Consider the following 72,089-nt stretch of genomic DNA (forward strand, 5'->3'; position numbering starts at 1 on the left):
CTGTATAGCCATAGCCAGAAAACAGAAAAACTTTGTTAATGAGAAAATGACACCAGAAGATAAGGAACAGGCACTCAATTTGCTTGTGAGTGTCTCATTTGTACTCAATTGTGTGTACTCAATTGAGTATATTCAGCTACTCAATTGTAACTGTGTGTGTCTTTGCCTCTGGTTCCTGTCAGGGGAGCATGGGGGTGCCTGTTCCTCCTAGGGCAGTGAGGGCAAGGAGACCATTGCAGTGCTCGCCAGGGCCCTTCCCTGGCAATCTGGCAGGAAAAGGAACCTCACACAATGACGTGGTAGAGAGAATGGGACAGACATCATTGAGGTGGGGAAGGATCAGGTAGGAGGACTCAGTGTAGCCCTCAAGCTCTTGGACTGGCCCTGACTGCTCAGCTCTGCTGGGACATCAGCCTGGGAATCTCCAGGCTCTCCTATCTCTATGGTACCCCCTGGTCTCTGTGTTAGGCCCTTATATGTGTCCTCCTTGACTCCAGCCTCTCAAGCACATGAGCCTGGATCTTCTCCAAGCCATTAGCATAGGGTCTTTCCATTGTCCAAATATTCATTTTTTTAATCCTAATATCCAAATCCTCCATGTCATACCTCCCCCAAACCCTGATTTCTCCTCTTTCCCTGGAACTCAAGGGGCCATTCTGTGACTCACATTCCAGGAAAGGAGGCAGCGTTCTGTGACCTCCTTAGGTCGGGGATGTCCCAAGATGATATTCAGAGTAAATCCTCTCTTGACTACCTTCATAGCTGATAGAGACAATCCCTTGCTTCATCTACAAGGGTCCAAGGGGGAAGAAGTAGGGATCAGACTGGGAACAATTCATTCCTGCTGGCTCCGCCCCCTTCCCTTGGTGCCCACGGACACATCAGGAGCACTGGCAAGGCCTCCTCAGCAGTCGAGTTCTGCTCTGTCCGACACTGCTCTTGACCCCAATCCCACCAGGATGACTCTCCTCCTCCTTTTACTCAACTGGAGGAAGCTTTTCAAGACAGCTTCTTAGGCACATCTTGGGATGTCTTGTAATGCATGATGGTGATGGTTAATTTTATGCATCAACTTGGTTAGCCCATGGTACCCATTTTTTTGTCAAACACCAGTCTAGATGTTGCTGTGAAGGTATTTTTTAGATGCACTTAATGTTTAAATCCATAGACTTTGAGTAAAGCAGATTATCCTCCATAATGTGGGTGGGCTTCATCCAATCAGTTGAAAGCCTTAAGAGAAAAGAGTAAGGTCCTCCAGAGCAGAGGAAATTCTACCTCCAGACTGCTCACAGACTTGAGACTGCAATATCAACTTTTCTCTGCGTCTCTAGTCTGCCGGCCCACCCTGCAGATTTCAGACTTGCCAGACCCAACAACTGCATGAGCCAATTCCTTAAAATCTCTCTCTCTATAATTATACACATACACACACATGCATATACATACACACACAAATGTGTACACACATCCTATTGGTTCTGTTTCTCTGGAGAACCATGACTGATACAGATTTTGGTACAGAGAGTGGTTCTAGAGGAACAGAATCTTAAGAATGAGTTTTATGAATTGGTTCTGGGGTTTCTGGAATTGGTTTTTAATCTGATTAGATTTAAAGGCACTAATGACTGTTTCTAGTAGCAAAAAAGTGCACTGATATCTCATGGTGTGATGTGGCAATAGAGATATATGAAACAGCACCATTGGATACCCCTAATAAAGTGCTTATTGGAGACAAGATTCTAGGTGACTATGTATTAGGTAATGTAGAACATTTTTGTCAAAGTAATGAGTATAATGACATTGGCTGCTTGGTCCTAAATGCACTGGACAAGGGGGGGAAGAAAGTGACGAGCTTAAAGATTCAAATTTTCAGCTCAAGAACCACATAAATGACCTAAAAGTTCCTGTGTCTGCTCTGAAAGAAATAAGTCTTCATCTTCTGTAGCTGCAGAGCTGAGATGCTGAAAATCAAACCCAGAGCCTCATCCTGCGAGTGGCCGGATCACAACACCAATTGAATTCCTGACCTCACAGGGTGTCTGGTGTTAAAATGAGGGTATTCATTGGGAAGGAATGGGATCCTAAAAGTTGGAATGAGGATGTATGAAAATATCCAGATGAAGCTGGGGACGCTGAATCCCTAAGTTTTGCTGAGAGTTTTTTGTCAACAGAAGCAGTCATTCTGCACCTGTGTGAGGAGATTAACTTTTATTTGCCTAAGGAAACTGTAATGACCTCCTCTGAAGTAGTTGCACTACAAGACACTGCTGATTCTCCTCAAGACCCATCCCTACCACCACTCTTTGCTTCTAGACCTATAACGAGACTCAAGTCCCAGCAGAACTTGAAAGGCAAGGTACAAACTGTGACACATGAAGAGATGTAATACACTCAAAAAGAACTACATGATTTTTCCAATTAATACGGACAGAAATCCAGGGCACATGTGCGGGAATGGATAATAAGGGCATGGGAAAATGATGGAAGGAAGATAAATTTGGATCAGGCCAAATTTATTGACATTGACTCACTAATCAGAGATTCTACATTTAATGGTGCAGCTCAGGGGGTTAGAAAGAGTTCTAACAGTGTGTCTGTTTGGCTGAAACATGCACCAAAAGGTGGTTTACACTACATGAAGTTGAAATGCCAGAATTGCTGTGGTATATTATAGTGGAAGGAATCCAAAGGATACGGAGATTGGAATGTTAGAGTGGATTTATTGTCTGAGAACTGCTCACCCTCTTGGGAGGGTCCAGATGACACATTTGTCACTACTACTGTGAGAAACAAACTAGTAAGGGGAGCCCCAGCATCTTTGAGAAGCTCTGTGATCACTCTTCTCTGTAGGTCAGAAATTACAGTAGGAATTGCTGTCATTGAATTGGAAAACCTAAATGCAATGGGGATAACTGGATCCTGGATTGGCAGGGGCCAAGTGGCAACACAGAATTGTCAAAAGCAAAGTGGGCATGGTTACCATAATGGACAGCAGAGTCAGAACAGCAATGAGAACAATATGACTCCTAGAGACCTATGGCATTGGCTAGTTAATCATGGTTTCTTTCGGATGAAATAGATGTGAAGTACATTAAATTCTTACTTGATCTGTATAAGCAGAAGAGATCTAGGCATGTGAACAAAAGTCTAACTTTAATCATACTCAGAGAGTTACAGTCCCTCCGTCAATTACTAGACATGAGCCAGTTCTGAGACACAGAATACCTTGAATGAAGGGAAGGCTGTGTCCTCTTGAGGAAGGACCCCCTACACTGCCAGAAATGTATACTATTGATATTTCTCCCTACCTTCCCCAAAGGCTTTTTACCAGGAGGACTGTGCACTGGGGAAAAGAAAATAATCATATTTCTCAGGGATTACTGGACATTGGCTCTGAATTTACAGGAATTCCAGGAGACCCAAATGTCACTGTGGTCCACCAGTAACAGTAGGGGCTTATGGAGGTCAAGAGATCCATAGAGTTTTACCTCAGATCCATCTCACAGTGGGTCCAGTGGGTCTCTGAAATCATCCTGTAGTTATTTCCCTAGTTCCAAAATGCATAATTGGAACAGACATACTCAGCAGCTGGCAGAATCTCCATATTGGTTCCTTGACCTGTGGAGTTAGGGATATTATGGTGGGAAAGGCCAAGTGGAAGCCACTAGAACTGCTTCTATCTAAGAAAACAGTCAACTGAAAGCAACACCACATTCCTGGAGGGATTGTAGAGATTAGTGTCAATATTAAGGACTTGAAGGATGCAGGGATGGAGATTCCCCCCACGACCCCATTCAACTTGCCTATTTGACCTGTGCAGAAGACAGATGGATCTTGGAGGATGACAGTGGATTGTAGTGAGTTTAACCAAAGGGTGATTCAAATTGCAGCTGCTGTTCCAGATGTAGTTTCATTGCTTGAGCAAGTTAACACATCTCCTGGTACCTGGTATATAGCTCTTGACCTGGCAAATGTTTTTCTCTACACCTGTCAGCAAGGACCACCGGAAATAGTTTGCTTTCAGCTGGCAAGTCCAGCAATACACCTTCACTGTCCTACCTCAGGGGTATATCAACTTTCCCTCAGGTATAATAATGTCTTAATTTAGTTTGCAGGGATCTTGATCATCTTTCCACTCCGCAAGCTATCACAGTAGTCCGTTACGTTGATGACATGCTTATTGGACCCAGTGAGCAAGAAGTATCAACTACTCTAGAATTGTTGGTAAGACATTTGATGTCAGAGAATGGGAAATAAATCTGACAAAAATGTAGGGCCTACTATCTTGGTGAAATCTCCATGGATCTAGTGATGTGGAGCATGCTGAGATCTCTCTTCTAAGGTAAAGAGTAAGTTGTTGCATTTGGCCCCTCCCACAACCTAAAGGAGGCACAATGCTCTGTGGAACTCTTTGGACTTTGGAGAAAACATATTCCTCATCAGGGTGTGCTACTCTTGTCCATTTACTGAGCAACCTGGAAAGTTGCTAGTTTTGAGTGGGGCCTAGAACAAGAGAAGACACTGCAACAGGTCCAGGCTACCATGCAAGCTGCTCTGCCGCTTGGGCCATGCCATCCAGCAGATCCAATGATCCCTCTAAAAGTGAATCATAGTGCATTCCTTAGCGTTTCGGAGAGAAGCTTTGCCATACTGATATCGACCCTGATATCAGTTTCCCCACATTAAACCCAGCATATATGGGATTAAAACCAAAACACTCATTCCCTGCTTACTCCCTGGCTTCCTGGCTCCAGAAGCCACTATCCTCCATGGAGACAGACATCGTCAAGGACAAGCACCTGGACTATGTCCTCCCCACAAAGAGATACAGGCTGGTGGGAAAGCTGCTGACCAGCAAGGTCATGAGCTCCCTCCTCTCTGCAAGTGTCTCAAGGCCAAAGACAGGCTTGTGGGAAAGCACCGACCAGCAAGGCCATATGCTCCCCCTCCCCTACCTAAAGCCCCAAATAAAAACCCTTCCTTTTAGCTTTTCAGGGAGTTTGGGATTTGAGCATTAGCTGCCCTCTCTCCTTGCTCAGCACTGTGCAAAAATAAAATTCCTACTTTCTTCCACCACACCTGGTGTCAGAGATTGGCTTGCTGCGCAATGGGTGAGCGAACTCACTTCAGGTTCAGTAACATGACAAGCAGCTGTGCATGTGTTCCTAGAGCTGCCTGCCTGCCAAGGTGGGAGCCAGGTGGTCAATAAAGACTCTGCCCTCCAAACACAGGGGAGCTGTGCTCTGTTCTTGGAGGTGCAGACACAGAGGCAGGCAGCCATTGTTGCAAGCCCCTCTCCCTCCAGCTGCTGAAACTTCCAGGAGATTTTAAAAGGCAGTGCCCTTTTGCTCCCTTTATTTTTCTGTTTTTGGAGCCAGACATTTAAAGACTAGCACATTCAAAGGCAGTCACATATGGGGGGGATTCAGAAAGTCACTGTGCATACACAGGAAAGGTGCAGGCTCAGAAAAAGCCTGAGGCCTAGTTTATACCACAGGCTGATCCCTGGTGCAGAGGCACCCCATAAAAATGAAATGAAATGGAATAAACAGCAAACCTTGGGGAAGGGGGAGACTTAGATCTCCATATTTACCATATTATGAGATTAAAATGTCCAGTTTTCAACAAAAAAGTCACAAATCATACAAAGAAATAGGAATTCACGGCCCTTACAAAAGAAAATAATTAAATCAACGGAAATTGTCCCTGAGAAAGATCAGATGGTGGAATGATCAAAGAACTTAAAACAACTCTCTTTAAGATGCTCAAAGACTGGAAGATGTGGGCAAAGTCAAGAAAATGATGTACGGATGAAATGGAAATATCAATAAAGAAACAGAAAACAAAAAAGAACCAAAAAGAAATTCTTGAGCTAAAAACTGCAATAACCAAAATGAAAAATTTACTAAAGGGATTCAAAATTGGATTCAAAAAGGCAGAATAAAGAATTAGCAAACTTAAAGTAGGACAATTGAAATTATTGAGTATGAGAAACAGAAAGAAAAGTGAGGGAAAGTGAACAGAGCCTGAGGGAGCTGTGGGAGACCCTCAGGAGGACCAACATATACACAGTGGGAATCCCAGAAGTTGAAGAAAGAGAGAAAGGGACAAAGAGATTATTTGAAGAAGTAATAACCAAAAACTTCCCAAATTTGATAAAAGACATGAATATAAACATCCGAGAAGCTACAGATTCAACGCAATCTGTATCAAAATTTCAACAGCATTTTTTTTCAAAAATAGAAACATCCATCCTAAAATTCATCTGAAAATGGCCCAAACAATCTTGAAAAAGAAAAACAAAGCTGGAGACTTCACCTTTCCTGTTTTCAAAACATTTTATAAAGTTATGGTAATCCAAACAGTGTGGTATTGGCATAAAGACAGATATGTAGATCAATGGAATAGAATAGATTGCCAAGAAATAAACTCTCACTTTTATGGTTAAATGATTTTTGACAAGGTGCCAAGACCATTCAATGGTGAAAGGCCAGCCTTTTCAGCGAAAATTCTGGTAAAATTGGGTATCCACATGCAAAATAATGAAGTTGGATACTTCCTTTATACCATATGTAAAAATTAACTCAAAATGACTCACAGAACTAAATATAAGAGCTACAACTATAAAACTCTTAGAAGAAAACACAGGGACATTCTTATGACATTGGATTTGGCAATAATTTATTGGATATGATGACAAAAGCATAGACGACAAAAGAAAAATAGGCAAATTTGACTTCATGAACATTTAAAAATTTTGTGCATTAAATGACACTATCAACAGAGTTAAAAGGCAACCCACAGAATGGGAGAAAATATTTGAAAATCACACGTTTGATAAGGGAGTAACACTCAGAATTCATAGAGAACACCTATGACTCAAAAACAACAAAATAAATAACTTGATTTTTTAAATGGTCAAAGAACTTGAATAGACATTTCCCCAAAGAAGACATACAAATGACCAAGAAGCACATGAGGAGATGTTTTACGTCGCTAATAATTAGGGAAACGCACATGAAAACTACAATGAAATACCACTTTACACCCATTGGGATGGCTATTACTCAAAAAAAAGAAAGTAACAAGTGTGGGAAAAGATGTAGAGAAATTGGAACTCTTGTACATGGTGGGAATGTAAAGTTGTGTGGTGACTATGGAAAACAGTAGGGCAGTTGCTCAAAAAAATTAAAAATAGAATTACCATTTAATCTAGCAATTCCACTCCTGTGTATACACTCAAAAGAATCGAAAGCAAAAGAATTGAAGACACGAGGAGATATTTGTACACCCATGTTCATAGCAGCGTTATTCGCAAAGCCAAAAGATGCAAGCAACACAAGCATCCATTGACAGATGAATGGATAAATAAAATGTGGTATATGCATAGAAAGAAATATTATTCAGTCTTAAAAAGGAAGGAAATTCTAACACATGTTACAACCTAGATGAACCTTGAAGACATTTTTCAAAGTGAAGTAAACCAGTCACAAAAGAACAAATACTGTATAATCCCACTCAAATGGGGTACTCAGAGTACTCAGATTTATGGAGACAGACGGTAGGATAGTGGTTGCCAGGGGCCAAGGGCAGGGGGAGTGGGAAGTTATTGTTTAATGAGTACAGAGTTTCAGTTTTTCAAGATGAAAAATGTTCTGTGGATGAGTTTCTGTAATGACTGCATAACAATGTGAATATAGTTAATTCCACCAAACTATCCACTTAAAAAGTGTTCAAATGGTAAACTTTATGTTATGTATATTTTACCACAATTTTAAAAACAAATAATTATTTTAAAAAGTGCAGGGAGCAATAAAGACTTTCTCAGAAAAACAGGAATTGAAGCAATTTGTTGCCAGTAGGTCTGCAATATGAGAAATGTTTAAAAAAGTTCTTCAGAATGAAAGACAATAATATAGGTCAGAACTTAGACCTATATAATGAAAAGAAGAGTGTTAGAGAAGGAATAAATGAAGATAAAATCAATATTTTCTTTTTGTGTGTGTGTGAGGAAGATTGGTCCTGAGCTAACATCTGTGCCAGTCTTCCTCTATTTTATGTGATTCGCCACCACAGCATGGCTTGATGAGCTGTGCTAGGTCTGCACCCGGGATCTGAACCTGCGAACTCCGGGCTGCCAAAGCAGAGTGCGTGAATTTAACCACCATATCACTGGGCCAGTCCCCTTTATTTTCTTATTTTTAATTGATAAAATTTGTTCATAATAATAATAGCAACAATATATTCAGTAATTATGGCTTATGGATAAATGAAATTAATGATGGTGATGGTAGAAGGGACAGGGAGAGGATTTGGGAATCCTCTGCTGTCAGGTACTTGCACTCCTTGTGGAGTAGTCTAGTGTCATTTGAAAGAGGACTTGATTAGTTGTAAATGTTTATGGCAAACTCAAGGGTAGACACTAAAAAAAGTTGAATAAAAAGAATTGAAATTGATATGCTAAAAGAGGAGAGAAAATGGAATGATATAAAATGTTCAGTGAAAACCAGAGAAGGCAGAAAGAAAGTGGAAGGGGAAAAAAAGGAAGAAATAAAACAGTCTTAGGTCACAGATGACATGATTATCCATATAGAAAATCCCAAAGAATCAACAGAAAAGATCCTGGAACTAATAAGTGATTAAGAGAGGTTGCAGGATACAATCTTTTTAATATACAAAAGTCAATGGCTTTCTTATATACTAGTAAGGAACAATTGGAATTCGAAGTTAAAAATAAAATACCATATACATTGGCACGTAAGTATAAATATAACAAAATATGTACAAGATTACTATGAGGGAAACTATAAAATTCTGATGAAAGAAATAAAAGAAGAACTAAGTAAAGAGAGAAATATTTTATGTACGTGTATGGGAAGACTAAATATTGTCAAGGTGTCTGCTATGGAAGGAATTGCGTCCCTCACAGGTCACATGCTGAAGCCCTAACCCCAATGTGATGGCATTTGGAGATGGCGCTTTGGCGGGTAACTAGGTTTGTATGAGGTCATGAGGGTGAGGACCTCATGATGGGGTTAGTGTCCTTATAAGAAGAGACACCAGAGATTTCTCTCTTTCTCTCTCTCTCCCAGCACATATTAAAGAAAAGCCATATGAGGACCCAAGCAAGAAGACAGCTGTCTGCAACCAAGGAGGGAGCTCTTACCAGACACTGACCCTGCTGGCACCTGATCTTGGACTTCCCGTCTCCAAAACTGTGAGAAACAAATTCCTGTTGTTTGAGCCATGCAGTCTACGGCATTTTGTTATGGCAGCCTAAGCTGACTGAGACAGAGGCAGCAGTTCACAACTTGGTCTGTAGAAGCACCGTGCTCATAATAAAAATCCCAGTGAGCCAATTTGTGGATATTGACAGGCTAATTGTAAAGTTTACACTAAAAGTCAAATGCCCAAATTATCTTTGATAAATAAAACTAGTTTGATATTGTTGGCTTAATAAAACTGGTATGCCTTCTGAGTTATCAGCATTAAGTATTATATAAGCATACAATTTTATTTCACTGGGGTTTACTAGTCAAATAAACTAATATTATATTTACTGGATGATTAAGATTATAAAAATTATAAATTCAATTTAAGAACAACTCTACAATAAAGATGCAGTAAAAGTAAATCTCTTGATACCCATTATGTTATGTATATCAAGCACAACAGTAAAAATTAAAAACCCCTGTATTTAACATTTTAGGTTTTGGCTTTTGTGATACTTACCTAACATGTACATGCTGTAAAAATAGTTAATGGGAAGTAGCTTGAAATGATGGTTAGCTGTGTTTAATGTTATAATATGTCTGCCTAAACATAGTCTCCAAAATCTTTTTGGCAACTTGAAACCCTAGAAATATGCAAAGTTAAATTTTAAAAAGTTGATTAATTTGTAGATGATTTCTAAGTTAGATAAAGTACCAAAATATTAATTACTAAGCAAAAGTTTATATACGTTTGACTTCTTATTTTTGTACAGTATAGAGAGACAAAATATATTTGTCTGTTAATAAACATGTTCTTTTTGTCACATGAAAAAACTATAAAGAAACTACGTTTCTAGAAATTGTGAGACGGCATATTCATAAAATTTGCTAGCCTGTTATAGAATCCTGGTATGTGACAGACAAGTCATAATTGTCTACTTCCTAGTTTTCTATGTAAAATAAAGAGTGCTGATGGTCAAAAATGATAATCAATATATGAAAATAAAACTACTAAAACTATTAAAGGAAACAACTTTGTATGAAAAGTATGCAAGGAAAGTAGGATGTGTTTTTGATAAGAAAAAGTATACAAGGTATGAAAGACGTGTTTTTGTTAAGGGAAAAAGAGAGTAATTTTGTTCAGAAGTTAGATGACTTATTGTTCTAGAATGAGAAAAAGGAAAAATACAGGACAAAACCTAAGTGTATATGGAAAGTTGTAGAAGGTTTTTGGAAAAGGAATCTTATATTATGTGTCAAAGCTAGCTAAGACTGAATGGATTTATTTATAGGTTTAAAAAAATGAACTCAATAGTGTGCTGATACAAAACTAGAGTTTAGTTTTCTCTCTGTTAAAACAACAAAGTTTTCTTGGATTATTGGTCTGCTCTTAATAAGAGATCGTAAAAGATTTTTCTTTACCTTTTAAATAATCCATCTAGGAAACAAAAAATTCGTGTCTTACCAGAATAATATCCTCTACTTAATTTTAACCTTTATCATGTCCTCAACTATTTAAGAGAACCAAGTCTTCTCACTTTTTAAAAGTGCTAGGGTTTTTTACACTTTTGACAATTTTGTCTTCTCAAAATCAAATCCTAAATGAAATCTTCTTGTTGTAGAACTGATCTTGAGATTTCCCAGAGGGCCCTGGAGAATCTCAAAGAATTTGTTCTTTCACCTTGTAAAAAGAGAGATGTTACAAAATAGTTACGTTTATTTAATATGCTAAATAGCACGGGAAGCATTGTCAAATGAGAAGTGAAACTTAAACTTCTTTAGGTTATACCAGTATGGGTAAATGCTATTATTATAAATACTTCAGAGATTGTATGAAGCTCATATATTTGTCAATACCCTTGCTGCCATGATATCTCTTGGTGTAATGTTATCAGTCATAAATCCAGTTATTATTTTAAAATGTCATATGTCAGAGGAATGACCAAATTTCCTTGTCAAGTGAACTTTTATCAGATCTTTAAACATGGCCTTTTGTCACCCATAGATAGTTTTTGTTTTACTCTGATTCTCTCCTGAAGGCATTTACAATCAGCTACCAGCCAAAATGATTTGTCTTCAAAAGAAAGGACTGTCTCAGAAACCCACAGGAAGAACTTTGACAGATACTCTGGAGTATAGGCTTTTAATGGCATTGCTTAAATAATTTTGAGACCATACCATTGGACTAAGTAAGAATTTCCAGAACACTAGCAGAGAAGCCGATGAATTCGTGAAACTGCTACCCCAAGATCAAGTGGAATGAGAATTCATTACATGGGATGAAATGAACTGATGAAGGATGATTTTTGTTTGGAACATTGCTAGTTCTTAATGTTCCATTCTGGATACAAGGAACCCTTTTCTTCTACTCTTAAGTTATCTATAACTCACAGCAATTTAGTAGATTCTACTTCTGTGAATAAGAATGAAACATTTATCTTTTCTCTCTGACTGATACCTCCAAAATTCAGAAACTCTTACTGAGTGTTCTTATTTTTATGGCAATATAGTTATCTGCAGAAGTTCAATGAGAATCAGTTCTCTTCATAACAGGACATAATTGGAAACACTGGTTATATTGCCAAGGCTTCCACTGGAATGTTATATTTGAGAAAGATGTTTAAAAGCAAATATGATGAGACAGTTTTAAGGAACTAATATTGACTTTATGGAGTCAATGATTACAAAGCTCTCTTGGAAAAACCAGCCTGGCGTTTGACTTTCAGTGTTCTCAGCCTTACAGGTGAGTAAAGAAGCTCATTAGGATATTTTGGGGATCTTGAGAAGAAAGGAATTTGCCCAAATATATATGTATTGAAGGCAAAATCTGGTGATGAATTCTTGGCTTGGCTTCCTGGCCTTGAGAAGCTTCTAAAAGTCTCATCTGAGATTCCTTATTAAAAGTTACAGCAAAGCAAACTTAAAAATGTCTGTGTGGTAAATTGCCATTCTTGCTGCACTGATGTAAACAAGGCCAAATCTAACAAGACCAGACTTATTTTGTACACAAGAATCAAAAGGGGGATGACTGTAGAGAGAAATTTTAAGTGCACCCTCGTGGGCTATTGCATCATAATCCTATCCATTGTCTTCAAGCTATTTTTCACCTCTTGGTAAACTCCATTTTACATTCTACTTTGATATCCGCCTGTAAACTGGACTGGATCCTGCCTCTTGCACAGTTTGTCAGTAATTAACATTTACAATTTTTCTCTCATCCTCCTGACTTGGTATCACTGAGAACTAAAATTGCTCTTTTCTCAAAGCCCTGCAAGCTGAAGCTGGCTGACTTGATAGAAATTTCAGATAAATTACCACAATAGATTATGTATGGGCAACCTTTGTGCCTGCTATTGTGTGGGTCACTCAGAAAAGTTCACCAGAACACCCAATGCCATCACTAAAGACATTCAAACTGCAAAAGATGTTCTGAGCCCAACATCTAGAAATCTTCTTGACGGGTTGCCCTCTGGACTTAGAAACTAGCTTCATAGTCTGCTTCAGTCATTAATCTTTGTTTTTCTTTTATTTTCTTAGGAACACCCTACATTAAATACCTGACTGTTCACATCATCCAGTGAATATCTTTTACTACTAAGTCTCAGCAAATGGATCAGCTGGTCCTTAAGGAACAAAAAGTGACTGAGAAAGAAATGGACTTAGATTACAGGGGAAGGAAGATTGCATCGTCTTTCCTTGAATAACAGGAAGGAATGACAAAGACTCCCCTGAATTAAACTTTAGTCAGGCTCCCCTAAGCCCTCTAGGCCTTGACTTTGGCATCCTTCCATGGGTGGCCTGCATTGCCCAGTTGTAGCAAAAATCTTGATAAGTCAGTTTAGCCAGAATCCCCTACACTCCATATCTGATCAAATTCCTCATCACCCACAATCCCCCAGGTGCTATCTGATCATGCTGGCCTTCCTTAAGCAAGAATCCTATTAGGTCTGTTTAACCAGAATTCCCCTTACCCCTGATGTTTCCTCTCAGTAATTTCCATCCACTGACCTCCACACTGCTCCTTGGCTATAAATCCCCACTTTTACTTGTTGTATTCAGAAGAGCCCAGTTCATACTGAGGTCTAGTGTCACTCTTGCAATAGTTCCTGGATAAAATATTTTTACTACGTTAACTACGTCTGGCTCTGTTTGTTTTTGTTTTTGTTTTTTTCTAACAAATGTAAGTGTTGGGTAGGAAGAGAATTCCTCTACTCTCTAGGTTCTTCTGGCTGGGCTACGAATTAAATTCACATGAGATAGAATAACAGGAGAAAATCATACAAAGCTTTATATAACATGTGTACATGGGAGAGACCCAGGAAAACTGAGTAACTCACCAAAACGGTGGAGGCTGTTACGTTAAATATCATCTTCAGCTAAAGCCAAAGGAGGATGTTGAGGGTGACAAACAAAAATGGCAAGCAATAGGATATATTGGAGTATATGAGGAAGCCATTTGGTATAAACCTAATTCGGCCTGACCTTGTCTTTCCAAAAGGGCCTGACTGAGGCCATTGAGCATGCATTGTATATCTGCTTTAGAGATTCCCTATGGCAAGAACAAAGGCCCTTAAGATAAAGGTGCAACTTCCCTCCCCCTCCCAACGTTGGCGTCTCCTTAAGGATTAAGTATCTTTCCTTAGGCTAGAAACTGATTGCTGTGCTCACCTGTGACCACCCAGCTCGAGACAATAGACTTGCCTCCTGCTACGCCCACCGAGATAGCAGACCCACTACCTGCTGTGTCCATCAAGCGCTGTGCTGACAGGGCGATCTTGTGACTATTGTGGGAGGGACATTTCAATCATATGTGAAACACCCTCTTTGAGGGTATATAACCACCCTGTGTACCCCCACTTCTTTGAAGTGCTCTGTTCCTTTGTGGAAAGACTCTCCCGGGTTATAATCCTAAGATTTAAGCTCAGAATAAACTCACCCAAATTTTCATTTATAGATTGGTTATGGATTATTTTCGTCGACAGGGGTGATGGGGAGTCAGTTATGGGAGATTACCAGAAAAGCACAGTAAACAAAAGTAAGGTTATTGTGCAGATTTAAGTCCTTGCCTTCCCATTGATAAGAGTTTCCAGGGAGGAGACACCTCTCTAGAGGTGGTGGGGGACAGCCACCCACCCAGTGTTCCTGGTACAGAGAGGAAGAGACAATCTTTACAAATGGAGATTTCCCCTGCAAATACAAATGTCTCTTACAAAGGGTAGCTTCTACTTCTACTTGGTTTTCCGAGCTTTTCCCATGTCTGCAGTTTTTAAACATAACAAACTCGCAATAATCCTCATGCCAAAGAGACACATTTTAGGGTGGCCAATTCTGATCCCCCATATATGCATACGAATTAAGAAATATTATCATCACAAAACAGTGTTGCTCCTGGATTGGAAACAATCACTGGCTACACAGACTGGGAAGATTTCTGTTTGAACCAGTGGCATAGCACCACCACTATCCACCTGACATCCCTTCTTCCATCATCCCCCTCATGGTGTTGTCTGGAGTTTTTTTTTTCTTGTCATTGACCAAATGACTCACAAAATTGAACTCTAAAGTTTCAGTCTACACATATTTGAAAAGAAACAAGATAATATTTATTCGTTCCCAGCTAACGGAGGACACACTTTGTATCAGACTGACATTGTGATATAGCGTGTCTATTTGATTTTGCAGCTTTGGAGAATAATATCTGAAAACAGGTCTGTGAACATTTCTGTGGTCAGTTGCATGCTACACTCCATGCAAATCTGAGCGCCTCCCTTTAAGAGGATCCAGACCTCCTCCGGTTCTCAGGGCTTCGGGGAAACCACTTGCCAGAGCCCTGCCCTTTCCTTGGCCTGTGCCCTGCGGTCTGCAGCAGGCGCGCCTCAAGGCCGGCGGCCTGGGAGGAACTACATTACCCAGATGCCCCTGCACTGTGCGTCTGCGGCGCTGGACCAATGAAGGCCCTTGAGAGACGCCTGTCCGTGTGGGCGAAAGGCGTGTAGTTAGCAGTTCCGGTGTTTTCCGGATGTAGCTTTGCGGCATTTTTCGTCGCAAACGTCGCTTTCAGTCTGTCTGCTTCTTCTGGTTCTAAGTGGTTGGTGGAGTCCAAGGTCAAGTGAGCGCGAGGCCACGGTAGATGTTGTCCCCTCTGGCAGAGGCGGTTCTGAGGCTCGGCGAGGGCGCCGCTTGGGGTGACCCGGTGCAGGCGGCTGGCCGGGGTGGGCGTGTGGCTGAGCCCTGTTGGGTCCGGCACAGGCTGGTGCTGCATCCCCCAAACCCTCACCCCTGGGGACTCCCGCCTCAATGCTGAAGACCCGAGCGAGTGGTGCCTGCTCGGTTCGCTGTCAGTCAGCCCCTTCCTTCAGGACTTCGGCGCATTCCTGGGGTGCGGTCCCATTTCTGACAGATAAATCGTCTTCAAGGCAGAGGGACAATCCCGTGCGAAGGTTTGGAAGTGCGGCTGAGTGGAGTATTCGGAGACTTGGGGCCAGTCTCCTGTCTCCGGGAGACAGATGGGGAGCGGCCTGGCCGCCTGCGCAGTGCGGCCTTCCTTCTGAGGGCGCTGGTAGCCATGGAGGGTTTTGAAATAAGAGACTTGGTCTGAGATAGGATTTTAAAAGGTTTCCAAAGGCAGCTCAGGGTAGAATGGACTTGGGGGAGGGGTGATGAGAGTAAAAGTGGGAGACCTTGAGAAAGCTACTGCAACAGAGCCCGGGAGAGCACGGTGAGGGCCGGACCGGAGCGGTCGCTATAGACGGGTGTCTGAGGAAAAGTGCAGTGGGCACAGTTCAAACAGGCGAGGAAGACTTTATTGAAGACCCCTGCAAGAGGGGAGAGAGACCAAACGACTCCACTGAAACAGAGTGCTGTTTCAAGTGCTGGAGGGAGCTGGTGGGAAAGTCCTGGAGGACGTTGGATGGGGAGGTCGACCACTGGGATCTGTTGAGCACGTTGAGTTATTCCTGAGTTTGCAGATCTTTTCCTCTGTGATTAAGACTTATGTGTTTTCTAATTGGTACCTATTGAAGTTAGGCTCCTACCCTCCCACAGAGACTGAGAGATAAGGGTGCTGTCTCCTTCGATGTTTATATTTCAGAAAGATGGTTCCCAAGTCCTTGAAAAAGACTGTTCCCTGGGTCGTAAAACTGGCAAGAGGCTGGGAGGAGATTTACAGACCGTTTAAGGGGCAGAGAGAGAATTTACAATTGCAAATTTCCTAAAGTACCTGCTCTAAGAAAAGGGAGGCCAGGGACCTATAGTGAGGAAGAAACTTGTCCAGAGTTGAGTCAAGCTGAGGGGATGTTAAGCGGATGCTGGCCAGGGGTAGAAGTGATACAATGCAAGGTAGATTTTAGGGACAGAGGGCTCTTTTAAGGATAGAGGACTCACATCCACCTAGAGGCCAAGGCCTACCTTCCCTGCCCCCATTTTTAACTTGTGAACTTCAGAAACAGCATTTATCTCCAAATTGAACAATCACTATTCCTCTAAATGAGTAATATAGGTAGTCAATTAAAATCAAAAATGCATGGATTTAACAAGGTAAATTTATGAAAGCACTTAATATTTGGTTCATCTCTTAATACATAACTAAGCAGAATGCTAACATGCTAAAATCGAAAGTCTTAAATAACGTATTCTGTTAAATGTTTAAAGGTGGCTGAAACATACATTCAGAATTTCAAAATCCATCACTTCATTTGCATTTAGAACACTGACAGAAGCCTTTGTTCTGTGGCTAGTGCTAGCATATACTCAGCACTTAATATGTACTACAGTGTTTGATTCCAACACCAGCCCTATGAAGTTGGTTCCCTTACTATCCCATTTTCCAGAAGAAGACACTGAGGCACAGAGAGGTTGAGGTGTCCGAGATCACACAGCTGATAAGAGGCTACACCAGTGACTGAGGCTCATAAGTTAGACATTCAAATGGAGGTCACCTTGCTCCAGAACAGGGATGAGGGGTTGGCTGAACCCTTGAAACCCCACCAGGGATGCCCATCGCTCACAGTCTTCTTCTCACGGGGACCTGTGGCTGCAGAAGTGCTTATGGACCACGCACAGGTGAGTAGAGGGTATCTCTGGCCCTCGCCCAACCTGTCTCCCACCCATGTAGCCTCTGGCATTGTGGTATCTTGGAAGTCTGCACCTGCCACCCTCCTGGCCATTGGGATTAGGGCTCCTGGGTTCCCTGAGACTCGGTGTCCTGAACCCACCCCAGGAGTCATATGAAGGGTTTCCATTTCTGACAACCAATAGAATGCTGTGTGGGCAGTATTATAGGCACAGAGATCAGCATTTGCAGATACTTGTAGGTGACACTGAGTTGGCAGAATTCAGGGAGCTGCAGGTCTCCATTGTGTCTGGTGGGAACAGAGGGCAGGGATGCAGGAGTCATGCATAGAATGGCTGTCTGAGGAACTGTGCCTCTGTTCTGAGGGTGTTAGGAATCAATACTTGGAACATTTTAGTGGAGGAGGGAGGTACCTGAATCAGGGCCTAATAGACTTCCCCTGGCTGCAGACTGGGGAACAGAAAGTAGTGGTGAGGTGAGAGGGTACCGAATAGTCCTGATGAGTATTGGTACTGACTGGGTGTTGGGTGTTGGCTGTGGAGGTGGGAGAAACTTACAGCTTCTGGATTTGTTTTTAAAGTAGGTCTGACTATACTTTCTGATGAGGAGGGTAAGAGAGAAAAGAGAGGAGTCACGGATAACTCCAGGGTTTGGGACCTTTGCAGCTGGAAGGAAGGGGATGCCATTAACTGAAATGGGGAAGTAATTTTCAGGACGAGTAATTTTCAGAAGGAATATCAGGAGTTAGGTTTGGACATACTGAGTCCGAGATGTTCCAGAGACTTCTGAGTGGAAACGTTGAGTGGATGGTAAGATGCATGTGTCTGGATTTGAGTGTAGGAGTTCAGGTTGGAGACATCACAAGGCGGTATCCTGTGTGTGGACGAGGGTAGAGCTGTGAGTCACATTTAGGAGGGGAAATCTTCAGGTTGTGGTGGCAGTGGTACTAAGGGGCAAGGAATGGGAGGGCGAGACTAGAGGACTGGGCCTATTTCGTGAGCACCTGATTGAGATTAGTGAGCATCACAAAGACAGATGAGGGAGAGTAGTGGCTGCGGGGGAAGAGGTGGGTGTCAGGGAGAGGTGGATCCAGCAGATGGCCAAGGCTTCCAAGGGCGAGTGGACATGAGATGGATGTGGAAGCATAGCAGTAATGGACGTGCGATGACAGTGAGGCCAAGGACAGTGCTTGCTCTCCCCTCTAAAGCCTCACTGGGTTTTTGTGGTGACCATTGTGGAGACTGGAGAGTTTCACACAGGCTGGTGGATAAACTCAGGAGCAAACGGGGGAGTTATCGAAGACTGGGAACCAGTAGGGGTGGACATTGGATGAGGCTTTGATGGAAAGAGGAAGGCTGAGATTGGTGTGGGGACAGTGTGTGCAGCACAGCAGTGGAAGAGGACTTAGAGTATCTGACACCTGCACGAGGTTCTGGGTGGCTGAGATTGAAGTAAGGAAAAGGCATGGTGAAGAGGCCTTTAAAGCAGGGCCAGGGGCTTCCCCTGCCAGTGTGGGCCACCAGGGGTCAGGCAGGATGGAATCCTGCTTGCATTTGCCAGGCTCTTCGTGGATGCTCTCTGTGTGCAGAGTGGCATGTGGGGAGGCCAGGAAGATGCCAGTAGTGTGGGTCAGGGAGTTGGTGGTGGCAGCGGGAGGTCAGAAACGTGAAGGATGCAGTTGACATTTCACATTGCATAAGTTTAAGGTGTACAAATGTGTTGATTTGATACATTATATCTCAATATATTTTTGTTAAATGTGAGAGAGTTTTGTCCACAGAGTGATGTGCTCCAGGGAGACAGCATGAACAGGTGGTCCTGGGGACTTGGCTCTAAGAGCTTAATGGAGAAAGCTGAGCCTGCGTTTGGCTGTACTGGGAGGCGTGATGTGGGGGACCCCAGGGGGATTTGCTGGGAGGAGACGGGATGGGGCCCTTCATGCCTGGCCCGGAGCTTAGATGGCATTTATTTGCCCGCATGCCTCTAGTTATGAGCTGACACAGTCATCAATAAGACCATGAGCAGAGAGGGGGCACTAGTGGCATCTTGCCTTGTATCTCCTAAGAGTTGAGCTGGGGAGGAGGGTGGGCAGGGAGTGGATATTTTGGGGGGAAATGAATAGGCTGAGGGTCCTGATAAGAGAGGCTGCTCAGGGACACCACTCTCCCCATCATGGTAGGGTGATATGACCTTTGAGGATGCAGCTGTTACTATTCGCAGGCGTGGAAGCTTCTTGATGGGACTCAGAGACTCCTGTACTGAGATATGATTCTGGAGAATTTTGCACTTTTGGCCTCACTGGCTAAGTCCCTCACACTCACCCCAGTGTCCTTGACTGGACTGTGTCCTTCCCCACATTGCCAGGGCCACTCTTTCCTTCCTATGGCCAAACTGTAGCCGTTGCTCGCTTCCTGGGTTTTCTTGCATAGGTGCTGTAGGTACCAGGGCTGGGCTGGGTGCACTCTTATCCTCTTCCCAAACAGCCCCAGTATCTGCAACCCAGAAGCCTTGCAGGGACTGCGGGGGAATCAGTGGATCCCACTAGACTTGGCCTCGCCCTGGCAAAGTGACCGTGCAGATTCATTGTACCTCTCTGCCCCAGGTTCTGCCCCCTTCCCTCCAGCTGACATTCCCTTGTGCCTGACTGTGCCAAAAATTGCAGGTACCAAATGGTCACTACTTGTGGGGACCTCTTGGCTATTCCTGTAAGACACCTTTCAATGGTTCTTTTTGTAATAGTATTACTTTTCTTTCCTGTGGTCTCGGTCACTCTGCACCGGCGCTGTCCACTCACTTGTCTTTCCCTTAGGACTTGTGTCTTCCCAGATAGACATAATTGTCCCGTTGGAGCTGAGGGGAAAGATGTTAGTGCTGGCAGGGCAGACATGACTCCAGCCACAGCAAGAGGCCCTGGAGGAGGACTGGCCTTGGGAAGTGGAGGATGGCTCAACATGAGGGCTGGGTTCAGATCATACCAGGAACCTCTCTAGGGCCCATCACCATTTTCGTACCAAGGACTGACCATAACTCATTTCTGTCTTTCAGTCCCATTCTTGACATTTTTGTCCCCTTGTCATTTCTACCCTAACTTCTGGCCAGGGCTAATTGACACCTATCTGGTCTTCAAGTCTCCCCTGTTTCTCTCCACTGCTCCCTCTGAAGTGCTCTCCAACACTGAGCCACACGTGACATGTTGTGAGATGTGTACATATCCTAAGAAGTCCTTGAACACCAGCTCCTCGGTTGCAGTTGGTCTTTCAGAGTCTGAACACTCTAGCACAGCGCGCATTTGCCACCAGCAGACAAGCGCCTGCTGAAAGCCATTTGCGAAGTGAGTTGGAGACCCGGCCTCTCCTTCTTGTGCTACATCCCATCACTGTGTCCTCTCCCCACAGTAGACCTCCCCAGTGTGTCATCTTCCAGGCTCAGCCGCACAGCAGACTCTTCCTTACCCCAGCTTCAGCCCCTTGTCCTCCTCCCTGCCGTCCTCTGTACTCATTCTTGAGGTTGTAAGATACACGTTTGTGATGGGGCCGCCCCCTCCCACCAAAGTCTACATGTACTTCACCAACATTTCTCTGCTTTCAGGTTGGTTTCAAATGGAGGATGAGGGGGCACCTTCTCAAGGCGTGTCACAACTCAGGGCTCCCAAGGCAGGTCCAACTACCCAGAAAGCCTACCCTTGTGGGATGTGTGTCCCAGTCTTGAAGGACATTTTACTCCTGACTGAGCACCAGGGAATGTGCCCCGGGCAGAGACTGCACATGTGTGCGGCCTGTGGGAGATAACTCTGGTTCATTACAAGCATCCCCCAGCACTGGAAGCAGCACAGTGGAGAGAAGCACCTCAAAAGGGATGACTATGGGACTGCATTTGTTAAGAGCTGCGGAGTCCACATGTCAGTGAATCCTTTTGCATGTGGATGGTGGGAAGAGCCCCTGGCCAGCTTGAGCCGTGTCCAGCACCAGGCCACATAGAGCCATGGGATTCCGCACAGAAGCACCATGTGCAGGAAGGCCTTTCACACTGTAGTAAGATCTTGTGAATGTAGAGAGATGTGGGAAACTCTATAGTCACAAAATCACACTTGTTCAGCACCAGAGAATCCACTCTAGAGAAAGGACTGAATGTGGGAAGTTCTTTAGCCAAAGCTCTTACCTTATTGCATAGTAGAGATTTCACATTGGTGAAAGGCCGTGTGAGTGCATCTAATGTGGGAAGTTCTTTAGCCAAAGCCCCAGCCTCATTCTACACCAGAGAGTTCACTCTGGAGCGAACCTTTATGGCTGCAGCGAATGTGGGAAAGCCTTGTGCCACAAAGACACACTTGTTTAGCACCAGAGAATCCACACTGGAGAAAGGCCTTCTGAGTACAACAAACGTGGGAAATTTAGCCAAAGTTCCAGCCTCGTTGTACAACAGAGAGCTCACTCCAGAGCATGGCCTTATGAGTGCAGTAAATGTGGGAAAGCTTTCTGCCTAAAATCCATACTCGTTCAGCACTGGGGAACCCATAGTGGAGAAAGGCCTTAGGAGTTCCATGAATATGAGGACTTCTTTAGCCACAAGCCTGGCTCCATTAACACTGGAGAGAAGCAGTGTAGTGACTAAGAAAGATTCAATGGCCTTTGCTCACTCACCATAAGAAAATTCACACTGGAGAAAGGCCTTAGGAGTACAGGAAGTGTGCCATCTGCTTGTTCAATGTAATGGCTGACGTCAGAGGGAAGCTCTGAGAGTTGCCTCTGTGAGCTAGCCTTCAGCCAAAAGTTGAGCCTCACACCGAACGTCCGTACTGCAGAGATGCTATATGTGTGTCAAGTATGTGGGGAACTTTAGGAGCTGCACTGCACTTTGTCATCAGCCCAAGGCCCTTGCCCGAGTTTGAGCATTGCCAGTACCTGTGGAAGAAGCCATGTCACTTCACCAGTTGGCAAGGGTGTATCAGGCCACCCAACATGCTCAGTGAACACAGACCTCTGCGCTCTTTATCCCATTCCCTGGAGGGAAATCATGAGTGGTCTAAGCATAATTATAATTGATACATGAACACTGGATATAAATGATACAGAGTTGGGGGTGCCTGTAGCATGCTAGTGGGGATGTGCCACATCTAAAGGTTTTTTTCACAAATATTCTGGTCTGTTCACTGTAACTCTGATGACAAGGGTGTAGTTTTTCTTAAGACCTTCAGATTTATGTCTCTCCTAAGGCCAAGGTCAATGGCAGAGCAAATAACCTGGAGGTATTCTGGATTCTTAAAGCCTACCTGGGCTGTTTACCTGAAGGCCACTGCTGTGTAGGCAGGAAAATGGAGAATGGGAGGAAATATTTTAATGTAGTCCAGACATAAGTCTTGTGACTCATGTAGAAACGTCCTTCTTTGCTTGCTAGTCATTGCTTCCATTGCAACAAGGCTGCCCCTCCCAAGCCATGAGGAAAGTTATGGTGGAGTCAATACAGGTTTGCCAGATTGGGTGTTTCAAGAGGAGTGGGAGATCCAGATTTTTACGTGAAACTATTTTTTAAAAGCATTATTGAGATATAATTAATGTAAACTCTGTATACTTAAAGAATAAAATGTGTTTTCCCCCAACTTTACTGAGGTCTAATCGACAAATAAAATTGTGTATGTTTAAAATCTACAACATGATGATTTGATATACGTATACATGTGAATGATCACTGCAATCAAGTTATTTAACACGTCCATCTCCTCACATAGTTACTTTTTTAACTTTTTGGTGAAAATGCTTAAGATATACTCTCAACAAGTTTCAAATATGCAGTGTGGTATTATTAACTATAGTCACCATGCTGTACATTAGATCCTCAGAACTTACTCATCTTTTAACTGAAAGTTTGCACCCTTTGATTAACATTTCCCCACTTCCCACACCCCCCACTCCCAGCCCCTGGTAACCACCATTCTACTCTGTTTCTATGAGTTCGACTTTTTTGGATTTCACATATAAGATCATGCAGTATTTGTCTCTGTCTGATATTTCAAATAGCATAATACTCTCCAGGTTCATTTATGTTGTCACAAATTGCAGGATTTCCTTTTTTATGGCTGAATAATGTTCCATTATGTGTATATATACCACGTCTTCTTTTTCCATTCATCCATTGATAGGCATTTAGGTTGTTTCCGTAGCTTGGCTGTTGTTAATAATCTTGCAATAAACAAGGGAGTTCAGATATTTCTTTGAGATACTGATTTTGTTTCCTTTGGATATACCCAGAAGTGGATTGCTGGGTCATATGGTAGTTCTATTTTTAATTTGAGGAAGCTCTATATTGATTTCCAGAGTGGCTGTACCAATTTACACTCCCACCAACAGTGTACCAAGGTTCCCTTTTCTCCACATCCTCTCCAGCACCTGTTATTTCTTGTTGTTTTTTTTATAACAGACATCCTAACAGCCGTGCGGTAATACCTCATTGTGGATTTGATTCGCATAATGATTAATGTTGTCAAGCACTTTTTCATATACTCATTGGCCATGTGCATATCCTTCTTTGGAAAAATGTCTATTCAAGTCCTTTGCCCAATTTTAAGTCTCATTAGGTGATTTTGTTCTTTAGCTGTATGATTTGTTATATATTTTAGATATTAACTCCTTATCAATATATGGTTTGCAAATATTTTCTCCCATTCTGTAGGTTGCCTTTTCATGCTGTTGATTGTTTTATTTGCTATGCAGAATTTTTTTAGTTGGAGGCAATCCCATTTGTTTATTTTTGCTTTTGTGGCTTGTGCTTTTGTTGTCATAGCCAAAAAATCATTGCCAAGACCAATGTCAAGAAGATTTTTCCCTACGTTTTCTTGAGTTTTACAGTTTCAAGTCTTACATTTAAATCTTTACTCCATTTCAAGTTAATTTTTATTAGTGATGGAAGATAGGGTTCTGTTTTCATTCTTTTGTGTGTGGATATCCAATTTTCCCAACACCATTTACTGAAAAACTATCTTTCCCTCATTGTGTGTTCCTGGTGCCCTTATGAAAGATTAGTTGACTGTACGTGTGTGGATTTATTTCTGTGCTCTCTATCTGTTCCATTGGTCTATGTGTCTGTTTTTTATGCCAGTACACACTGTTTGGAGTACAATGAATTTGTGAATAGTTTGAAATCAGTATGTGTGATGCCTCCTGATTGTTCTTCTTTCTCAAGATTGCTTTGGTTATTCAGGGTCTTGTATGGTTCCATGTGAATATTAGGATTGTGTTTCTATCTGTAAAAAATGCCATTGGAATTTTTAAAGGGATTGCATTGAATCTGTAGATAGCTTTGGGTAGTACAGACATTTTGAAAATATGAATTCTTCCAATCCAAGAACACAGGCTATCTTCCCATATATTTGTGTCTTTTAAATTTTCTTTCATCAGTTTCTTATAGTTTTCTATGTACAAGTCTTTCACCTCCCTGATTAAGCTTATTCCTAATCACTTAATTATTTTTAATGCTATGGTAAATGGGGTACTTTCTTAATTTCTCTTTCAGATAGTTCATTGTTAGTATATAGAAACACTCTTCAATTTTGTGTGTTAATTCTGTATCCTGAAATTTTATTGAATTCATTTATTAGTTCTAACAGTTTTTTAGTGGAGTATTTTGAGTTTTCTGTATATAAGATAATGTATCTGCAAAGAGAGACAACTTTATTTCTTCCTTTCCAGTTTGGATGACTTTGTTATTCTTGCCTGATTACTTTGGCTAGGACTGCCAGTACTATTTTATTTTTTTATTTTTTATTTTTATTTTTTTTTTTAATACATATTTTATTACTTATGTAACAATTTTTTTTTTTTTTTTTAAGATTTTATTTTTTCCTTTTTCTCCCCAAAGCCCCCCGGTACATAGTTGTGTATTCTTCGTTGTGGGTCCTTCTAGTTGTGGCATGTGGGACGCTGCCTCAGCGTGGTTTGATGAGCAGTGCCATGTCCGCGCCCAGGATTTGAACTAACGAAACACTGGGCCGCCTGCTGCGGAGCACGCGAACTTAACCACTCGGCCACGGGGCCAGCCCCTGCCAGTACTATTTTAATAGGAGTGGTGAGAGTAGGCACTCTGGTCCTGTTCCTGATCTTAGAGGAAAGGCTCTTCCTTTTTCACCATTGAGTATGAAGTTAGTTGTGGGCTTGTTGTACATGACTTTTATTATGTTGAGGTACATTCCTTCTATACCTAATTTGTTAAGAGTTTTTATCATGAAAGGATGTTAAATTTTGTTAAATGTTCTCCCTTCCTCTATTGAAATGATCATATGATTTTTATCCTTCATTTTTTACTGTAGTGTGTCACGTTTCTTGATTTGTATATGTTGATCCATCTTTGCAGACCTAGAATAAATCCCACTTGATCGTCTTGTGTGATCCTTTTAACGTGCTGTTGGATTTGGGCTACTAGTATCCTGTTGAGGATTTTTGCATCTATGTTCATCAGGGATATTGACCTGTAATTTTCTTTTCTTGTAGTATACTTGTCTGGCTTTGGTATCAGAGTATTGTTGGCCTCGTAAAATAGGTTTGGAACTGTTCCTTTTTTGGAAGAGTTTGATGAGGATTGGTGTTAATTCTTCTTGTAATGTTTGGTAGAATTCACTAGTGAAACCATATGTTCATGAGTTTTATTTTTTGGGAGAATATTCAGTCTCTTTACTAGATACAGATATATTCAGATTTTCCATTTCTTTGTGATTCAGTCTTGGTTCTATGTTTCTAGGAGTTTATCTATTTATTCTAGGTTGTTCAATTTGTTTGCATATTCATAGTATTCTCTTTTGATCCTTTATAGTTCTGCAGTATCAGTTATAATGTCTCCTCTTTCATTTCTGATGTTGATTATTTGAGTTTTCTTTTATTCTTAAGTTTGGCTTGTCAGTTTTGTTTATATTTTCAAAAAACCAGCTCTTAGTTTTGTTGATCTTTTCTGTTGCCTCTTTAGTCTCTATTTCATTTGTTTCTGCTCAAATCTTTGTTGTTTCCTTCCTTCTGCTAACTTAGGGTTTGGTTTGGTTGTTTGCTTGAGATTTTTTTCTTAAGTAAGCCTTTATCACTCTAAACTTCCCTCTTAGAATTGCTTTTGCTGAATCCCATAAGTTTTGGTATGTGTGTTTCCCTCTTTGTTTGTCTCAGTAAATTTTTTGATTTCCCATTTGCTTTCTTCTTTTGACTCTTCAATTGTTCAGGAGTGTTGTTTAATTTCCAAATACTTGTGAATTTTCCAGTTTTCCTGCTGTTATTGACTTTTAGTTTAATACCATTGTGGTCAGAAAAGATGCTTGATATTATGTCAATCTTTTTAAATTTATGAAGACTTGTTTTGTGGCCTGAAATATGATCTATCCTGGAGAATGTTCTATGTGCACTTGAGAAGAATGTATATTCTGCTGCTGTTGGATGGAATGTTCTGTATATGTCTGTTAGGTCCATTTGGTCTAAAGGTAGTTCTAGTCTAATGTTTCCTTATTAAGTTTCTGCCTGGATGTTGAAAGTGGAGTATTGAAGTCTTCTACTATTATTGCACTACTGTCTATTTCTGCCTTCAGATGTGTTAATATTGCTTAATATATTTAGGTGCTGCATTGTTTGGTGCATATATGTTTACAGTTGTTATATTCTCTCGATGATTTGATGCCTTTATCATTATATAATGACCTTCTTAGTCTATTGTGACATTTTTTAACTTAAATTCTATTTTGTCTGTTGGAGATGTAGTTACCCCTAATCTCTTTTGGTGTCCATCTGTATGGAATTCTTTTCCATCCCTTCACTTTCAGGCTATATACGTCCTTAAGGCCGAAGTGAGTCTCTGAAGGCAGGGTATAGTTGGGGCTATTTTTTTTTAATCCTCTCAGCCACTCTGTGTCTTTTGATTGGGTAATTTAATCCATTTACATTTGAAGTAATTATTGATAAGTAATGACTTACTGTTGCCATCATGTTCAACATTGTTTTATGTCTGTTTTGTAGTTTCCCTATCCTTTTCTTCCTCTCTTGCTATCTACCTTTGCGGTTTGATGATTTTCTGTAGTAATATGCTTTGATTACTTTCTCTTCATCTTTTGTGGATCTACTGTAGGTTTTTGTAGTGGTTTCCATTAGGCCTACATAAAACATCTCATAGTTATAATAGTTACTTTACGTTGATAATAACTTTGATCTCATTGGAAAACTCTATCCATTTACTCCCCTTCCCCAACATTTTGTTTTTGATTGCACAATATACATCTTTTTATTGTGTAGGCATTAATCAATTATTGTAGCTACAGTTATTTTTAATACTTTTTTCTTTTAACCTCCATATCAAAGTTAAGTGATTTACATACCACCATTATAGCATTAGTGTATTCTGAATCTGACTATGTACTTACTTTTACCAGTGAGTTTTATACTTTCGTATGTTTTCTGTTACTAATTAGTGTCCTTTCATATCAGCCTGAAGAATTCCCCTTAGTATTTTTTGTAAGGAAGGTCTAGTGGTATGAACTCACTCACCTTTTGCTTGTCTGGAGAAATCTTTACCTCTCCTTCATTTCTGAAAGATAGTTTGCTGGGTAAATTATTCTTGGTTGGCAGTTTTTTCTTTCAGCACTTTGAATATGTCATCCCACTCTTTCCTGGAAAGTTTCTGTTGAGAAATCTGCAAATAGCTTTTTGTCAGTTTATGTATATGAGATGATTATTTTCTCTTGCTTCTTTCAAAATTCTCTCTTTGTCTTTGATTTTTGATGGTTTTATTATAATATGTCTTGGTGAAGTCTTGTTTGGGTTGAATCTGTGTGGCAATCTATGAGGTTGATATACCTGAATGTCTATATCTCCTCCCAGATTTGAGAAGTTTTCAGCTATTTTGTCTTAAATAAGCTTTTTTTCCCCCCACCTTCTGTGACTCCCATGATGCAAATATTGTTTCATTTGTTGGTGTCCCATCACTTAGGTAGGCTGTATTCACTCTTTTGCATTCTTTTTTTCTTTTTATACTCTAAAAGGATAATTTCAAATGACCTGTTTTTCAGCTCCCAAATTCTTCCTTCTGCTTGATCAAGTCTTATATTAATGCTCTCTATTGCCATTTTCATCGCATTCATTGTATTCTTCAGCTCTAAAATTTGTTTGGTTCTTTTTTATTATTTATATCTCTTTGTTGAACTTCTCATTTTGTACATGTATTGTTTTCCTAATTTCATTGAATTTTCTGTGTTCTCTTGTAGTGTGCTGAGCTTCCTTAAAATTATTATTTTGAATTCTTTGTTCAGCAATTCATAGATCCCCATTTCTTTGTGGTCAGTTACTGGAAATTATTGTGTTTCTTTGGTGGTGTCATGCTTCCTTGATATTTCATGTTTCTTGTAGCCTGTTTTGATACCTGCATATTTGATTGAGCAATATGCAGATTCTAGACTTTATGGACTGGTTTGCATGGGGAAAGGCCTTCACCTGCGAGTGGGTGCAAGGGCACCAGCTGGGTGGAGTGTGGTGGTTCTAGCTCTAGGGAAGGCTGAGCAGCATAGTCTCCATGCAGCTCCATCAGCTGAGGTCAGTGGCGGTGAAGATTGCAAAGGTCCTCAACAGCCAGTGTTGTTGGTGTCTACACTGCTTGCAAGGCCTGTTAGGGTCTTTGGTGGCAAAAGTGCTGGGGACCTCCTGGTCTCTTTTCCTCCTATGGAGTATGTTGTAGTTAAAGGAATCTCCCTTTGTGCCATGTGTGGCTGCAGGCACCCTCGGAGTGGTAGTGGTACTGCTGTCTGATGCATGTGTGCCCATGGAGCAGCCGTGGAGCTGAGGTCTGGAGCATGGGTGCTCACAGAGGGACAATGGTTCTGGGATCTGGAGCACTGGCTAGCCTGCAGAGGTTGTAGCTCCAGTGTCTGTGGCATGGGCATGTGCAGATCAACTATAGAGCTGGAGACTGGAGCATATGCGCTCAGGGATCAACAGTGGCTCTGGGGGGCATTGGGTAGTCTGCAGCAGCAGTAGTTCTGATGCCTGAGATGTGGGCACACGTGGAGAAGCTGTGTATCTGGGGTCTGAAGTGCAGGCACATGCAGAGGAGCTGGGATTCTGGGGTCGAGGGAATGCATGGAAATGGAGGGAGCTGCCAGTTCTGATCCCAGGGTGGCATAGCAGCAGCTCCTTCTGAGCGGGGACATACAGGAACATCTCCCTCCCTGAGGGCTACAGGGTGGCAAAGGCTGTGGTTATCCCAGAGGCAAAAGCTGCTGGTGTCCTCTGTGGAACAGGCCACTGGGGTCTGTGCTGACAAACAGTGCAGGGGCTTCTGCTGTGAAAGCTATGGGGAGTCTGTGGCTGGTTTGGGGATGTTTAGGTACTCAGTGGCAAAGGCTGCCAGGTGACTCTGTAGAGAAGGTCATGGGGGACCATGATAACACCCATGATGTGGCTGATACTGATAGCCTGTGCCTTTCCTCTTTGTTCTCCGCCATCTCTAGATCCTAAGTAAGCCAATCTCCCCAGCGATTCTTTCTGTGAGGTTATGTTTCATTTTTTTGCTCTACCCTGTCACTATAGGTTCTTAATTGGACTCTTAAGCCCTTCCAAAGCTATTTTCATTTGTGGATAGTTGTCTTTTTTGTGGGAGGATAAAGGCTGGCATCTCCTACTGTGCCATCTTGCTGACATCACTTCTCCAAAAGTCTCACAATGCAGCAGTGCATGGACCACTTGCTACTGGTGCCTGCATGAGCCTGGACCCAAAATGTGATGTTTCAACACATGTCTATACCCATGAAACCACCGTAATCATGATAATGAATACATAGATCACCCCTACAGTTACCTTATGACCTTTCATAATCCCTGTCTCCCTCCCTGGCTTCTTATTCCCCTGATCAGAGATTTACTATCTTTTACTCTAGACTTGTTTGCCTTTTCTGGAATTTTATATAAATAGAATCATAAAATATTTACTCTTTTTTTTCCTTTTTTCTCATTTTGCATAATTATTTTGAGATTCATCCATGTTGTGTGTTTGAATAGTTCATTCTTTATATTACTGAGTGGTGTTTTCTTGTATGGATATACTATAATTTCTTACTCTGTTCATCAATGGACCTTTAGATCGATTCCAGTTTGGGGTTATTATAAATAAAGCTGTTTCATGAATTAATCTTTCTTTTGGGTCAATAATTAGCAGTACAATGCCTGGGTCAAAAGGTAGGTAAATGTTTATCATTCTGCGAACTGACAGACTGTTCCAAAGTGGCTGTACCATTTTACAGTCCCATCAGCAGCTTGTGAGAATTCTAGTTGCTCTGTATCTTCATCAACACTTGGCATATCAGTCTTTAATTTTAGCCATTCTCACATGTGTTTAGTGGTATTTCAGTGTGATTTGAATTTGTATTCCCTTCATGACCAATGCTTTTAGAATTTTTATGTATGATTATTGTCATCACTTTATTTTCTTTGGTGAATTGTTCAAATCCTTTGCTCATTTTTAAACATTTCCTTTGTTATTTTAATGAATTTTGAAGTTCTTAGTAAATTCTGGATATAGGCTATTCATTAGATGTGTGATTTGCCTATATACTTTTCCAGTCTGTGGCTTGTTTTTTCATCTCTTAACAGTATCTTTCCTATGGCAGAAATTTTTAATGTTAATGAAGCCAAATTTGTCTTTTTTTTCTTTTATTGAACCTTTTTTTTCTTTTGTATAGAAGAAATATTTGTCCAACTCAAGGCCCAAAAAAGAAAACCTCTTATGTAATGTGGAGGGTTTATAGTTTTCTGCTTTGTATTTAGGCTTATAATCCATTTTCAGCTAATTCTTGTATATTATGGGGGTAAATTTTTTTTTAAAGGACATCCAATTGCTCCAGCTAAATTAGTTGAAAGAATATCTTTTCTCCTGAATTGCTTTTGTACCTTTCTTAAAAATAAGTTGCTCTTATATGTGTTTATTTCTGGACTTTCTATTCTGTTTCATTCATCTTTTCATCTATACTCTTGCCAGTGTCATAACGTCTTAATATAATTTTTAATATTTCTTAAAATCAGTTAATGTCCTCCAACTCTGTCGTTTTTCAAAGTTATTTTGGTTATCCTAACTCCTTTGCATTTCTGTATGAATTTTAGAACACCCTTGTCAATTTCTAATAAAAGCATATTGGGATTTTGATTGGGATCATATTGGATCAATTTGAAGACAATTAACACATTAATGATATTGAGTTTCAATCCATAAAAACAGTATATCTCTCCCTTTTTTTGGGTATTTTTCTCAGCAATGTTTTATAGTTTTCTGTTTATATATCTTGCACATCTTATTTATTTCCAAAAATTTCGTATGTTTGAGGCTGTTCTAACAAGTATTTTTTTTTAGTGTCAATTTCCAGTTGTTCCTTGCTGGAACAAAATAGAAGAAAAATTGCTTTTTTTATGTTGATTTTCTGTCCTGGAAACTAGTCGTTTTTATTGTTTTGTTTTGTTTGTGGAGTCCATACGATTTTCTCCACAGGCTCTCACATTGTCTGTGAATAAAGAGAATTTTAGTTTTTCCTTTCCAAACTGGCAGTTATGAAATTTATTGGCATATAGTCTGCAGTGATGTCAGCACATTTGTACTTAACATTAGTCATTTGCATCTTCTCTCCTTTGTCCTTATTAGTCTGGCTAGAGGTGGATGCTTTATTGATCTCAAAGATCAACTTGTGGGTTTCATTGATTTTTATCTATTGCTATTCTTTGTTTAAATTTCATTAATCTTTCTCTGAACTTTGTTCTTTCCATCTGCTTATTTTGAGTTTAATTTGTCCTTATTCTAGTTTCTTAAGGTTGACTCTGTCATAGATTTGAGACCTTTGTTTTCTAGTAGAGGAAGTTAGTCTATAAATTTCTCTTTGATTGATGCTTTAGTAGCTTCCTAGAGTTTTAAAAAAATATGTTGAATTGTCATTTTGTGTAGGATAGAGTTAATTTATGGTGGCTTGGAATAGTTCTAGTCTAATCTCTGGAGATGTCTAGATATCTGGAGTCAACTCTTAGCTAAGATAAGTGCAGTGAAATTTATGATGAGCTTCTTAATGTCTGAAACACTCTGAGTGATCCCCAAGGCTGATGTTTTTAGATGGCTTCAATCTGGCATAAACGGTTAGACAACCTGGTTCTGGCTGTATAGCCAGAGAGCATAAAAGGCCTTGCTGAGAACTTCTGTCTTGAGCTCTTCCAAAGCCAGGATTCTTCACACAGAAGAACCTTGGCGATTCAATCCAGAAAAGAAGCATGACTGTATATGAATAAGGATCTTGTGCCTGCATAATTTGAGCATCAAAGTAAATATTGATGGTAATTGATTATAACCCCTTTAAATAATACAACTGAATGAGCCTGATTTCTGCCTCAGGTCCTGATACAATGAAATGACAATATTTTTCTCTTGCCTTCAACAACTAGAACTCCAGACAAAATATATGACCACCACTGCAATAACCTGGTTCCAGGCACTGGACAATAGGCGGGGCAGACCTGAATTTCAGAGAGGAGAGATACAAAGCAGGCAAACCCTGTGACTGCACCTACCTGTAGCCTGAGAGACAAAATAAGAATACATTGAGGCCATCATGACTAGAATCTACGGGGCAGAGGAGAGGAGAGGAGAGGAGGGGGGGAAGATTTGCAAAAATGTCCTCTTAAATCTTTGGTTGAGTCTTGCTGTGCGCAAGTGTGAGCAGAAAAAATCTGAGATTTTGAAAAGAAACACCAGAAAGGAGTATACCAAATAATTCCTTGAGCTCACCCAAGCCTCAGAATGGTTTATTTTCTCACCTTTTAGGATAGAAAACTCTGTAAGTACCTAAGAGAACAAGTAGAGTTCTCAGGATTCTGTTACCTATAACAACCACAGACTAAAGCCTGCTCTGGTCTCACCCTGTAAGTTGTAAAAATAAGCCTCGAATGGAAAAACTGCTGCCAAGTAACTTTACTGAATGCCATGTTAAAGTCGAACAGTAAAGGGTAGAAGCAAATGCAACACACAGTAATGTAAAATCCACAATGTATGCCAAACAATAGATAATTACTATGCATGCAAAGAAACAGGAATATAAAACACAGCAGCAGCAGGAAAAAAGAATAGAGACAAGTACAAAAATTGGGAAACATGATAAAATTAGCAGACAGTTATTCTAAATAGCTTTTGTAACTATCCAACATTGTTTCACAGAGGTAATGGAAGAAAAAGAATTTAATAAAGAGATAGTAAATATAAAAATAGACCTATATGGAACTTATAGAGAAGGAAAAAAATATACACTTAAAACATACAATATTGCATGCCATGAACAGTAGAGGAAGTAATTTGAAATAAGTAATCAGTGAACTTGAAGATGTAATTGTAGAAATTATGCAAAATGAACCAGAAAGTAAAAATGTACCCCCTCCCCTGGACTTGAATGATTTGCAGGAAAATATCCATGTACTTGGAATACCAGGAGTGGCGTAATAAAAAATTGAATACATAATGGTTGAAATATTTCCCAATTTGTTGAAAAATAAACACCAGATAAAACCAAAAGCCCAAAGAACTCCAAACATGATAAAAGTAGGAAGCCACATCATAGCACTTCATAATAAATTGCTGAAAATCCATGATAAAGAGAAAATTTTAAAAGCAGCCAGAGAAAAATGATTCATTCTGATAGAGGAATATCAACATATATGACAGCAAACTCCCCTACTAAACAATGAAGCCTGGAAAAAATGCAAGATTTTTTAAAGCACTGAAAGGAAAAAAAAAAAACCCTAGAATTCTTTACCCAAGAAAACTATATTCCAAAACAAAGTATATTTCAGACAACAAAATCTGAGACAACTCATTGCCAAAAGATCTAAGAAATATTAAAGGAAATTCACAGGCAGAAGGAAAATTATACTAGATAGAAATTTGAGTTACACAAAGGACTAAAGTGGGGAGGAAATAGAAATTATGTGAGTAAAATAAAAGACTTTTTCATTTCTTTATAATATAATTGATTATTTAAAGCAAAAATATTAACAATGAATCTTGGATTTGAAGAAGTAAATTGTAAGACAACAATAGCAAAAGAATGAGAGGTAGACATGGAAGTGTACTGTTTTTAGTTTTTTATGGTATATGTCAAGTTTTAATATTATTTCATGATAGACCACGATACGTTAAGGGTGTATATTTTAAACCTTAGAGCAGGGTTTCTTGACGTTGGCACCATTGACATTTTGGACCAGATTATTCTCTTTTGTAGATCACTGTCTTGTACATCCTAGAATGCTTACCAGTATCCTTGGCCTCTATCCAGTAGATGCCCATACTGCCCATCCTCACCTACTGCCCTGTCGGGGCAATAAAAATGTCTTCAGGGGCCAGCCGGTGGCGCAGCGGTCAAGTGTGCACATTCTGCTTCGGCGGCCTGGGGTTCGCCGGTTTGGATCCCAGGTGCGGACATGGCACTGCTTGGCACGCCATGCTGTAGTAGGCATCCCAAATAGAAAGTAGAGGAAGATGGGTACGGATGTGAGCTCAGGGCCAGTCTTCCTGAGCAAGAAGAGGAGGATTGGCAGTGGATGTTAGCTCAGGGCTAATCTTCCTCAAAAAAAAAAAAAAAGTCTTCAGACATTGCCAAATATCATCCCTAATTTAGAACTACTTTACTAGAGTAATCACTATTAAAAAGTCGTATATGTAAGAAGCCAATATATTTGATTAAAAACAACATTGAAAAACTCCATTGAGGGGCCAGCCCTGTGGCCGAGTGGTTAAGTTCACACGCTCTGCTTCGGAGGCCCAGGGTTTCATCCATTCGCATCCTGCACGTGGACATGGCACTGCTTGTCAAGCCATGCTGAGGCGGCATCCCATATACCACAACTAGAAGGACCCACAACTAAAGATACACAACTATGTACCTGAGGGGGCTTTGGCGAGAAAAAGGAAAAATAAACTTTAAAAAAAAAACTCAATTGATATAAAAGAATGCAGGAAAAGAGGAAAAAGAAAGAACAGATGGAACAAACCAAAAACAAGGCATGTCACTAGCTTTAAGCTCAACTATAGTGATAATTGCTTTAGATGTAAATGGTCTGAATACTTTAAGTGGCAGCTATTTCCATATTGGATAGAAATGCAAATCCAACTATATACTATCTACTAGAAAATTTAAAATGTGAAGAAACAGAGTTAAAAGTTAAAGGATGAATAAAGATATTCCCATGCCCTGGGCAATTGCCCTTTGCTGCCAGCCTCGTAGAAGTCTGCAGTGAGCACCATGGTCAAACCCAACCCCACGTCAGTGGCATGTGAAGCTCCAGAGGAAGAATATAAAAGAGGTTTCCAGAGGGTACCCAACAACCACCTCCATCGGGACCGTGATGGAGTAAAACCCCAGGCCATGGAAAGAGCACCATTGCCCTTCCAGCCGTCTGGCCTCATCCTGGTCCCTCTTGAACCACATTCTTGGACTGCCAAAGTTAGAGGACAGCTTAACTGGTGAAGGTGTGGAGAAAATGGATCATTGATAGATCGCCGGTCAGAATATAAAATGGTATATCACTCTAGAGAAGAGTATGCAGCATCTTACAAAACTAAACGTGCTTACCGTATGATCTAGAATTTGCACCCTTCACTATTTACCCCAGATCATGCATACCTATGTTCATGTGAAAACTTATACGCAAACATTCATAGTAACTTTATTAAGAATATTGAAAAACCAGAAATAACTCTAATGTCCTTTAATGGGTGAATGGTTAAACAAACTCTGGTCTATCCATACTATTTGGCAATAACAAGTACCAAACTATTGATACTTGCTACAACTTGAATGGTTCTTAACGGAATTATGTTAAATGAAAAGAGCCAATTTTAATAGGTCACATATGGTTACATTTATATAACATTTTTTAAATCACAAATTTATAGAGATACGCAGGTTAGTGGTTGCCAGGGAGGGGCTGGGGAGATAAGAAGGGAGGAAAGTGGCTGTGGCTATAAAAGGGATTCTTGTGATGGAACAGTTCTGTATCTTCACTATGGTAGTGGTCACATGAATCTACATGTGACAAAATTGCATAGACACACACACAAACACACACACACAAGTGAGTACATACAAAACTGTTGAAATGTGCGTGCGCTTGGTGAATGATCATTTCAATTTCCTGGTTGGAATGTTGTACTATAGTTATGCAAGATGATGCCGAGGGGGAAACATATGAATTATCTCTCTATTGTTTCTTACAACTGCAGGTGAATCTACAGTGATCTCAAAATCAAAAGCTAAAAGAAAGTAAGGGGATGGAAAAAGATATGCCATGCTAACACTAATGCAAACAAAGGCGGTATAGCTATAGCAAAATCATACAAAGTGGTTCATCAACAAGAAATATTACTAAAGTAAGCTAGGCATATATATTAATGATAAAGAGGCCTTTTCTCAAGAGATTATGATGACCGTAAATATGTATGCACCTAATAACTAAATTTAAATTATTTAAATCAATGAGTAAGAAGCTAAAGGAAAACACAGACTAATCTACAATTATAATTAAAGATTTCAACAGTCATCTCAATAACTGATTGAACAATTGAATGAAAATTTGGTATGGATATAGAACACTTGAAGAAAACAGTCAACTGACTAGAACTAATTCACATTTGTAGAATGCTGCATCTAACTACAGCAGAATGCACTTTCTTTTCAAGTGCCCAGAAGACATTCACAAGGTTTTCTAGGCAATAAAATATCAACAAATTTAAAATGATTAAAATTATGAATATATTTTCCCCTGATCACGTGCAAATTATACTAGAAATCACTAAAGCACACGATCTGGAAAAATCCCTAAATATTTGGAAATTATGCAACATATTAATGAAGTTCAAACATGAAATAACAAGGAAAATTAGGAAATATTTTTAACTGAATGAAAATGAAAACCCAGTACAAAATTGATATACCTGTAAGTAGAAATAGATGAATCCACTATTATAGTTGGAAAATTCAAAACCCTTCTATAAAAAATGGACAGATCTAGCTGGCAGAAAATCAGTAAGGATATAGTTGAACTTAAGAGTACCATCAGTCAGCTAGGTATAAATGACATCTATAGACTTCTTCATCCAACAGCAGTAGAATACACATTCTTCTCAAGCTCACACGGAATATTCACCAAATAGACCACATTCTGAGCCATAAAGCACACCTTAACAAACTTAAAAGAATAGAAATCATATAATAATGTCCTCAGATGACCATGGAATTAAACTAGAAATCAGTAACAGAAGGATAACTGGAAAATCTCAAAATATGTGGAGATTAAACAACCACTTCTAAATAACACAAGGGTCAAAGAGGAAATCTCAAGAGAAATGTTAAAGTATTTTGAAATAAATGAAAATGAAAATACAATCTATTAAAATTTTGGGGGGGCAGCAAAAGTAGTGCTAAGAGAGAAATTCAAAGCACTGACTGTGTACATTAGAAAAGAAGGAAAATCTAAAATCAATAATCTAAGCCTGAAACTTCAGCAATTGGAAAAAGAAAAGCAAATTAAATCCAAAGTAAGCAAAAGAAAAGAAATAATAATTAGAGCAGAAATCAGTGAAAATGAAAACAGAAATCAATGGATAAAATCAGTAATACCAAAAGCTGATTCTTTGAAAGATCAATAAAATCAATAAGCTTCTAGCCAGGCTAAGTTAAAAAGGGAGACGACACAAATTACCAATATCAGAAATGAAAGAAGTGACATCACGACAGATTCTGTGGACACTAAAAGGATAATAAGAGAATATTATGAACAGCTTTATACCCACAAATTTAATAACCTGGAAGAAATGGACCAATTCCTTAAAAGATACAGTCTGCCAAAACCCCACAAGAATAAACAAACTGAATAGGCCTGTATCTATTAAAGAGATTGAATAAATAATTTATAACCTCCCCAAACAGAAAGTACCAGCCCCAAAAGGGTTCACTGGTGAATTCTACCAAATATTTAAGGAAGAAATTATACCAGTTCTCTACAATCTCTTTCAGAGGAGAGAAGCAGAGGGATACTTCCTCACTCATTCCATGAGGCCAGCATCACCCTAATACCAGTGTCAGACAAAGACATCACAAGAAAAGAAAACTACAGATCAATATGTTTCATGAAGATGTCTGCAAAAATCATCAACAAAATATTAGCAATTGAATCTAACAATATATAAAGAGAATTTTACACCACAGCCAAGTGGGTGTGGTTTATTTATTCCAGGTGTGCAAGTCTGGTTCAACTCTGGAAAATCAGTTAATGTAATCCATCACATCAAAACACTGAAGAAAAATCACGCTATAATATCAGTAGATGCATAAAGAGCATTTGACAAAATGTAGCATCCATTCATGATTTTTAAAAAATCTCAGCAAAGTAGGAATAGACGGAACTTCCTCAACTTTGTAAAGAAGATTTTCAGAAAAACTACAAATAACATCATACTTAATGGTGAGGAGCTAGAAGCTCTCCAGCTAAGATCAGGAACAAGGTAAGAATACGCCCCCTCACCATTGCTTTTCAGCACAGTAAAAGAAGTTCTGATTCAGGCAGTAAGACAAAAAAAGGAAATAAAAGTATTCAGATGGGGAGGAAGAAATAAAAACGTCTTCGTGTGTAGACAACTAGATTGTCTATAGAGAAAATCCCAAAGAATCAAGAAAAAAAGTCCTGGAATTAATAAGTGATTATAGCAAGGTTGCAGGATAGAAGTTAATATACAAAAGTTAATTGCTTTCCTATATACCAGCAAAGAATAATTGGAATTTAAAACTAAAAACACAATACCATTTATATTAGGTCCCCCAAATGAAATACTTGGATATAAATCTAACTATATATATGTGAAGATTATGAGTAAAACTACAAAACTCTGATGAGCAAAATCAGAGAAGTAAACAAATGGAGAGATATCCCATATTTCTGGATAGGAGGACTCAGTATTGTAAAGATGTTAGTTCTTCCCAGCTTGATATATAGATTAAAGACAATCATGATCTAAATCCTACAAGTCATTGTGTGGATATTGACAAATTGAGTCTTAAGTTTATATGAAGAGGCTGAAGATATGGAATAGCCAACATAATGTGGAAGAAAAAGAATAAGGGCTGACACTACTTGACTTCAAGATGCCGTATAAAGCTGCAGTAATCAAGACTGTGGTATAGGTGAAAGAATAGACAGATCAATGCAACAGAACAGAGAGTCCAGGAATAGACTCACATAAATATAGTCAACTGATCTTTCACCAGGGAGCAAAGGCAATTCAATGGGAAAAGGATAGTCTTTTCTACAATTGGTGCTGGACAATTGGACATCCACATCTAAAAAAATGAATCTAGACACAGACCTTACATCTTTCTCAAAAATTCACTCAAAATGGGCATAGACCTAAATGTAACAAACAAACAAATTAAAGAAGACAACAAAACCAAAAACTAGGAAGGGCCAGGAAATGCCCAAGAGGCCTCTGCCTGGACAGAGGGCTGGAAGGATTGAAAGGCCACGTGTGGGACACGCTTTAAGCCTGGAATATGGCTGCAGGGGAGAGAGTGAACTAGGAAGGGAAGACCTGGACTGTGGGACCTGTCCTGCAGCCACAGGTGGCAATCAGTCATCTGTCACCCCACGAGAATACCATCATTTTGCAGTGGGAAGAAAACATTTTCCCTGAATTATTCTCGTGTAAAAATAGTTGATCAGTGTTGACACAGAAAAACATACAGCTTGGAATCAGAGCTTTTAACATTTGGAAAGGGCCCTGAAATTGGTAAGATTTACTGACAACTGAAGAGAAATAAAGGTTGCTACTCTGCAACTTCCCTCTCTCTTTTGCATATGCAGGGGAAACAAACAGGACCAAGGAGATGCCAGTTTTCAGGACATATAAGGACCTTGCTGCCAGACACCAATGTCATTTTTAAGAAAAACAACAGGTTTTCATGACAATTATGGACTTCCTATTATCATCTACAAGTAAGCTTTTTTCAGCTGATAGGAAACCGGCAAATCACTAACAAATTGAACGGACACAGAAGCAATCAACAGGAGAGGGGAGGGCAGGGAGTCCCTTCTGCTCCAGTGAACACTTGGCAATGTCTGGGGACAGACCAGAGCTCAAGCCCCAGGAAAGCATGTCTTTTTGGCCATCATGTTCTTCTTCCTGAACACTAAAGGGCCCTTTTCTCTTTAACAGGGAAACTAAAAAGAGCACTTGTGTTCGTCTGCTTAGCCAAGGGCCAAAGCAGGCCTGTGTGTACTTACAAGAGGCAAGAGGCTGTGTGTCCAGGAGCAGCTTTCCTTGCTCTGGAAAAGATCTCATCTCTGATCCCTGGTTTGTCTGGACAGGCTGAGACCATCGTGACGGGTGTGAGGAGCACACAGTGAGAAGCTAAAGATGATGGTAACTCAGAAACTGTGCTTGAACCCAGGAATGAGACCAGCCTAAACGTGTGGGCTTGGTGTATGGTGAGGGGAGAGGACAATACTCGGCTTGCCTAAGTTTCGGGAGATGGTGCGAGGCATCAACAAATTTTAACTTAATTTCCCCGGACAGGAAAAGGAAATGGAGTTATACCCTTTAAGCGGATTTTAATTGAATGCCAGGAGGAAGACTAGGGCTGCCTGATCATCAGTTCTCTCTGAGTCCTTTCTGGAAGCTTCCTTTGATAAGTCCTGATTCCCTGGTGATTATTTCGCAATCAGAAGTCTAATCCGCTTTATGTAGAAAGGCAAGTCTCCTAGCTGCTGATTCCCCGTATTCTCCCACATCTGCTTATCCCAGCTGTACTCAGGGGAGAGGACCTTGGAGGGTTTGTGGTAAAGCAGGTATTTGTTCAGGTGACTCTCTTCACGCCTCACAGCCTCGATGCGATTGTCTTTGTCGACCATCATCGCCTGGTGGCAGGCCTTGGTGAGCCTGTGAACCTCTGGCACGGACCCCCCAAATAAGGCCCCTGTGTAATAAAAGTCCCCCTCATCTTCAGGAATCTGGGCTTGTGACTGAGGCCGCCGTTCATAGGGGAAGTTGGTCCGATTAAGCCCATAGAAGCCAGGATGGAGGGTGCCGAACAAGGAGGCGAGGATCTCCACGCCCACGTGCTCAGTAAACTTCATGTCCACATCTGCACACACAAGGTAATCCACCTCCCGGTAGAAATGCTGCTCAGAAAAATTGCTGATCACCTCCATGCGGTGCAGGGAGATGTTCTGGCTGTGGGAATAGCTCTGGACCTTGAGGATGACCACCTGCCTTCCGTTTTGGAGGGGAATGCGAGGAACATGGTCGGGGCGGTCAGTGAAGATGTAGTAGTTCACCTTGTAACCCACCATGAAGTACCTCTCTGCTGTCTCCAGGAATCGCTTCAGGTAGATAACATGTTTTTTTATGGCAAACACGATTAATCCAATGGTGGTGTTCTGGAGCCGGAACTGCTCATTCAGGATGTCAATATTGTAAGTTCCCTCCCAGATGATGGGAGCCAGCCAAGGGGTTATGACATGGACATCTCTCCTAGAGGGTCTTAGCACATTTGGCTGAGGAAACACCATCCTTCGTAATTTTACACCTTGTGGGTGGTAAATTTTTCTAACAATCTTGTTTGCCCTAGCCTGGATGCTTTCCAGCTTCTGGCTTCTTGGGTTCAGGTAACAATAGCCAAAAAAGGCCAAGCTAAGAGCTATTAAAAGAATAAAGATCACTTGACGAAGCAAGTAACTTTTTGGTTTCTCTGACAATGTCCTTACCAGCTGGGCCATGGCTCCACTTCCGACTGGTGCAGCCTGGATCTCCTAGGTACTGTAAGAACCTGCCCCTCCTCGGCCTTCCACTCACAGCAGCCTCTCCTGGGCAGAGTGAGGCAGAATGCTTGGACCACAAGTTGGTCACACCCGCTGCTCCTTCTGAGACCCTACCTCCATGCAAGGGGCATCTGGGAGCTGGGTATTCTGGGCCACCGAGCTAAGTAAGATGCCTGGAGCAGCAGAACCTTGATAAATTCAATTTTGATTTTGAGGTCATGTCAAAACAACCAGGTGGCAGGACTCAGTCATCTGGCCTCTAGAACTTCTGGGCTAGCATGTAGGAGAGAGGTCAGGGCTCCTGAAACAGGCTCAGGGGACTGGCTCAAGGGAGGCCACTGAGCAGGTCAAGGATTGTGATGAAAGCAAGGCAGGGCAGCAGCCAACAGAGAATCTGACCAGGAGGTCAGAGGGCTTGTGCTCTGGCCTTCCCTTGACATTTACTAGCTGTGAGACTTTTAGCTAAGCACTGAGTTTCCTGAAAATCCATTAAGTTGAAAGTACACTGTGTTCAGGGTCACATCCAGACAAGCTGATGCGGGCCATCCTTAGGCAGCCTAATTTGGGAGCCAAGTTGGAAGAGACAGAAGATCTACTGATCAATGTTTGTTTCCCTTATTCTCCTAATCACTTAAAATCCACTGAACATTTACTATGCAGGTACCAGGCCTTACAAGACTGGTAAACTTTATGTGCATTATATCGCTGACTCCTCACAGCCAGACTGGGGAGTGGATGCTACGTGATCCTCATGGCCTCCATGGGGAATCAGGTTCAGAGAGGGTGGGTGACTGGCCCATGGCCACATGGCTATTTGGTAAATGCTGTAGCCAGCTAAGCAGCCAGACTCCAGGACTGGGCTCTTGGTCACCCTGTATCCTGACCCTCTGCCTCACTTGTGGTTTGTGATTTCCTTTCTCTGGGCTCTTCTCCTAGTCAAGTTCCTTTGGTTCTCTCCCTTAAGCTTCCCATGTCAGTTGACCCTAGGTAGATCCCTCAGGATGGGGATGGGAGCCTGATCCAGTGCCATTTTTGAGCCAGGGATTATCGTATTGCCAACACGTATATCTCCTTCTGCAGTCTAAGCAGTTCCAAGGATATGTCTCCTGGGAAATAAAGCCTCTGGCACAGACTCCTCCTGTCCCACTGTGGGACCAACAGTGGATATAAAAGAGTCCCATGGTGGGTAGGGAGCACCTGGCATCTGTAGCCTGAAGCTGGCTGGTGCTCTTATGCTACTCTGTGACATCTTGTTTCTGTTCTCCAGGAGAAGTAGGTGCCTGGAGACATGGTTTTTCCAGACTTTCTGTAACCTTCTCAGGGTAGTTCTGAGGATGTTAGGAGGAAGTGATAAGTGAGTTCTGATGAGTGTCTTTTAAGGGACTGGCACCTTGCTTTTCTGGTCTAGATTGTGACATTTGTCCAGTTGTACATAGGAATGTTAGCATATTGGGCACCACTGTCAATAATGCTAATATAGTGGCAAAATATCAAGACAACTCTGTGATGCTGCAAATGCCAGAAAACTGAAGCGCTACTTTGATGAGAAAATGACACCAGAGTATAAGGAGCATGTGCTTGATGTGCTTGTGGGTCTAGGTTTGTGTGTGTGTGTGTGTGCGCGTGCGCGCACACGTTGTGTTTTAGTGCCTGTCTGGGGAATCTGTTCCTCCCAGGGCAGTAGAGGAGGGAACCCATTGCCATGCTTACCATGGCACTTCCCTAGGAATCTTGGAGGTTAAAAAACCTTACAGAAGGGGCTGGCCCCGTGGCCGAGTGGTTAAGTTTGCGCGCTCCGCTGCAGGCGGCCCAGTGCTTCGTTGGTTTGAATCCTGGGCGCGGACATGGCACTGCTCATCAAACCACGCTGAGGCAGCGTCCCACATACCACAACTAGAAGGACCCACAACGAAGAATATACGACTATGTACCGGGGGGCTTTGGGGAGAAAAAGGAAAAATTAAAATCTTTGAAAAAAAAAAAAAAACCTTACAGAATGAAGAGGTAGAAAGGATGAGGCAGACACCAGTGTTGCATAGAAGGAGAGACTCAGGATAGCCTTTAATCAGTGAGGGATGAGGCACAGCCCTCGTCCTGAGTAAGGTGGCCTTCCCTTGCCTCCTACACTGGCTTTTACTCACTGTAGCCAATGGTGCAGGGAAAGAGACTCAGTGTAGCCTTTAATCACTTGGGTTGGCCCTGATGTTCTAGATCTGCCAGGCCACTAGCCTGAGAACCTCCAGGCTTTCCTATCTCCATGGCATCACCTGGCCTGTGTGTCGGGCTCTGGGCTCTGGCCTCCCTAACTCCAGCATCTCCAACACAAGTTCTTGGATCCTTTTCAAACCATTACCACTGGCCGCTTCCACTTTCCAAAACACCTGTTCCTTTATCCCAGTACCCTAAATCCTTCACTCTGTGCCTCCCTAAAACTCTCATTTTTCCTCTTTCTGTAGAACCCAGGGGGTTGTTACATGGCAGGAGAGGAGGCATTCCCCCAATTCCCCCAAGAATGAATCCTCTCTCAACTGCCCCCATAGTCGATGAGGACAAGGCCCTGCTTCAGCTACTAGTCCCTGTGAGAGCAGCAGTAGGAAGCTGGCTCGGAACGATTAATTCCTGCAGGTTTGTTGCAGCCCCCAACCTCTCGCAGATTCCCACAGACTCATCTGGAATGCTGGCAAGACCTCCTCAGCAGCTTCATTCTGTTCTGCCCCCGACGTCCTCCCACCCCATAGCACCACATGGGATGAGCTATCCCTCCTCCTCTCTTTGCTGTGTTGGAGGGAGCTGTGCGAGAGCTTCTCTGGCACCCCTTGGGGTAGTCCGTGGTGTACAAGATTGGGTGGAATCCACCATTACCTGCTCAGATCCAAAAGCCACACTCCAAACAAGGTTGCAGGCCCCTTTCCAGAAGTGTCCAATGCTTTTGCAGCGGAACTTGATGTCTCTTACCCCTTGAGGCCTCGCCAGGTTTCGGGACCTTCTCTTTAGGATACAGAGTACTCAAGTCCTTTGTGTTAATGGAGCCATCCTTGCTGGGAGCCCTAAAGAAGCCATTTGCCTCATCACTAAGTGGTCTCAGCAGTCTGCTATGTCCAGGTGGCCGACTGGAGGAGTCCAGCAGTTAAAGCCTTGCAATTTATGAGAGAATGTTTACTCCTTGGGCTAGAGACTGGCACCTCTTGGAAGTGGGGGGACATTGCAGGGACCGCACCTGTGACTTCTGACTGGGGCTAGATGTGAATGCCCTCAGGAGGTTGTTCCTCTACTGAATCTGTTAGCGGGTAGGGAGGGTGGGGAAGATGACAATCACAGCAGCTACAGTGTCTGAGCACTTCTGTGGACCAGGACCCGCAGGTCACATGCATTATCTACCAGATTTCAGCCTCCTAGCAACCTTGAGAAATGGGAGTAACCCTCCCAGTCTTCCAGGTGAGGGAACGAGGCTCAGAGGTGAAAATGTCTGAAGAATGTCACATAGCTCCCGGGCAGCGGAATATGCTCCCACCACCCACTGCTAAAAAGACAGGCTTGGCTAACTCAGTCATGTCTGTGCATGTATTACAGTCCTTCTCTGGGCCTCTGATTTCCATCTAAAAAATGGGAACAATACCGCCCACTTAGTGCATGTGGTGAGTCCAAAGTAAAAGAATGGGGAAGGGCCCCTGTCCCAAGCACATTACATGGAGGAAAAGAACAAAGGCGTGATTCTTGATTACACTGTAAGTGCTGAGCCTGGCCAGGACCAAGAAATCGCCTCTTATGCCTCAGTTTATCCTATTCCCAGCCACAGTTGTGGGCTCAGCTGTCTCCACGTACTCTCACTGCAAGCAAGGTCTTAAATACAGAGTGGGGTCCTGTGTCCTGGAGCTTCAAAACTCCTCCTGTGGCTCCGCTCCATGGCTGTGATAGTGGAACCTTCTCAGGCCGTGCTGCCCTGTGCATCTCCTCTGAACCTAACCCCCCCACCTCTCTCATAGCTCGGTGACAACCCACAAGAGCTCCCTAAGAAAAGAGCCTAGTAGACATACACCATGGGGATCCTTTCAGGATGGGTGTTTCTATGGTCCTTGTGGCAAGGAGGCTGTGGGAGGCTCCCTGAGCTGGATACATTGGCAGTCACCTATCTCCCTGTGGTGTGTGCTCTGTAGGTGGCAAGGGAAGGCCACTTTGCTCAGGGTAAGAAGTGGCCCTGGGGCTGTGGCCGCATCCCTCAAGCACTCCACATGGTGGCTAGAGGCTGTTTCTGAAATGGGATGCGAACCCCTTCCTCTGTGGGAGCTCAGGGTAAGGTAGGTGGCATGAGGAGGTTGTGGGCAGAGAACCTTCACTCCCACCAAGTACATGTGATCTAGGAGGCGTATCCCACTACTCCCCCATTCTAGGCTTACAGTCTCCAGGGATACTGGAAAGGTAGTAGCGACCCAGATGAGCTGAATGAGTACAAGGTCTTGGATAAATGCTCTCACTTGTAGATGAGTGTATGGGTGTGGTGCCCCATCCAAAGATGAGGAGTAGATGAGTGAAGGGCAGTTTGTCCTTACCACAACACAGGCGGCATCTTGGCTGTTGCTCAACTCTCTCACAACTCCCTGAGGACTCCTAGGCACCAAAGAAAACTCTCAGTATTTCCCATGTGCTCCTTCTCATCTCTCTTCCTTCATCCAAACTCTAGAATCTTTATCTGTCTGGTGTTGGGGAAAATATCATGACGAGATATCCTTTCAAATATTTTCTCTCTGATATCCAAATCTAGCTATCCAAAGGTAAAAGCCAGAATGTGTCTTTTGATCTCTGCTTCCGACATATCATTCCGTCCACGATCGTAGCAGCCCCATCCCATCTCCCCATAGGCCCACCTGAGGTCACGCGCAGCTGTGGTAGGCAGCCTCCCCACCCTAGAAGACGTTTTGGCTCCTCAAACTCTCTTCACTGCTTGGTAGCTTTCTCCACCGTGTGGGAGCTTGCTTGGCCATTTTCAGGCTCACTGTGAACGTGTTGGGGTAGTTAATACCCACACAGCAACCTTGAAAAGACACAGACCTCCTTGATCTCCGGTGGGTCAATCCTGAGGTACATTCCACACCGCCTCTGAGAGGGCTCCTGATAGGGTTGAGACCTTGTTGCTCATAGCAGTGGCTTTTCTCCCTTCCCTGTTTGCTCTTCCCAATTCATCACTTGTTTATCCTGAGATCACATCCCAAGTAAACATCCTGTCCCTGAGACTTTGTCTCAGAGTCTGCTTTGGCAGGAGCCTAACTAAGAGAGTGAGCCACGTCCAGCTGTCCAAGCAGGAAGGAAAGGCCATCAAATAAGAGAAGGTCAATGAAGTGAGTAGGGTGAGGGGTGGGGCAGGGCATGGCACTTGATCATTCAGAGGGAACCTTGGTTGGGTAGAGAGGTTTTCTTTTACCTTTTATTTATCTAGGGACCATGCACTGCAGATGCTCAAACTGTCCTGCCAACACGTTCTTGGGCACCCTCCTAACCTCGGCCCATGGGAATCCTTGGGATTCCAGGCAGAAGGACACACTAGCCAATTGCTCATGGCCTGGAAGTCAAGCAAAGAGAGAACATGTAAACAAACTCTGGCTGCTTCCCATTATAGAGGCAACAGGATTGAGATATGTATCCCCTGAAAGAAAAATCCTAGATCTGGTACACAGCTATATACAGTACTCATGCCCGTTCTTGTGATGAAGATTTACATTGGCAAATACGGTACTCAGATGTGCTATTATCTTAGCTGGAAGATTCTCTTCAATACCTTTTTTTTTCTAGGTAGAAAAGAAGGATAAACTTATATTCAACAGAATTCCTCTTGAGGTCATTTGAGGGATGCCCAGAAATTCTCCATCCTTACTCAAAATACTTCCCCAATTACTCCCTGATGCATAACAAGCAATGTTTATGTCCTCACTTTTGGTCAATGGATCAATTTTCTGTTATTATGCAAACGTTTGGGTATAGGAGACACTTAAAGCCTCAGTCATCATTTTCTTTATTGTAGTAAAATATTTGTAACAAATTTACATCTTAATCATTTTTAAGAGACCATTCGTTGATGTTAAGTACACTAACATTGTTGTGCAAGCATCACCACCATCCATCTCCAGAACTTTTTTCATCTTTGTCTGTCCCCAGCCTCTGACAACCCATTCTATTTTCTGTCTTTATGAAATAACTTCTCTAGGTACCTCATATAAGTGGAATCATACAGTATTTGTCCTTTTGTGACTAACATTTCATGTAGCATAATGTCTTCAAGTTGCATTTATGTTGAATTTTGAATGGAATTTTCTTCCATTTTAAGGCTCAATAATATTCCATTGTATGAATATACTGCATTTTGTTTGTCCATCCTTTGGTGGACACTTAGGTTGCTTGCACCTTTTGGCTATTGTGAATAATGCTACTGTGAACATGGATGTACAAACAACTGTCCAAGTCCTTGTTTTCACTTCTCTTGGGTAAATACCAGAAGTTGAATTGCTGGATCATAAAATAATTGTATTTTTGAGTTTTTGAGGGGCTGCCATGCTTTTTTCCGTAGTGGCTGGAAGAAAACTTTCATGTTTTCTTCTAAGAGTTAAATAGTTTTAGCTTTGATGTTTAGTTCTTTGAGTCATTTTGAGTTAATTTTAGTATATGGTGTTAGGTAAGGGTCCAACTTCATTCTTCTGCATGTGGATATCCAGTTTCCCAGAACCATCTGCTAAAAAGACTATCCTATCCCCATTGAATGGTCTTTTCACCGTGGTCAAAAATCATTTATTCATGCATGCAAGGAATTATTTCTAGGTTCTCTGTTCTACTCCATTAGTCTACATGTTTGTCTTTATGCCAGTACCACAGTGTTTAGATTACCATAATTTTGCAGTAAGTTTTGGAATTGGGAAGTGGGAAATCTCTAACTTTCTTCTGTGTTTCAAGATTGTTTTGACTATTTGGGGTCTGTTGAGATTCCATATGAATTTTAGGATAATTTTTTCTATTTCTGCAAAAAAAATCTTGTTAGGATTTTGATATGTATTGCATTGAATCTGTAGTTCACTTTGGGTACTCTTCATAACAACAGTGTTGAGTCTTCAATCCATTAACAGGGATTCTTTCCATTTTTTTTGTGTTTTCTTTAATTTCTTTCAGCAATGCTTTGTACTTTTCAGTTTACAAGTCTTTTGTATCCTTCGTTGTTTATTCCCAAGTATTTTATTCTTTTGATGATATTGTAAATATGATTTTTTCTTAATTACCTTTTTCAGGTTGTACATTTTTAGTGTATAGAAACACAACTTACATTTTCATGTCAATTTTGTATCTTACAACATTGCTGAATTTGTTTACTAGTTCTAACAGAATTTTAAAACTTGAATTAACATTAAATAATAGTTCTTTCCCACCCCTCCTGTTATTTTTTAAGACTTTTTAAAAGATCAGTTTTAAGTTCACAGCAAAATTGAGAGGAAGGTACAGAGATTTACTGTATATCTCCTATCTGACACATGCATAGCCTCCCCCATTATCAACACCCTGCACCAGAGTGGTATTTTGTAACAATTGATGAACCTACATTCACATATTATAATCAATAATCAATCAAAGTCCATAATCTAACTCAGGGTTCACTCTTGGTGTTGGACATTCTATGAGTTTGGACAAATGTATAAGACATGTATACATCATTATATTATCATACAGAGTATTTAGCTGTTCTAAAGATCCTCCGTGCTCTGCCTGTTCCTCCCTCCCCACAGCCCCTGGAAACCTCCTATCTTTTTACTGTCTCCATAGTTTTACCTTTTCCTAAATGTCATATAGTTGGAACCACACAGTATGCAGTCTTTTCTTTTTTTCGTGTGTGGAAACTTATTGAATTTCTTTGTCTCCTCTTTTTCCCCCAGCTTTATTGAGATATAATTGACATATACCACTGTGTGAGTTCGAGGTGTGCAACCTGTTGATTTGGTTCACTTATATAATGCAAAATGATCACCACCATAGTGCTGGCTGAAACCTCCAACTCATCACATAAATTACTATTTCTTTTTTTGAGGTGAGAACATTTAAGATCAGTCTTAGCAACTTTCAAGTATATAATACAGTATATAATTAACTATAATCACCATGCCGTACATTAGATCCCCCGAACTTAGTCATCTTATAACTGAAAGTTTATACTCTTTGACCAACATCTCCCCATTTCCCCCACCCCCAAACCCCTGGAAAACCACCATTCCAGTCTGTTTCCATGAGTTTGGCTCTTTTAGATTCTACATATAAGTGATATCATATAGTATTTGTCTTTCTCTGTCTAACTTATTTCACTTAGCATAATGCCCTCAAGGTCCATCCATGTTGCCGCAAATGGCAGGATTTCCTTCTTTCTCATGGCTGAATGATATTTCATTATATATATATATTGTATTGCACTATATATGTATATGTATATATGTATGTATATATATGTATGTATATGTATATCTCACATCTTCTTTAACTATTCATCGATTGATGGGGAACTTAAGTTGTTTCCATATCTTGGCTTGTGAATAATACTGCAATGAACATGAGAGTAGAGATATCTCTTCGATATCTATTTTTTTTTCTCTCTCTCTCTTTTTTTTTTTTTTTTAAAGATTTTATTTTTTCCTTTTTCTCCCCAAAGCCCCCCGGTACATAGTTGTGTTCTTCGTTGTGGGTTCCTCTAGTTGTGGCATGTGGGGCGCTGCCTCAGCGTGGTCTGACGAGCAGTGCCATGTCCGCGCCCAGGATTCGAACCGACGAAACACTGGACCGCCTGCAGCGGAGTGCGAGAACTTAACCACTCGGCCACGGGGCCAGCCCCATCTTCGATATCTATTTTTATTTCCTTTGGATGTATACTAAGAATTGGTATTACTGGATCATATGTAGTTCTATTTATAGTTTTTTTTGAGGCATCTCCATACTGTTTTCGATAGTGGCTATACCAATTTAAATACCCACCAACAGTGCACAAGGTTTCCCTTTTTCCTCATCCTCACCAATGCTTGTTATCTCTTGTCTTTTTGATAATAGCAATTATAACAGTTGAGAGGTGATATCTTGTTGTGGTTTTGATTTGCATTTTCCTGATGATTAGCGATGTTGAGCACCTTTTCATGTACCTGTTGGCCATTTTTATGTCTTCTTCGGAAAAATGTCTATTCTGATCCTCTTCCCATTTTTAAATCAGATTGCTTATGTTTTTTTTTTTTTTTGCTATTGAGTTGTAAGAGTTCGTTATATATTTTGGGTATTAACCCCTTATCAGATATATGGTTTGAAATTATTTACCCCCATTTGTTAAATTGTTAAGTTCATTTTGTTGATGGTTTCTTTTGCTGGACAGAAACTTTGTAGTTTGAGGTAGTCCCACTTGTTTATTTTTCTTTTTGTTGCCTTTGCTTTTGGTGTCAAATACAAAAATCATTGCCAAGAATGATGTCAAAGAATGTACCACCTATGTTTTCTTCTAGAAGTTTTATGGTTTCAGGTCTTACATTTAAGTCTTTAATGCATTTTGAGTTGATTTTTGTGTATGGTGTAACATAGGGGTTCAGTTTCATTCTTTTGTATGTGGTTGTTTGCTTTTCCCAACACCATTTATTAAGGAGACTATCCTTTCTCCATTGTACATTCTTGGCTCCTTTGTTGTAAATTCATTGACCACATATATGTGGGTTTATTTGTGGGCTCTCTATTATGTTCCATTGGTCTATATGTCTGCTTTTATGCCAATTAACCATACTGTTTTACTTAGTATAGCTTTGTAATATAGTTTGAAATCAGGAAGTGTGATGCCATCAGCTTTGTTCTTCTTTCTCAAGGTTGTTTTGGCTTTTCTTTTGTGATTTCATACAAATTTTAGGATTGTTTATTCTATTTTTTTGGAAACTGTCATTGGAATTTTGATAGGAGTTGCACTGAACTTATAGATTGCTTTAGGTAATATGGACATTTTTACAATTTTAATTCTTTGAGTCCAAGGGCATGGAATATCTTTCCTTTATTTGTGTCTTCTTCAATTCTTTCATCAATGTCTTTCAGTTTTCAGTATATAGACCTTGCATCTCTTCAGTTTAAATTTATTTCTAAGTATTTTATTCTGTTCAATGCTATTATAAATGGGATTTTTCTTTCTTTCTTTCTTTTTTTTGCTGAGGAAGACCAGCCCTGAGCTAACATCTGTCGTCAATCTTCCTCTCTTTCTGCTTGAGGAAGATTAGCCCTGAGCTAACATCTCTGCCAGTCTTCCTCCATTTTATATGTGGGTTGCTACCACAGAATGGCTGATAAGTGATGTAGGTCTGTGCCTGGGATCCGAACCCATGAACCTGGGCCACTGAAGTGGAGCTGACTGAACCTAACCACTATACTTCAGGGTTGGCCCCTGGGATTGTTTTCTTAATTTCTCTTTTTGATAGTTTGTTGTTAGTATATAGAAGTGTAACTGATTTTTATATATTTATTTTGTATCTTGCAACTTTACTGAATTCATTTGGCTTCTGATAGTTTTTTGGGGAGAGTTTTTAGGGTTTTCAATATATAACATCATGTCATCTGCAAATAAAGACAATTTTGCTTCTTTCTTTCTGATTTGGATGTCTTTTATTTCTATTTCTTGTCTAATTGCTCTAGCTAGGACTTCCAGTACTATGTTGAGTAAAGTGGAGAGAGTTGGCATCTTTGTCTTATTCCTGATCTTACAGGAAAAGCTTTCAGCTTTTCACTGTTCAGTGTAATGTTAGTTGTGGGCTTGATATGTATAGCCTTTATTATGTCAGGGTACATTACCTCTATACTCAATTTCTTGAGAATTTTTTTCATGAGTGGATTTTTAATAATGTCAAACACTTTTTCCCTATCTGTTAAAATGATCATATGATTTTTATCCTCTATTTTGTTAGTGTAATGTATCACATTAATTAATTTGTGGATATGGAACCATTCTTGCATCCCTGGAATAAATCCCACTTGATCACGAGGTCTGATCCTTTTAATGTACTATTGAATTTGGTTTTGTTGAAGGTTTTTGAATCCATGTTCATCAGGGATATTGGCCTGTAATTTTCTTTTCTTATAGTATCCTTGTCTGGTTTTGGTATCAAGGTAATGCTGACCTCATATGATGAATTTGGAAGTATTCTGTCCTCTCCTATTTTATGGAAGAGTTTGAGAAGGATTGGTATTAATTCTCCTTTAAATGTTTGGTAGCATTCACCAGTGAATCCATCTGTTCCTGGACTGGTGTTTGTTGGGAGGCTTTTTATTACTGATTCAATCTCCTTACTCATGATTGGTCTGTTCAGATTTTCTGTTTCTTCCTGATTCATTCTTGGTAGGTTTTATGTTTCTAGGAATTTATCCATTTCTTCTAGGTTGTCCAGTTGGTTGGTTTATCCTCTTTCATTTCTGACTTTATTTATTTGACTCCTCTTTTTTTTGTTGGTGAGTCTAGCTGAAGTGGTGTCTATTTTGTTTATCTTTTCAAAAATCAGCTCATAGTTTCACTGATCTTTCCTATTGTCTTTTTAGTCTCTATCTCATTTATTTCTGCTCTGATCTTTGTTATTTACTTCCTTCTGTTAACTTTGGACATAGTTCTTCTTTTTTTTAGGTTCCTGAGGTGTAAAATTAGGTTGTTTGAGTTTTTTTTTTTTCAATGAGATCTTAATGATGTCTCCTCTTTCATTTCTGATATTAGTAACTTGTGTCCCCTCTCTTTGTATCTTAGCTTGGCTAGAGGTTTGTCAATGTTGTGATCTTTCCAAAGAACCAGCTTTTGGTTTTGTTGATTTCCTGTATTGATTTCCTGTTTCCAATTTCATAGATACCTGCTCTAATTTTTATTATTTTTCTTTTGCTTACTTTTAATTTAATTTGCTCTTATCTTACTAGTTCCTAAGGTAGAAACTTAGATTTTTTATTTTAGATCTTTCTTCTTTTATTATAAATGCATTCATGCTATAAATTTCCCACTGCACATTGCTTTCACTGCATCCCAGAAATTTTGATAAATTGTGTTTTTACTTTCATTTGGCTTAAAATACTGTTTTATTTTTATTGAGATTTCCTATTTGACTCATATGTTATTTCAAAGTGTTTGTTTAATCTCCATGTATTTTGGAGTTTCCCAGTTATGTTTCTGTTATTGATCCCTAGTTTAATTCCCCTGTGATCTGAAAGCAGATGTATGATTTCTATTCTTTTACATTTGTAAGTTGTGTTTTATGACCCAGATGGTCTATTGTGGTGAGTGTTCTATGTGAGCTTGAGAAGAGTGTGCTTTCTGCTGTTGGTGGGTGAAGTAGTCTATAGATGTTGATTATATCCAGTTGATTGATGATGTTGTTAAGTTCAACTATATCCTTATGGATTTTCTGCTTGCTGGATCTGTCCATTCCTGACAGAGGGCTGTTGAAGCCTCTAACTATGATGGTGGACTCATCTATTTCTCCTTGTAGTTTTATTAGTTTTTGCCTCACGTAGTTTGACATACCGTTGTTAGGTGTATACATGTCAAGGATTGTTATGTCTTCTTGGACAATTGACTCCTTTATCATTAAATAATACATTCCTTTATTCATGATAACTTTCCTTGTTTTGAAGTCTTCTTTGTCTCAAATTAATACAGCTAATCCTGCTTTCTTTTGATTAGCATTAGCATGGTGAATTTCTCCACTCATTTACTTTTTTTCCTCCCCAAAGCCCCAGTGCATAGTTGCATATTCTAGTTGTAAGTCCTTCTAGTTCTTCTATGTGAGCCTCCACAACAGCATGGCAACTGGCAGATGGGTGGTGTGGTTCTGTGACCAGGAAACGAACCTGGGCTGCCAAAGCAGTGAGAGTGCTGAACTTTAACCAATAGGCCATCAGGGCTGGCTCCATTTACTTTTAATCTAAATGTGTCTTTATATTTTAAGTGTGTTTCTTGTAGAGGACGTGTACTTTAGTCTTGATTTTAGTTCCACTTTGATAATCTCTCTTTTTTTTAAAATTGGTGTATGATTGACATGTGACATTATATTAGTTTCAGGTGTACAACATAATGACTTGATATTTGTATATGTTGCAAAATTATCACCACAATAAGTTCAGTTAATATCCATCACCATACATAGTTATCAAAAACGTTTTTTTCTTGTGATGAGTACTTTTAAGATCTACTCTCTTAGCAACTTTCAAATATGCAATACAGTATTATTAAGTATAGTCACCATGCTGTGCATTACATTCTCATGACTTATTTATTTTAAAACTTGGAGTTTGTACCTTTTGACCCCCTTTACCCATTTTGCCCATGCCCCTACTCTTGCTTCTGGCAACCACCAATCTGTTCTCTGTATATATGAGCTATTTTTTAAAAAAAATTCCACACATAAGTGAGATTATATGGTATTTTTTTTTCTCTGTCTGGCTTATTTCACTTAGCATAATGTCCTCAAGGTCCATGCATGTTGTTGCAAATGGCAAGATTTCATTCTTTTTTATGGGTGAATAGTATTCCATTGTGTATATACACCACATCTTCTTTATCCATTCATCTACCAATAGATACTTAGATTGTTTCCGTATCTTGGCTATTGTAAATAATACTGCAATGAACATGGGATGCATATATCTTTTCAAATTAGTGTTTTCACTTTCTTCAGATAAATACCCAGAAGTGGAATTGCTAGATCATAAAGTTTTAATTTTTAATTTTCTGAGTAACCTCCATACTGTTTCCCATAGTGGGTGCACCAATTTACATTCCCACCAGCAGTGCACAAGAGTTCTCCTAATTCTCCACATTCTCTCCATACTTGTGACAGTCTCTTTTTTTAATTGGTGCATTTAGATCATTTACATTCAAAGTGATTATTGAGTCTGGTGATGTCAGCATCATGGTAGCATGAGTCCTTTCCTTTATCTTTCCCCTTCAATTTACAATCAGTAGGACATCCATAACCCAACAAAGGTTTCTTTGCGCAGTGCACTAAAACGCTTGGTAGATCCATGCATTAGTACATCTGAAGGTGGGTGGATTGGACCTTGTGGAGGTGGTGGAACTAGGAGAGGAGCAGCAGAGCTGAGGGAGCAGTGATAGCAATGCCCATGACATCAGTATTTCCAGAAATGGCAGCAGTGCCCATGGCCCTGGTGCCCCCAGCAGCAGGAGGGCACCCATGGCTCCAGCCCCTGGGCAATGACAGCTGTGATGCCTGCGACCACAGCCCCCCTAACAGTACCAGCGTTGCCTGTGGCACCTGTGACCCCTGCAACGCTGGTGACCCCAGAAGTGGCAGCAGTGCCCACAACCCTGGCAGTTCCAGGAGTGGCAGCAGTGGTGCTTGTGACCTCAGCCCTGTGACAGTATCGGCACCCATTACCCCAGGCACCCAGGGACAGTGGCAGCACTTGTGATCTGTGTAACCCTGGTAGTTGTGGTGGTGCCTAAAACCTTGGCAGCAGTGGCAGTGGTATCTGTGATTCCAGCAACCCTGGCAGTGGTGCCAACACTGGCAAACCCAGCAGCAGCAGTGGAACCAGTGACCTCTGTGGCACATGTGATGATGAGGGTGCTGGCAACCCCCCTAGCAGAGGAGGTGGAGGATGGAATGTGCACAATCCCAAATATAGCCACAAGGTATCTCAGGTAAGATAAACCAAAAACTGGTGCTACAGAGCTACTTGTTGGAAAACAAAGAAAAGCCCTGTACTTCCCAACCTGTTGAATTGTAAAAATCAAAGTAAACAAAACTTTACCAAAATAAGAAAGGTGTTCACTACTTCAAATGCACTGGCAGAAACTCGTCTCATCAAACACCATGAAAAATCACAGTAATATGATATCACAAAAAGAAAATGACGATTTTCCAGCAACCAAGCTCAAATTCATGACAGATTGTGATCTAACTGATGGAGAATTCAAAATAGCTGTTATGAAGAAATTCAGTGAGGTTCAAGAAAACATAGAAAGGCAATTCAGTGAACTCTGGAATAAAATTAATGAACACTTTATCAAAGAGATTGAAATTCTGAAAAAGAACCCAACAGAAATTCTGGAGCTGAAGAACTCAATAAATGAGATGAAGAATGCATTAGAAAGCACTGGAACTAGAGCAGTTCAGTTGGAAAAGAGAATAAGTGATCTGGAAGATAGGAACCTAGAAATGATTTCAGGTGGAAGAGGAGAGAGAACCAAGTGTTTTTAAAAAGTGAAGAAACCCTATGACAGCTATCAGACTCCATTAGGAGAGCCAATATAAGAATAATGGGCATACCAGAAAGGGAAGAGAAGCAGGATGCAGAGAGTTATTTAAAGAAATAATAGATGGAGAGGTCATCACTATGGAGGATCATTTTGTCTATCCCCTTCAATCTACAGCAAGTAAAACATCCATAATGCAACAAAAGCTACATTGCCCAACACACCAGGATACCAGAGAGAGCCACATGTCAGTACATAAGAAAGTGGGTGGATTAGAGCACATAGAGGAGGTGAAATGGAGGAACAGCAGAGGCAGTGCCCAGGACCCTGGACCCCCCAGCCACAGTGGCTGAGCCAACTACCCCCAGCCCCAGAGAACCTGGTGGGGAGCAGTGTATGTGCATGTGGGACTCCAGCTAGTCAGCCATGGCAGAACCTGTAGCCACAAGAGTGGAGCAGCAGTGAAAGTGGAGCTCTGTGATCCCAGATTCTCAGCCCCAACTCAGAGCCTGGTATCAGCAGTGGGAGGCATGCACACAACTCCAGCATCCCAATTGTAGTGATGCCTGTGGCCACAAGGTAACAAGCAACAGCAGACATGGTGCCTCATGAACCCAGCCCCCTTCCCACCATCTCCCCCACCCCACCACAGCGGTAGAGCTTCCAACCCAGGTGATCCCAAACATGGCAGAGGTATCAACCATCCCTCTAGCCCCCTGTGGCAAAGCCAGTAAGTGTGGTGACATCAGAAAAAATAAGAGATCAGTGAACCCCAGAGGTGCAGGCAGCAACAATGAGAGTACCAGTGACACCCAAAATAAACATAGTGGAAAGTGAAACATCCAGATCCTCAAATATAGCCAGAGGCAGCTTAGGTAAGAGAAACCAAAAACTAGACTTTAGCACCATCTACTGAAAAGCAAAAGAAAGGCCACTATCTCCAACCAGTTGAAAAGTTTGAATCAAAGTGAAGCTATATCTAAATAAGGAAAGTGTTTGCCACAACAAATGTTCCAGTAGAGGAATAAGTCAGCAACCACCACAAAAAGCCATGGTAACACAGCAATACAAAAAGAAAATAACAGTTCTCAACATAAAATCCCAAACATAAAATCATGGAAGATTGTGATCTGATAAAGAATTCAAAATAGCTGTCATGAAGAAACTCAACAAGCTACAAGAAGACTCAGAAAGGCAGTTCACTGAACTCAGGAATAAAATCAATGAACAGAAGAGACTACCAAAGAGATTGAAAATCTCAAAAAGAACCAACAGAAGTTCTGGAGGTGAAAAGTTCAATAAATGAGATTAAAAATGCATCAGAAATAATTGGAAATAGAGCTGAGAATATGGAAGAGATAATTAGTGATCTAGAAGATAGAAACCTAGAAATGAGTCAGGTAAAAGAAGAGAAAGAACTAATATTTTTTTAAAAGGTAGAAATTCCACAAGACTTACTCAACTCCATTAGAAAGGGCAACATAAGGATAGTAGGTATCACAGAAGAAGAAGAGAGAGAGAAGGGAGTAGAGAACTTATGAAAAGAAATGATAACTGAGAACTTCCCAAACCTGGGGAAAGAACTGGCTACACAAATCCATGCGGCAAGTAGAACATCCAATTATCTCAAGACAAAAAGGCCTTCTCCAAGACACATGATAATAAAACTTTCAAAAGTCAGTGACAGAGAATATTAAAAGCAGCAAGAGGGGGAAAAATAGAAATCTACAAGGGGACCCCTATTAGGCTATCAGCAGATTTCTCACAAGAAACTCAACAGGCTGAGAGAGAGTGGAATGATAAATTCAAAATATTGAAAGATAAAAACTGGCAGCTAAGAACACTCTATCCAACAAAGTTATCTTTAAGATATAAAGAAGAAATAAAGACTTTCTTAGACAAACAAAAGCTGAGAGAGTTCATCAGCACTAGACCTGTCTTACAAAAAGTGTTAAAAGGAGCCCTCCTAACTGAATTGAAAAGGTAAAGGCATACAAAGCTTAGAGCAAGGTGATAGATTCAGAAAATGTCAACTCCATATCAGACTAGAACAGTAAACAATTGTAACATAGAGGTTAAAGGGAAAGAACACATTAAACATAACTATAACCATTCAATTTGGGGACAAACAAAAGGGATAATCTGTGGCAACAAAAGCAAACATAGAAGGAAAAGAAGATAAAGATGGAACCAGCATAGACGAATGAAGGTAAGATCCTATTAGCAGAAAAAGGACCATCTTATCTATGAGAACTTTTATACAAACCTCATGGTAACCACAAAACAAAGAGCAGAGACACAAAGTATACAAAAAGGAAAACTGAGAAAAATATAATAGAAATCTACCAAACCGAAATGGCAAATAAACACAAGAAAAAAGAAACATTGGAAATATAAAGGCAACCAGGAAACAAAAGATAAAATGGCAGTATTGAGTTTTCAAATATCAATCACTATAAATGTAAATGGATTGAATTCACGAATAAAAATACACAGATTTGCTGTATGGATTAAAAAACAAAACCTGATGATATGCTGCCTTTGGGGGACCCATCTCAGCTTTAAAGACAAACGTAGGCTCAGAGTGAAGGGATGGAAGATGATACTCAAAGCAAATGACAATCCAAAGAAAGCAGGTGTAGCCATACTTATGTGAGGGAAAAGAGACTTCAAGCCTAAAAAGATAGCAAAAGACAAAGATGGACATTATATAATGATCAAAGGGACATACCATCAAGAAGACATAACAATTATTACTATATATGTACCTAACATAAGAGCATCAGAGTATATAAAGCAACTATTAAGAGACCTAAAGGGAGAAATCAACAGGAAAACAATAAGAGTAGGGGACCTCAACTCCCCACTTACATCAATGTACACATTATCCAGACATAAAGTCAGCAAAGAAATATTGGCCTTAAGTGAAACACTGGACCATATGGACTTAAAAGATACATATAGAACAGTCCATACAAAAGCAGCAGAATACATATTCTTCTCAAGTGAACAAGTAACATTGTCAAAGATAGACCATATATTGGGAAACAAGGCAAACCTCAATAAATTTAAGAAGATTGAAATCATATCAAGCATCTTTTCCAACCGGAATGGTATGAAACTAGAAATCAACTACAAGAAAAACGTTGGACGTGAAGACTAAACAACATGCTACTGAACGATTATTGGGTCAATGAAGAAATCAAAGGAAAAACAAGAAAAATACATGGAGGCAATTGAAAATGAAAACACAACATACCAAAATCCATGTAAAGCAGCAAAAGCAGTATGAAGAGGAGAGTTTATAGCAATACAAACCTACTTCAACAAACAAGAAAAGTCTCAAATAAGCAACTAATATTACACCTAAGGGAATTAGAAAAAGGAAAACAAATGAAGCAAAAATCAGTAGAAAGAAGGAAATAATAAAAATCAGAGCAGGAATAAATGAAATAGAGACTAAAAAGACAATGGAAAAGATCAATGAAACTAAGAGCTGTTTCTTTGAAAAGATATAATTAACAAACATTAAGCTAGACTCACTAAGAAAAAAAAGAAAGAAAGCTCACAGATAAAATCAGAAACAAAAGAGGAGAAATTCCAATGGATGGCACAGAAATACAGAGGATTATAAGAAAACCTTATGAAAAGCCATATACCAATAAATTGGATAACCTAGAAGTAATGGATAAATTCCTAGAGTCATACAACCTTCCAAAACTGAATCAGGAAGAAATAGAGAATCTGAATAGATTGATCACTAGTAAGGAAGTTGAAACAGTAATCAAAAAACTCCCCAAAAACAAAAGCCCAGGGCCAGACAATTTCTCTGGTGAATTCTACCAAACACCCAGAAAAGACTTAATAACTACCTTCTCAAACTCTTCTCAAAAATTGAAGAGGAGGGGAAGCTTTCTAACTCATATTATGAGGCCAACATTACACTGACATCAAAATCAGACAAGGACAACACAAAAAGAGAAAATTATAGCCCAATATTGCTGATGAACATAGGTGCAAAAATCCTCAAGAAAATATTAGCAAGTCAAACACAATACATTATAAAGGATCACACACCAGAATCAAGTGGGATTTATTCCAAGAATGCAAGGATGGTTCAACATCTACAAATCAATCAACCTAATACCTCCACTAACAAAATGAAGAATAAAAATCACACGAACATCTCAATAGATGCAGAAAAAGTATCTGACAATATTCAACATCCATTTATGATTAAAAAATCTTGATAAAATGGGTATAGCAGGAAAGTACCTCAACATAATAAAGGCCATATATGACAAATCCACAGCTAACATCATACTCAATGGTAAAAAGCTGAAAGCCATCCCTCTGAAAATAGGAACAAGACCAGGATGCCCATTCTCACCACTTTTACTCAACACAGTATTAGAACTCCTAGCCAGAGCAATTAGACAAGAAAAAGAAATAAAAGTATCAAATTGGAAAAGAAAAAGTACATCTATCACTGTTTGCAGATGACATGATTTTATGTGTAGAAAACCCTAAGAAATCCACCAAAAAAACCTATTAGACATAAATGAATACAGTAAAGTTGCAGAGTACAAAAATCAATATACAAAACTCAGTTGTGTTTCTATACACTAACAACAAACTAGTAGAAAGAGAAATCAAGACTACAACCTCATTTATAATCACAACAAAAAGAATAAAATACCTAGGAAGAAATTTAACACAGGAAGTGAAAGACCTGTACACTGAAAACTACAAGATATTGTTGAAAGAAATCAAAAGGACACAAAGAAATGGAAAGACTTTTCATGCTCAGGGATTGGAGGAATTAACATAGCTAAAATATCCATATTAAGTAAAGCAATCTGCAAATTCAAGGAAATCCCAATCAGAGTCCCAATGACATCTATAACAGAAATAGAACAATGAATCCTAAAATTTATATCAAACAACAAAAAAACCCCAAATAGTCAAAGCATTCCTGATAAGAAAGAACAAAGCTGGAGGTATCACTCTCTGATTTCAAAGTATACTACAAAGATATGGGAACCCAAACAGATTGGTACTGGCAGATAAACTGACACATAGATCAGTGGAACAGAGTTGAGAGCCTAGAAGTAAAACCACACATCTATGGACAGCTAATTTTTGACAAAGGACTCAAGAACATAAAATGGAAAAAGGAAAGTCTCTTCAATAAATGGTTTTGGGAAAACTGGACAGTCACATGCAAAATATGAAGGTAGACCATTATCTTGCACCATACACAAAAATTATCTCAAAATGGATTAAGGACTTGAATGTAATACCTGGAACCACAAAGCTCCTTGAAGAAAATGTAGGCAGTATGCTCTTTGACATTGGTCTTAAAAACGTCCTTTTGAATTTGTCGCCTTATGCAAGAGAAACAAAAGAAAAAAGCAAAAAAAGGGACTACATCAAACTAAAAAATTTCTGCATGGCAAAAAGACAACCTATCAAATGGGAGAAGACATTTGCAAATCATATATCCAATAAGGGGTTAATATCCAAAATATATAAAGAAATCATACAACTCAACAGCAAAAACACAACCCAATTAAAAAACGAGCAGAGGATCTGAACATTTTCCCAAAAAGGATATATAGATAGCCAACGGGCATATGAAAAGATGTTGCACATAAGTAATTATTAGGGAAATGCAAGTCAAAAACACAATGAGATATCACCTCACACTTGTGAGAATGGTGATTATTAAAAAGACAAGAAATAGCAAGTGTTGGAGAAGATGTGGACAAAAAGGGAACCCTCCTACACTGCTGGTAGGAATTTAAATTGGTACAGCCACTCTGTAAAACAGTGTGGAGATTCCTCAAAAAATTAAAAATAGAAATACCATATGATCCAGCTATTCCACTTCAGAGTATTTATCCAAAGAAGACAAAAACACTAATTTGAAAAGACATATGCACCACTATATTCATTGCAGCATTTACAGTAGCCAAGACTTGGAATCAACTTAAGTGCCCATTGATGGATGAATAGATAAAAGAGATGTGGTATATATATATACACACAATGAAATGCTACTTGGCTATAAACAAGGATGAAATCTTTCCATTTGTGACAACATAGATGGACCTTGAAAGTAAGTATTATGCTAACCAAAATAAATCAGATGGATAAAAACAAATACCATATGATTTCACTCATGTAGAAGATAAAAAAAATAATAACATCAACAACACATAGATACAGAAAACAGATTGTGCTTACCAGAGGGAAGAGGGGTAGCAGGAGGGTGAAAGGGATAAATGGGGACATTTGTATGGTGATGGATGGAAACTGGACTTTTGGCATGAACACAATGTAGTGTATACATAGGTGAAAATATAATGATGTACACCTAAAATTTATATAGTGTTATAAACCAATGTTATCTCAATAAAAAAAGAAAGAAAGAATAGCTGAGAACTTCCCAAACCTGGGGGAAAGACTAGACATACAAGTCCACGAAGCTAATAGATCTTACTATCTCAATGCAAAGGACCCTCTCCACACACTGTAATGAAGCTGTCAAAAGTCTAGGATAATGAAAGAATCTTAAAGGCAGCCAGGGAAAAAAGAAAGTAACCTACAAAGGAACTCCCATTAGACCATCAACAGATTTCTCAACATATGTCTAGAGACCAGGAGAGAGTAGAATGACATATTCAGAATATTGAAAAATATCAATTGCCAGCCAAGAATACTTTATCCAGTAAAGTTATCCTGCTGATGCAAAAGAGAAATAAAGGCTTTCCCAGACAAACAAATGCTGAGGGAGTTCACCACCACTAGACCTGTCCTATAAGAAATGTTAAAAGGAGCTTTTCTACCTGAAATGAAAAGATGAAAGTACAAAGAACTTTGAATATGGTCATAAATAGAATCAGAAAATTTTAACTCTATTTTAGAATAGGGAGTTAATTATAGCATAAAGGTTAAAATAAAAAAGCATTAAAAATAACTATAGCTACTATAATTTGGTAACAAATTTACAGCATAAAAAGGGTAATTTGTGGGGGCTGGCCCCGTGGCCGAGTGGTTAAGTTCGCGCGCTCCGCTGCCGGCGGCCCAGTGTTTCGTCGGTTCGAATCCTGGGCGCGGACATGGCACTGCTCGTCAGACCACGCTGAGGCAGCGTCCCACATGCCACAACTAGAGGAACCCACAACGAAGAATACACAACTATGTACCGGGGGGGCTTTGGGGAGAAAAAGGAAAAAATAAAATCTAAAAAAAAAAAAAAAAAAAAAAAAAGGGTAATTTGTGACAATAAAAATATAAAAAGGGAGGAGTAAAATGATAGAACCTGGTTAGGCAAAGGGAGATAAGTTTCTATCAGCAGAAATGGGACTATTTATCTATGATGCATTTTATACAAACCTCATGGTAACAACGAAACAAAAATCTAAAGCAAAGACACAAAACATAAAAAAGGGGAAACTGAGAAAGTCACCATAGAAAACCAGTAACCTAAAAAGGTAAACAGAAATGCAGAGAAAAAGAAACAGTGGAGATACAAACAACCAGAAAACAAAAGATACAGTGGCAGTAGTAAGAGTGACGCCAGCACGATGGCAGAGTGAGCTCTTCCCTTAGACTCTCCTCCCTAAGATATAATGAAAAGGACATTCCTAAACAACTGAGGACATTCACACAACAAGATAGATGTCTGAAAGACCCACGCAGCCACACGTCTGAAGGTGGAGGTGCTGGAACCCCCAGGAGGAAGCAGAAGGAGGTAAGGGGATCTCCTCTCATTCCCCAGCAGTGACCTAGTGCGTGGGACTGCACACAGCTCTGAGAGGAGGCAGGGAGGGGTGGCTTTCTATGGGAATGCCTTCATTCTCCATTTGCCTCCCAGCCATGGAAAAGCTTCACACAGAGGAGGCTAAGCTATTGTGGGGGTGTTTTTATCAAGCCAACACCCCAGGAAGGCAGACAGTGAGGGCAGAGTGAGAAGGCCCCCAGGATCAGGCACACAAAAGAAAGCACACGTCCCTCTGCCCAACACACCAGCTTGACCAGTCAGGCAGAGCAAGGGACCCCCACCAGAGCACCTGCACATACATTAGTAAAGCAGCTGCTTTAAGTGGGCAATTGCAGATGGGCCCTGTCAGCATAGATTCCAAAGGAAGGCCCACATGCCAGGGATTGCAGCAGGCTCAGAATACACATGTCCTGACTGGGTGGAATCTGCAACCAGATACTACCCATATGTGAAGGCACAAATCTACCACATCAAATAATATGTGAGAGTATATTAATACTCCAGACCAGAAGGAAAACAACAAGCACCAAGAAATCAATCCTGAGGGCACAGAAATGTACAATCTAAATGACAGAGAATTCAAAATAGCTATCATAAAAAAAAACCTGAATGAGTTACAAGAAAATTCAGAAAAACAGTTCTTTGAAATCAGGAATAAAATTAATGAACAGAGGGAATTCTTCACAAAAGAGATTGACACTATAATGAAAAAGCAATTAGAAAAGTTGGAGATGAAAACCACAATGAATGAGATAAAAAAATGGGGTACTTGAATAACAAAGCTGATAGTATGGAGGACAGAATCATCAATTTGCAGGGCAGAAATATGTAAATGCTCCAGATGGAGGAGGAGAGAGAACTAAGACTAAAAAGAAATAAAGAAATTCTCTGAGAAATATCCAACTGAATTAGAAAATGCAGCACAAGGATTACAGGTATTCAAGAGGAAGAAGAGAGGGAGAAAGGAGCAGAAAGCTTGTTCAAAGAAATAATAGCTGAGAACTTCCCAAAACTGGGGAAGCAGCTGAAATTACAAGTAAAAGAAGCTAATAGAACTCCTGATTACATCAATGTAAAAAAGACCTTCTCTAAGGCATATAGTAGCAACACTGGAAAAGTCAACGACAAACAAAAAATATTAAGGGCAGCAAAGCAGAAGAAAATAACTTACAAAGTGACCCTTATCAGGCTTTCAGTGGATTTCTCAGTAGAAACCTTACAAGCAAGGAGAGAGTGGAATGATATTTTCAAAATTCTGAAAGACAGAAACTTTCAGCCAAGAATACTCTATGCAGAGAAAATATCCTTCAGATATTATGGAGAAATAAAAACTGTCCCAGATGAACAAAAGCTGAGGGAGTTCATTGCCACATGACTGCCCCCCTACAAGAAATGATCAAAAAGCCCCTCATACCTGAAAAAAAAAAAAAAAGAAAGGTTTACAAAGTTTTGAGCAAGGAGATAAATAGGCAGGCAAAATCAGAAAATTGCAGGTTAGCGAACACTTGATTATAACATTAAAGATAAAGGGAAGGCGGGGCTGGCCCCATGGCCGAGTGTTTAACTTTGCATGCTCTGCTTCAGCAGCCCGGGGTTTCACTGGTTTGGATCCTGGGCACAGACATGGCAACGTTCATCAAGCCATACTGAGGTGGCATCCCACATAGCACAACCAGAGGCACTCACAGCTAGAATACACAACTATGTACTGGGGCCTCTGGGGAGAAGAATAAAAAAATAAAAAAAAGAAAAAGATTGGCAACAGCTGTTAGCTCAGGTGCCAATCTTTAAAGAAAAAAAAGATAATGGGAAGGAAAACATCAAAAATAACTATAATCTCATCATTTTAACCACAAAGTCACAACACAAAATGGAATAAGTTGTGACAACAATAACTTAGAAGGGGGCAGAGGAAAGGGATAGAACCTGCTTAGACTAAGGAAATAAGAGGCTATCAGAAAATGGACTATCCCACCTACAAGATCTTTTATACAAAACTCACAGTTACCACTAAACAATTAGAACAAAGACACAAATGGTAAATAAAGAGAAAACTGAGACAACCACCATAGAGAACTACCAAACTGAATTAGAAGTCCAAAGTACATGGGACGAGAAACAAGGAAAATACAGAACAACTGGAAAACAAGTGATAAAATGGCTGCCGTTAGCCCTCATATATCAATAATTGCTCTAAATGTTAAGTGGATTGAATTCTCAAATCAAAAGACACGGAGTGGGTGGATGGATTAAAAAACAAGACCCGACAATATGCTGCCTCCAGGAAACATATCTCAACTCTAAAGACAAACACAGGCTCAGAGTGAAGGGATGGAAGATGATACTCCAAGCTAAGCAGGTGTTGCCATACTTAGACAAAGGAGACTTCATGGTAAAAAAGGCAATGAGAGACAAAGAGGGACAGTATATAATGATAAAAGGGACATTCCACCAAGAAGACATAACACTTATATATGCTCCCAATACATAAAGCAACTATTAACAAACCTAAAAAGAGATATTAACAACAACATTATAATATTAGGGACCTTAACACCCCACTTACGTCAATGGATAGATCATCCAGACAGAAAGTCAACAAGGCAATAGTGGATTTAAACAAAAAACTAGACCAGATGGACTTAATAGACACACATAGAACAGTCCACCCAAAAATAGCAGAATACACATTCTTCTCAAGTGCACATGGGACATTCTCAAAGACAGACTATATGTTGGGAAACAAGGCAAAACTCAATAAATTTAAGAAGACTGAAATCATATCAAGGATCTTTTCCAACCACAATGGTATGAAACTAGAAATCAACTACAAGAAAAAAGCTGGGAAAATGACAAATATATGGAGACTAAACAACATGGTACTGAACAACCAAGGTATCATTGAAGAAATTAAAGGAGAAATCAAAAATATCTGGAGACAAATGAAAATACACCATACGGGATGGGATGCAGCAAAAGTGGTCCTAAGAAGGCAATTCATACAGGCCCACCTTAACAAACAAACAACAATCTCAAACAAGCAATCTTAAACTACATCTAAAAGAATTATAAAAAGAACAAACAAAGGCCAAAGTCGGCAGAAGGAGGGAAATAAAAATCAAAATAGAAATAAATGAAGTTGAAACCAAAGTAACAGTAGAAAAGATCAATGAAACTAAGATGGTTCTTTGAGAAGATAAAAAAATTGAAAAACCCTTAGCCAGACTCACTAAGAAAAAAGAGAGAAGCCTCAAATAAATAAAATTAGAAATGAAAGAGGAGAAATTACAACAGCTACCACAGAAACACAAAGGATTATAAGAGAATACTGTGAAAAACTATATGCCATCAAGTTGGATAACCTAGAAGAAATGGATAAATTCTTAGACTCATACAACCTCCCAAAGCTGAAGCAAGAAAAAATAGAGAATCTCAATAGACCAATAACAAGTAAAGAGATTGAAACAGTAATCAAAAACCTCCCCAAAAATAAAAGTGCAGGACCAGATGGCTTCTCTGGAGAATTCTACCAAACATTCAAAGAAGATTTAATATCTATCTTTCTCAAACTATTCCAAAAAAATTGAAGAAGATGGAACACTTCCTGACACATTTTATGAGGCCAATATCACCCTGATCTCAAAGCCAGACAAGGACAGCACAAAGAAGGAAAATTACAGACGAATATTGCTGATGTACACAGATGCAAAAATCCTCAACAAAACATTGGCAAAACAAACAGAGCAATACATTAAAAGGATCATACACCACGGTCAAGTGGGATTTATACCAGGGACACAGGGATGGTTCAACATCTGCAAATCAATACATGTGATACACCACATTCACAAAATGAGGAATAAAAGCCACATGATCGTCCCAATAGATGCAGAGAAAGCATTTGACAAGATCCAACATCCATTATAATTTTAAAAACCTCTCAATAAAATGGGTATAGAACAAAAGTACCTTCACATAATAAAGGCCATATATGACAAACCCACAGCCAACATCATACTCAGTGGGGAAACTGAAAGCCATCCCTCTGAGAACAGGAACAAGACAAGGGTGCCCACTCTCACCACTCTTATTCAACATAGTATTGGAGGTTTTGGCCAGAGCAATTAGGCAAGAAAAAGAAATCAATGGTATCCAAATTGGCAATAAAGACGTGAAACTCTTGCTATTTACAGACAACATGTTTTTCTATATAGAAAACCCTAAAGAATCCATCATAATGTTACCAGCTCTTAGTTAATATCAGTCCTGACATTGGTTCCCCTACTGTGAACCCAGCATATATGGGTTAAAACTAAAAGCACACATTCCCAGTTCCCTGGGTCTCTGGTTACACTCACATGTAAATGTTTGTTTCTTTAACCTCTGACTCCATGAGCTTTGCAATCAAATAGAAGTTACAAATTGTTAAGGTCCAGATGGCCTCATGCTGGGCTCCCACTAAAGTTGTGGCTAATCCCAGGACCTTGAAGTTCTTTTACAGAGAAACTAATGTCCACAGAACATCAAGAAACCGAAGCTTCCCAGGCCCAACTCCTTGGCTTCCTGATGTCAGAGTCTACCTTCACCATGGAGGTAAACAGCCAAGGACACTCATCTGAGAAATCCTTTGTCTCCTCTGCTGGAAGCAGCCCCAGACACAGGCAAATGGGAAAATGCCGACCAAGAAGGCCATGGTCCCCCTCCCCTACCTAAAATCCCAAATAAAAACCCTACCCATTTCTTAACAAGGAGTTAGCAATTTTTGAGGCACTAGCCCTTGCTTTTCTCCCTCTACCTGGCAAAGTAAAGCCTTTCCTTTTTCACCCAAGATTCTGTTCTTGTTATTTGGATTGGCATTGGGATCAGAGACTGAACTTTTGGTGATAAGAATACTATTAGAAATAATCAACAACTACTGCAAATTTGCAGGGTACAAAACCAATTTACAAAAATCAGTTGCATTTCTATACTCTAATAATTGCTTAGGACATCAGAGGGAGGAGGTGTACCAAACGACAACACATAAGCCCTGAGTCAGCAAAGGGCAGGGGCCCAACCTATCTTCACTATCTCGAGGCCTCTGTCCTAGGGACAGCTGACATGTGAAGCCTAAGGGAGAAAATCAAAAGAATCTGACTAAAAAGAACTCAACAAAGGAAACTTCAAAGAAGGCACAGGTGAGACAGAGAGTGAGAGCGCAAGACAATCTGGAGCCTGGCCGCTGGGTTGGTTGGAGCACTTACAGCTAGCCATGGGGCATGGACCAGTCACGCGTCTCTCTGAGCCTGTTTCTCCATTTGTACAATGAGGATAAAGTAGCATTTATCCTCCAGACTTGTAAGGATTAAATGAGATAATGCGCATTAACCTTAGCAGCCGATTCCTAACAACAGTGTAAGACTTGGTACCTGAAAAGTTAATAGTCATGGGATTTGGGGGGAATTAAGGGAATGAAGGAAAACAATCCTTGATCTGTAGATCTTCTGTCCCCTCCACCATGGCTCCCAAATCAGGGATCCTGAAGGATGGCCCACATTAGCCTTGATGGATGTGATCTTGAAGAGAGTCTGATCTTGACCCTATGGGTTTCTCAGGAAACCCAGTGCTTAGCACACTGCTAGTAAGTGTCAAGGGAAGGCCCGAGTACCAGCCCCGAACCTCTGGTTAGACTCCCTGGTGGCTGCTGCCCTGCCCTGCTTTCATCACAATCTCTGTCCTTGACCTGTTCAGTGGCCTCCCTCAAGCCAGTCCCCTGAGCCCATTTCCAGAGTCCTGACTGCTCTCCTGCAGGCTGGTCCTTCAGTTCTAGCTGTCTGTTGACTAAGGCCTGCACTGCGTTACTCTGACAGCACCAGGTCTGTTTAGATCCTGTCTTTCCCTGCAGGGCATGCCAGAATGCCCCCGTGCCCAGGTGCCCCCTTCTGCCAGGGTCAGGCCTCCAGGGAGCCTGGGCTGCTAGAGTAGTGAGCAGGGAGTGGGGGTGTGGGCGCTTTAGGGTCAGGGGTTTAGCCTCACCCTGCCTCAAGGACACCACTGAGGGTGGAGCTAGGCGAGACGAGTACCCTCATATCGTAAAGGAGACAAGAGGTGGCATCCTTTGATCGTGCAGGTATGGCCCAGCTACTGCCAATATTGGCTGAGACACAAAGGTGCTGCTCACTTCGTAGAGTGACCTTTCTTCTCCTAATAGCTCTTGCCTTGGCCTTCTTTGGCTATTGTTACCTGAAACCGAGAGCCCGGAAGCTAGAAAACATCCAGGCTGGGGCAAGCGTGGCTGTTAGAGAACGCCATGACCTACAAGATGTAAATTTACCAAGGATGGTGTATCCCCAGCCACAAGTGCTAGCACTCCCTAGGGAAGACGTCCTTCTCGTGACTCCTTGGCTGGCTCCCATCATCTGGGAGGGAACTTTCAATATTGACATCCTGAATGAGTGGTTCCGGCTCCAGAACACCACCATTGGATTGACCGTGTTTGCTGTAAAGAAAAACATTATCTACCTGAAGCAGCTCCTGGAGACCGCAGAGAGGCACTTCATGGTGGGTTACAAGGTAAACTACTACATTTTCACTGACCGCCCTGACCATGTTCCTCGCATTCCCCTCCAAAACGGAAGGCAGATGGTCATCCTCAAGGTCCAGAGCTATTCCAGCTGGCGGGACATCTTCCTGCACCGCATGGAGGTGATCAGCAATTTTTCTGAGCAGCGTTTCCACCGGGAGGTGGATTACCTTGTGTGTGCAGATGGGAAAATGAAGTTTACTGAGCACGTGGGCGTGGAGATCCTCGCCTCCTTGTTCGGCACCCTCCATCCTGGCTTCTATGGGCTGAGTCGGAACAACTTCCCCTATGAACGGCGGCCTCAGTCACAAGCCCAGATTCCTGAAGATGAGGGGGACTTTTATTACACGGGGGCCTTATTTGGGGGGTCCGTGCCAGAGGTTCACAGGCTCACCAAGGCCTGCT

At 40.5% G+C, this 72,089-nt stretch overlaps 1 long non-coding RNA gene and 2 pseudogenes across 1 annotated transcript; 2 read left to right on the top strand and 1 right to left on the bottom strand.

Moving 5' to 3' along the window:
• Positions 1-15,949: 15,949 nt before the first annotated feature.
• LOC103547709 (uncharacterized) lies at positions 15,950-22,928 on the top strand. The gene is made up of 2 exons (XR_544073.2): positions 15,950-17,273; positions 20,872-22,928. It is a non-coding gene; the product is annotated as an uncharacterized lncRNA (long non-coding RNA).
• Positions 22,929-40,834: 17,906 nt separating this feature from the next.
• LOC103547710 (histo-blood group ABO system transferase pseudogene) lies at positions 40,835-42,450 on the bottom strand (annotated as a pseudogene).
• A 28,396-nt stretch (positions 42,451-70,846) lies between these two features.
• LOC103547711 (histo-blood group ABO system transferase 2 pseudogene) overlaps positions 70,847-72,089 on the top strand; it is a 1,576-nt pseudogene continuing 333 nt past the window's right edge.

Source organism: Equus przewalskii, chromosome 9 (assembly GCF_037783145.1).
Source record: "Equus przewalskii isolate Varuska chromosome 9, EquPr2, whole genome shotgun sequence".
In the NCBI taxonomy this organism is placed as follows: domain Eukaryota; kingdom Metazoa; phylum Chordata; class Mammalia; order Perissodactyla; family Equidae; genus Equus; species Equus przewalskii.